The following is a 72,089-nucleotide window of genomic DNA, read 5'->3' on the forward strand; positions in this document are numbered from 1 at the left end:
ATTCTCGTTGCTAGATATATACGCGCATACACTCATCTTTATAAACACACACAGACACACCCTGTCTCTATGAGCACCTTCGAAAGACTGAGCCGACATATCATCTTGAGATTTTATAAAGCCACTGTAGGCGTCGCATCGCCGAAAATTAATCCAGTATAAAAAGGAGCATCAGGACTAGGGATACCACTGTCCACCTAAGAGCATCTATAGTTGGACTTGGCAAATCCGACCCCTCAAACGTCCGTAGACGCGCCCGGGCGTGTCCACGGATAGTGACCGGTCACGCCTCCGGAGACGTGGACCTAGATAAAACCATTACTATATTACAATTGTCTTCTACGTTATCCTTTCGGGCACCACCGTCCTCCTACTGCTCCTCACATAAGATCAGCAGCGAATCAATTATCGACACTAGACATGGTCACAAAGATCGGTTTTAGTCCACACGAGCCACAGAGACTCGAACAAAACCAGGCCTTCATGGCTGCTCAGATCAGATAGAAAATACGCACACCATCTCTTCTTTATCAAGAAGACGAGAATCCATCTCGAGACCATGCAAAAACTCAAATGGAACCATAAATCTATTGGACATTTTTACCTTGTTAAAACAAAAACACTGATACTTTATTATTTAACTTGCAAATTTTTCCTAAATCTGAACCATCAACTATCCGAGTACCAAAATTAGTTTGTGGCAAGAATTAGTATTAGTATAATATATAAAGGAAAATTGTCTTAAAGTTCAGTAGAGGCACAATGACAAATGGTAGTCATGTGATGTACAATAAAATTAAGGCAAACATACCCCTCAAATTATTGTTTCCAAGGCAAACATACTTGAAAATTCCAGTACAGGGAACGAGCATTCATGCAAAATTCTCGTTGCTAGGTTACAAAACTTCAGCACCACCGGATCCTACACAGTACACACACTTGTTCGGACAAGAAACCGGAACAGCCTTATGCAAACCTTGAGGGGGAAGAAAACTGCATCTAGCTTATTTATGACACTAATAGCTTAGCACAATGGCGTCAAACAGTCAGTTAATCGACAAGCATCAAAAGGTCACACGACAAACAACAAAACAGAAGCTCAACATTAAATACAAAACAAACAGAAATGCAACACATTTCACTATGTCTTCTTCTACAGATAAGAACCGAGGATCGCATAGCCAAACTCCCCGGTCAAGCCCGCTTCTTCAAAATGCATCTTTGCATTGCCTGGCTTCAAAGATACACACGATAAGAACTTGCGAATACATGGACTGCGAAAATATCATGATGATTTAGAGGACTGGTCAAAATTAATAGTACCGGTACCTGAAAGTTGCTCATTCTGAAAGAGGCTTCCGAACCACGAAGAAGTACATCGGGGTGAAGATCTCCTTCCTGTAGATCTTGCGCATGTTACAACTCATACATATACAGAACATTAAACTGGAGGGAATAAAAGGACAGCACAGAGGGCGGTGAGGAGTGAGCTCCTGAAGTTGCACTACGGACTGAAGCTCTCTGCAAATTATACTTTTCTCTTTCAGAAACGTGGTTCAGAGATGATAAACTTACTTGCCACCTTCGACAAGACCTTCCGCGGCCTTCTCTAAGAAACTAGAGACCCTCTGGCTGCCTTCCGGAGCCAGACCAACATATTCCAATACCTTGACCTGAACAACAATATCATAAGAGAATCTCAATCTCATGTTTACGAATTTTTGCCAACCAAGCATCAAGGCATGGTGGAACCAGCTTTGGCTGTCATGGCACACTACATTGGACAACATACAAGATGATCCATAAAGCGTTAACTGTCTTATGGAGTAGTTACTACCTGTATCCTTCTATCGATTAGGAACTGAATTTGATTAAGTTCCCTAGTCAAGCAACTCAGTACATTACATGGACAGCAAATCACTTTAAGTATGTGTACAGTATAAGATTTCCAATGAACAATATTGCCATTTAAATATTGGGTAACATATCAATTTTACCGGGTATCAATACAAATGGCAAAGGCCAAGCAGCTGGACTATATATTCGTGTCCATGCCATATAGTTGTAGTTAAGAATCTAGCTTTGCTGTCACTACAAGAAGTGAAACTGAATGGTTTCCAATTTCTACGCAATTTGATACAAATTTACTGGGATGATACCTTTCATGATAAGAATTAAAAACCACATGACAGGATCCTAATCACAAGGAGGTTTGTAGAACTGGTCAAATAGTTGTCAACCCATGGTCCATACAGTGAGGAAAGTAGCACTGAGAGCAGATTTTGTGCAACTAGTTTTTCATATCTTGTCCTTTTTCTCTAGGTCACAAATAGTCATACTCCCTCCGTACGGAAATACTTGTCCGAGAAATGGATGTATCTAGATGTATTTTAATTCTAGATACATCCATTTGTATTCATTTCTACGACAAGTATTTCCGGGCGGAGGGAGTACTTTCGGAAGAAATTTTGTAAATGCACATTATATAGCATTGTTTACATCCATGATTTATTTCATAATTTTTGGAAACTCAGAAAATAGGGGGGAAAGGAGGATAGAGCATATGGGGTGCATGGGCAACTAGTTTCACAAAATCTGCTCTCCAGACAGAGAGAAATTAACAATTTGACTTGATTGTGCAGAACGAAATGATAGCAAAAATAAAGAATTCGTTGCCTCACCATATTGCGAGTAATTATTCGTCCCACGGTAGTCAACCGGAAACTACTCAATGAAAACCGACTTGGGTCCAAGGGCAAGTACCAAGGCAACGGAGAATCTTCAGCAAGATCCTTGTCCCAAATAACCTTCATGAATACAACAACTCATATTCATTACAGATTGGATGAAACACCATGATATTGAGAAGAAAAGAAATACTTGCAGTATTTCCTGTTGCAGGAGTGGGGGATTTCCACCCAGGTAAATCCTAGAAGGAGATTAAATGAAAAGAGAGGAAGTGCTGTCTCTTACCTCAAACCCAGCATCTTTAACAGCTTGAAGACATTGCTGAGTACTTCTGATATCTGGCAGGCCATTCCCAAGCTCAATTTCATCCTTAATCCTCTTGTGGGTTGCATTGTTTGGATCATAGTGATCAGTAATGCACCACTCATATACAGCAAAACACTGCCCGGGTTTTAATACACGGTAGATCTCCTTATAGCAGCCAACCTGTGCAACAAAAAGGTCAATTCACTTTTATAAGAGAAGACATGTTGCCTCAATGGCATGAACAGCATCAAGAATTATAGAGTGACAGAGGTCATACCGGATCAGGTGCGTGGCATGTTGCCTCAATGGCATAAACAGCATCAAAAGTGTTATCAGAGAATGGCATCTTCATGAAGTCTGCCTGTATTTCAGAACAATATGTGGGAAATATAAGTACTGTTATTTAAAATCTTTTCCATATCCAGGAACTACATACAAGCATTGATCTTATACATTTTTACACAACTAATATGTGTCTTCATCAAATAAAGATTACTTTGTTAAGGAGGTTGATCACATGTTTATATCGCAGTGCAACTGTTCTAAAAGTCTGGCACCTATCCCACCTAGGGGCGACCAGGTGCCACACCATCACACGCCTAGCGTTTTTTTGTAACTGTGAGCAAAGCAAATACAAATATATTTTTTGCCTACAAAAAGAGACTGCAAGGAGCCGAGGACAATAACAGATAAAAAAAAGCTAAACACAAAACAAAGTGATCTAGTGGGTATGCAAACAATACCTTGACAAAATCACAAGTTGCGCCAAGTCCTACCGACCGATTAAGCGCCTGAAATACAAAGATCATTATTAACAGAAGAGTTATGTGATAAGTACACTTAATGGTGCACATTTAGCTGAAGTTGTTAATCACAGTCAACAGTAGAATCAACCAAAAAATAATGAGCATTGAACAACCTTTCCCCTAGTTATCTGGTAGTCGTTGTTGTTCAATCCAGTAACTGAGGTGGAGCTGCAGATAACGGTTGCCTGATCAATTATTTCTGGCTGCAAGTATAATGTACTAAACTACTGATAATGAAAGATGACAAAGCCAATAGTCCTTTTCTAACTTACAGATGCAGTTATACATCTTCCTTGGGTTACAAACATAAGAGATAATAAGTATTAGTACTTGGTGAAATGAAAATAAATATTGATGACTTCCTGGAAAGCACTAAGTCAAACTTCTCTAACTTTAACTACAGTATTGATGTATAATTAACTGAGATTGGTGAAATGAAAATAATATCATTAGACTTTTCATCAAAATATTTCATAATTATGCAAGTTTTTTATTACATTTTTATATAAAAACAAAAGTCAAAGTTGCATCCTGGAGACCGTTACCATATCTAAAACATCACCGATTTTGGAATGGAGGAAGCAGTTAAATTGTTGAGTGGCTGATTACCAACAAATAAATCAAGGCTGATACTAAACACATTTTTGGTGCTATGCACACGATCATCTCAGTTTTCAACTTCTCCAAAGAAAAAGATCATGATAAATAAATTGAAAGGTAAATAATATCTAGATCTTCTCCCCAAAATCATGCCAGCACAAGTTTACAGTTCTAAGTAATAAAAACACGAATCACTTCAGATGCATTAATCGTGCATATGAGAATGTCTAAACCCGAACAGATCACAATTCAAATATATGAACAGAGGTGAAAGAGTGAAACAGGAATTAAACCTAAATCTCGCAATTTCTCTTAATGGCCCGCCTATTCCACAGCCGACATCCAAAACCTACAGCAAACAAGTTCAGCAAACATCAGGATATTGTATGTTCCATATCATGTTATGCTGCAGCAACAGCAGCTCAAAAAGGGAAATCATTCTGCCATAGGTTATTCTATCTTCATAAGAAAACTGACCTTCATCCCTGGTTTCAACTCAAGCTGTAAAGCCAGAAAGTGCTCGTGCCGTTTGATGCTTTCCCTTAAAGATTCCCCATTCCACCTGAAATGCCAAGAGAGATGGGGAATTACAGTTAGCAATGTAATTTTTTTCTTTAAAAACAAAATGATATTATTTTTCATGAAAAATGAAAGATCAATTATGTATTCTTTCGATAAGAGTCCTCACCTGTGAGCAAAGTGGAAGGATTCACCCCAGCCATACTCATAGAAGCTAGTAGCAAGATCATAGTATTTATTAACCTGGTAAACATCATAGTATTAGGTAGGCCCTGACATTGAAATCCTAGTTGGACACTATCATGGGCCATGGGGTGATGCAGCACAGAAAATAAATGTGAGCATTCTCAATTCATTTCATTTACCACAAAAACAAAAAAGTGACTCTTCGATAATATATGCTTAGGATAATTAAGAAACAAATGATATGCAGCAACGAAGGTTGTAACCATAGCATCAAAAAAAAAGGATTGCAAATGGCAGAACCTAAGAAGGTGCATATGTATTTGTTACTTCAACCATCATCCAAAATTCCTGACTATTATAGAAACGTTTTTGAGATTCTAAATCAGCTTTGAAAGAACACTGACCCTCTAATGACATTGGATTATCAGAGCTGCAAGCTAACAATTTGGTTTATGTATGGTGAAGCTAATTACACTATAACAATCTATTCATGACAAAATAATCATCGCAGGCTAAAATAATAACTTGAGTAGGGAAGCATCAAATTTACAAAGCCATTCCTCCAAAAAAAATTAATAAACGTGGTGTTTATTCATGTCCCGTAAAAGATAATAATTATTACCATATCGGTGTAGTTGGATTTCCTTGATTCCTCCTTCCCTCCGTAGTATCCATGATATTTCTCATACCTTGTGAAAAAAAGATTGTCCCGAAATTAAGAGTAGGGCAAGGAAAAAATAACCCAAGAAATGAATGAACATAAACAGTACTGAATAGGGAATGAAGACGCCGGCTAACAAGATTACACTCGGCAGATCCTACAGTGCGTGCAGAGGCAAAACACAAACATTATGTTGCCCCTTAAAAGAGTGTGCACATGTGGAAGGACGAGTTTAACATTCAAGCCTTTAAAAAAAACATGACATGGTTCACAGGCTCAGGCCTTAAGAAAAAACATGACATGGTTCAGGCCTTCAAATAAAATAAAATAAAACATGACATAGTTCCTAGGTAGTACAGTGGTATGTACAGTTGGATGACTTGTAGTACTGTACTAGCACACCCAGGGGGCAGATAGCTACATCTTCCGATGTGCATTTAATCCACCAAAGACTTAAGCCAGGAATTCCAAGCCCATGAAGAAGCAGAGAATTATTATCCAACCCATGTATGGGTGCAGATTGCGAAAGGTAAATTAATGAGAGCAGCTCGCCAACTCGAAAAGGACGTGCCATGTGAGGGAGAAGAAAAACAGAGCACGGTTTTTCTCAGAGCAGAGCAGAGCAGAGAAGCTCCTGGTTGGTAATCCTACAATACAAACCAACCAAATTTGGAGCAAAATGTTTGTGGTTCATATGATTTGGGGCGCACAAATGGATGCTTAAAACTCCAGAGAGAGTGCCACAGCCCAGGCAGCACTGAACCTGAAGCAACGGTGGGCACTGGACTGTGATGTGTGAGCTGGGCGGTGTTTAAGAGTAAAGGCGTGGAGCAGTTGGATCTAAGATTTAGTCAGTATTCTGGAGTATGTACTAACTGTATCCCCAAATCCCCTTCTCCTGAAACCCAACCGTAATTCCCACTAAGTCCGTAGCACACAGGGAGCATGAAGAAGGTAGAAATCGCATCGGGTCAGCTGCTCCCGTGTCTTGTTTATTTATTTATTCCAAAAGGAAAAAAAACATCATCGAGCGCCGCGGAATATTAAAAGAAGCAGCTTGCCGGAATGGATCACGCCAACGGCAAGGGGGGAGAGAGAGACGTACTCGTCGACCGCCGATTTGACTTGTTCCTTGTCGATCTTCCCGCCAAGGCCCGACGCGAGATCCAGGGCTCCAGACTTGGACATGGCGGCGGCGGCGTCGCCTGCGACAGGGAGGGCCGGGCGGCGGCGGCGCTGGGCCTGACCGAAACAAAACAGAGAAATTGCAAGGTTCAGACTCGCTGCTCCGGATCGAAATCGAACAGGGCGGGATCGAGCGAGGCCGCCGACCTTGGCGGCGGAGAAACGGGTCCGGGGCGGAGATCTCGAGGTGTCGGGAGGAGGAGGACGGAGCTTCGAGCGGTATGGAGGAGGAGGAGGATCTGCCGGAGGCTGACGAGGGTGGGAGTGAGCGAGCGATTTGGCTGGCAGCGGATTACAAGTAGGCGGCCGAGAAACAGGACAAGCAAATGCCAGCCGAGCCACGCCGAGCCTCCATTTGGATTCAGGATTCCCAATTTATTACTCTCTGATGCACATGCGCCGTCACTTCCGGCAGCATTTCGAATCAACGGGTTGGATCGTTCGGAAATCAGATCGGCCGTGTCTCATTGTCCACGTCGCAGATTAACGGTGCTGTAAAAAAATTCATAAAAATGATAGAAACCAGTATAAGTTTCGGATGCGAATATAGGGCGAACGTTCGCTCCCTGTTCCTGCATGACGAAACATACGGTCCCCGGTTTTCGGCGCTTAGTACTACATCGCCAACCTCCTTAGCCTAAACTTGGACCCCAGAAAACCGAAGGAATATCCCAAAGGAAGCCATGATTTCGATTCTACGCCAAATCTGAAAATCTACAAATTGTTTTGTGCTCCCGCCTACTATGCATCAAGTGAAATGGGTCATCGTCAACCTGATCCCCTCCCCGCCACAAGCTGCTGCTGCATCCCTCCTCGCCAACGTAAACGACCTCCTCGTTGTCGTTCCATTGCAAGGCCACACAATGCAGAACGTGGTGGTCGGCGTTCACGATGCAACGTTGTTTCGCCCTCTATGTCATCCCATTGTAGCGCCATGCCCATGAATGAAGCGCAATGCATTGGTTGGATTTGGTCGCTGGTGTGTCTTTTCTTGTTCATGTTCACCTTGCATCGTTTGTCATTGAAACACCTGTGGCAAGTGATACCGACCATTACCGCACCACTTTAATTTGTCGACTTCCATACCGAGTACTCAAGGAAAAAAAACTTGATAACATTGCCTTTGCCGGGAGGAGTCTAGCCTAGTCGCCTTTGTCGAGTGTACCAGTGATAAGAACTTGGCAAACAATTTATCGAGTGTATTTTCACCCATAGCCAATGATTTTATTGTACCTGTAGGTTTCGCGTACATGGGCTCGATTTCAACGCGTACCTAAGCTCCGACAAGCTCCCAGATAGATCAGATTGCCGGAATCGAGAATGATGATCGATACTAAAAAATGAATTATTTCTTTATTTGGGCCAACTAAGTTGCACCCTTGACCCATGTACTTCATATACCTTACTAAGGGAGCTCCCACTCACCCTCCGGCTAAACCAAAAAGATATCTCCGATATTTATATATTTAAATAAAACTTCAAAATTGTTCATGAATTAAAAAAATTCGTGATTCAAAAAAATGTTCATGTTTTTAGAAAGAATGCTAAAGAACTAAAAAAATCATGAATTCAAAAATGTTCTATATTGACGAAATGTTTGCCAATTTTGTAAATATTCATGATTTTATAAAATATACACAATAAAAAAATTGCCCATGAACTCAAAAAATTTCCGTGAATTTTAAAATTGTTTGTGATTTCCAACATTTTCATGAAAATCTACAAAAACGTCGCCGATTCAAAAATTGTTCGTTAACTAGAAAAATGACCATGAATGTACAAATGTTCATGAATATAAAAATATATTCATGATTTTCAAAAAGATTACATGAATTCTTTTTTACAAATATTAGAAAAAGGATTCTAAACTTAAAAATATTATTGAATTTACAAATATTCATATTTAATAAATAAGTTTGTGAAATAAAAAATAACGAATTAAAAAGTGAAAAAAAACAAATGAGAAAAAAGATAAGAAAAAGCAGAAAAACAAAAGACCCAAATAATAGAACCCTAGACCTCCCGCGGTGTTTGCTCATCGCTAGCCACATGAGCTGATGAGCTTCAATGTTGAACTATCAACACCGACAAATCTAAACATTTTTTAAAATCTCAAACATGATTATATTTTGAAAAAGTGATATTTTTCAATGCAATCAATTAAAAAAACAGGGACAAATTTTGAAGGAGCATTCGAACACTTTTCAAAAATGTGATTTTTTTTCTGAATGAAATTTGAGGATGGGAACATTTTTAGAAATTTCCGAACAATGTTTAAAAATATGATCCTTTTCTGAATTCATGAACAAGGTTTGAATACACAAACATTTTTCAAAATTTGTGAACTGTTTTTCAAAATTGATGAACATATTTTGAAATTAATGAACTGTTTTCCGTAATTGATAAATTTATTTTGAAATCCATGAATGTTTTTCAAATTTGTGAATTTTTTCTTTCAAAACATGATGAACTATTTTGGAATATAGATGAAAAGTTTTGAAAAAATTGATGAAGTTTTTCCAAAATTTTGAACTTTTTTCAAGTTCGTGGGTTGTCCTATTTTAGTGAATTCTTTTTCAGGTTCTCCATTTTCTATTTTCAAATAATTTACTCTGGGTATATAATATATGCCATATGCCATAATAAAAGGGTCAAATAGTACTTATTCCTGGTAACAAACATCAAGGCCAAGTTAGTCTAGTCGTTAATGTGGGAGTATGTCTGCATCGTTGTGCTGAGTTTGATTCCTCATTCCGGCAGCATTACCAGTAACTTTTTCTCTTCACGTTTTCTTTTCAGCAAGTTGCTGGGCCGGCCCACTAGGCGGCGCATGGGAGTGCCAGGAGCACCGCTGGGGCAAACCCTAATCGACGCCTTAAGCGCCCGTTTAGGTGTTATTCACAAACAGCGCACACCCCTCTGCTTCCTTTCGATTCAGATGGGCCGGCCCATCTATGTTTTTTTGGCAAGAGCGTGAATCGAACCTGCAACCTCCTCCTTCGGCTTGAAGGCAAAGACCACCCCGACACCCAACCTCATGTGTCTACGTACATCTTTCACATCCTTTTTTTTTGCGGGGGAATCTTTCACATCCTTTTTACCCATCTACTTTCATTTTTCCTTTTTTCATCTACTTTCATTTTTCCTTTTTTTCCCTTCTTCTTGGTTCAATGAACTTTTCAGATTTTTCGTGAACTTTTTCGCAAACCAATGAACTTCTTTTTCAAAATGGAAGAAATTTTCTCAAATTTAATGAACTTTTTCCAAAATCAGTGAACTTTTTTCAAATTCGATGATTTTTTTAAATGAGTGAACATTTTTTCCCAAATCAATGAACTTGTTTTCAAAATGGATGAACTCTTTTTCACAATCAAACTTTTTATCAAAATAGATGAACTCTTTTTTCAAATTCGATGATTTTTTTCATAATCAATGAACACTTTTCAAAATCGATGAACCTTTTTTCCAAGTCGATGAACTCTTTCAAGATCGATGAACTGTTTTTCAAAACCGATGAACTATTTTTCAAAATCGATGAACCCTTTTCAAAATCGACGAACCCTTTTCCAAAACCGATGAACTTTTTTCAAAATCATGATATTTTATTCAAAGTCGATGAACTTTTTTCAAAATCGATGATCTTTTTTTTGAAAATCGTGAACTTTTTTTTACAAAGCGATGTTTTTTTCTTAAACCAATGAACTTTTCTGTAATTCATGACATTTTTTCCCAAATGTTTTCAAATAATTTAAAAATCAAAGCGCTACAGTATGTTTACATGTGTATGAATAAATTGTGCGGCGACGGAGTACTTGAAACATTCTCCCATAATTTCGTCAGTAGTGCGGTGTAGTGTAGTTGGTTTGTCCGTGTCGTTAGCTACTGGACGGCACGGGTTCAATCCTCTGGCGCAACCAATTTTAGGCCTCCTTTGATTTGCAGGAATTTCATAGGATAGGATTTTTATAGGAATTTTTCCTTTAGAGCCCTTTGGTTCATAGGAATATATTCCTATTCCTACACAAGATTGGTTTCTATCCTCCACATTTCATAGGAAAATAAAAAAGAACCTAGACTCAATGAAAAAATTCCTTTGATGTCAACCAAATGACATCTCCTTTCCTAGTCCTACTCATAGGATTTGACATACATGCCATCTCATTTCCTACAAGATTCGTATTCCTACGATAATCCTATCCTATGAACCAAAATCTTGTAGGAAATAAGATGACATGTGTCTCAAATCCTATGAGTAGGAATAGGAAACAAGATGTCATTTGGTTGACACCAAAGGAATTTTTCCATTGAGTCTAGCCTCTTTTTTATTTTCCTATGAAATGTGGAGGATAGGAACCAATCCTATATAGGAATAGGAATCCGTTCCTATGAACCAAAGGGCTCTAAAGGAAAAAATCCTATAAGAATCATATCCTCTAGGATTCCTATGAAATTCCTCTAAACCAAAGGAGGCCTTAGGCTGTTCTTTGCTCGCAAACGAGCTCTATCCACTGACTTGACTTTTTGCTGGGCCCGCCCAGTTCACAGCCGCGTGGGCGCCCGAACTGCCGCTTAAAGCGCTGAAAAGGAGCACCGCTCGCAATAACGAGAACGAGGGGGGCTGGTAGGCGTCAGTCTACTGATCAAAGGAATAGATCAGCCGGCTGGTCAGCCGTTGATTTCGGCAGCGTGATCCTGCCCATGTCCGCTTGATTCCCTAGACAACGTCAACACAATTACACAATACGCCATCATTCTAGCCACTTGTACGTGCAACACAAATTCTTGCTTCCCATGTGGTATGCATAGCTCCGACGAGAATCATAGCTGTCCGCGACTTGTAGCCCTCCGTGCCACCCGCGGTGCTCACGTTTGAAGAGTCATGTCCCCGGTCATCTCACGGCAACATCGGCGAGCTCATGGCTACACCACCGGCAAGCTCTGGGATTGTTGCACCAGCAATGACTTGCTACAACCATCCCTTGAAGCATTGGTGATGCTCCGACGGCCCATAATCCCCCATTAAAGGCAATAATAAATTGGTTATTATTATATTTCCTTGTTCATGATAATCATTTATTATCCATGCTAGAATTGTATTGATAGGAAACTCAGATACATGTGTGGGTACATAGACAACACCATGTCCCTAGTAAACCTCTAGTTGACTGGCTCGTTGATCAATAGATGGTTACGGTTTCCTGACCATGGACATTGGATGTCGTTGATAACGGGATCACATCATTAGGAGAATGATGTGATGGACAAGATCCAATCCTAAGCCTAGCACAAAGATCGTGTAGTTCGTATGCTAAAGCTTTTCTAATGTCAAGTATCATTTCCTTAGACCATGAGATTGTGTAACTCCCGGATACCGTAGGAATACTTTGGGTGTGCCAAACGTCACAGCGTAACTGGGTGGCTATAAAGATACACTACAGGTATCTCCGAAAGTGTCTGTTGGGTTGGCACGAATCGAGACTGGGATTTGTCACTCCGTGTAAACGGAGAGGTATCTCTGGGCCCACTCGGTAGGACATCATCATAATGTGCACAATGTGACCAAAGAGTTGATCACGGGATGATGTGTTACAGAATGAGTAAAGAGACTTGGCGGTAACGAGATTGAACAAGGTATCGGGATACCGACGATCGAATCTCGGGCAAGTATCGTACCACTAGACAAAGGGAATTGTATACGGGATTGATTGAATCCTCGACATCGTGGTTCATCCGATGAGATCATCGTGGAACATGTGGGAGCCAACATGGGTATCCAGATCCCGTTGTTGGTTATTGGCCGGAGAGTTATCTCGGCCATGTCTACATGACTCCCGAACCCGTAGGGTCTACACACTTAAGGTTCGATGACGCTAGGGTTATAGGGAATAGATATACGTGGTTACCGAATGTTGTTCGGAGTCCTGGATGAGATCCCGGACGTCACGAGGAGTTCCGAAATGGTCCGGAGGTAAAGATTAATATATAGGAAGTATGGTTTTGGCCACCGGAAGTGTTCCGGGCATCACCGGTAGTGTACCGGGACCACCGGAGGGGTCCGGGGTCCACCAGGTGGGGCCACCAGCCCCGGAGGCCTACATGGGCCAATAGTGGGAAGGGACCAGCCCCTAAGTGGGCTGGGGCGCCTCCCCACCAAGGCCCATGCGCCTAAGGGGAAGAGAGGGCAAACCCTAAGGGCAGATGGGCCTTAAGGCCCATGCCTAGTGCGCCTCCCTCTCCCCTCCACTTGGCCGCCACCCTAGATGGGATTGGGGCTGGCCACCGCCCCTAGGGTGGAACCCTAGGTGGGGCGCACCCCTCCCTCTCCCCTATATATATTTGAGGACTTGGGGCTGCCAACAGATGAGTTCCTCTCCTTCTTGGCGCAGCCCTACCCCTCTCCCTCCTCGTCTCTTGCGGTGCTTGGCGAAGCCCTGCTGGAGTACCACGCTCCTCCACCACCACCACGCCGTCGTGCTGCTGCTGGATGGAGTCTTCCCCAACCTCTCCTTCTCCCCTTGCTGGATCAAGGCATGGGAGACGTCACCGGGCTGTACATGTGTTGAACACGGAGGTGCCATCCGTTCGGCACTAGGATCATTGGTGATTTGGATCACGACGAGTACGACTCCATCAACCCCGTTCTCTTGAACGCTTCCGCGTAGCGATCTACAAGGGTATGTAGATGCACTCTCCTTCCCTCGTTGGTAGACTTCTCCATAGATTGATCTTGGTGATGCGTAGAAAATTTTGAATTTCTGCTACGTTCCCCAACAGTGGGATCAGATCTAGGTCTATGCGTAGTTTCTATGCACGAGTAGAACACAAAGTAGTTGTGGGCGTTGATTTTGTTCAATATGCTTACCGTTACTAGTCCAATATTGATTCGGCGGCATTGTGGGATGAAGCGGCCCGGACCGACCTTACACGTACTCTTACGTGAGACTAGTTCCACTGACTGACATGCACTAGTTGCATTAGGTGGCTAGCGGGTGTCTGTCTCTCCCACTTTAGTCGGATCGGATTCGATGAAAAGGGTCCTTATGAAGGGTAAATAGCAATTGGCATATCACGTTGTGGTTTTTGCGTAGGTAAGAAACGTTCTTGCTAGAAACCCATAGCAGCCACGTAAAACATGCAAACAACAATTAGAGGACGTCTAACTTGTTTTTGCAGGGTATGCTATGTGATGTGACATGGCCAAGAAGAATGTGATGAATGATATGTGATGTATGAGATTGATCATGTTCTTGTAATAGGAATCACGACTTGCATGTCGATGAGTATGACAACCGGCGGGAGCCATAGAAGTTGTCTTTATTTATTGTATGACCTGCGTGTCTTTGAACAACGCCATGTAATTACTTTACTTTATTGCTAACCGGTAGCCATAGTAGTAGAAGTAATAAGTTGGCGAGACAACTTCATGGAGACACAATGATGGAGATCATGATGATGGAGATCATGGTGTCATGCCGGTGACGATGATGATCATGGAGCCCCGAAGATGGAGATCAAAAGGAGCAATATGATATTGGCCATATCATGTACTATTTGATTGCATATGATGTTTATCATGTTTATACATCTTATTTGCTTAGAACGACGGTAGCTTAAATAAGATGATCCCTCACTAAAATTTCAAGAGAAGTGTTCTCCCTAACTGTGCACCGTTGCGAAAGTTCGTCGTTTCGAAGCACCACGTGATGATCGGGTGTGATAGATTCTTACGTTCGAATACAACAGGTGTTGACGAGCCTAGCATGTACAGACATGGCCTCGGAACACATGCGAAACACTTAGGTTAACTTGACGAGCCTAGCATGTACAGACATGGCCTCGGAACACGGAGGACCGAAAGGTCGAACATGAGTCGTATAGAAGATGCGATCAACATGAGATGTTCACCGATGATGACTAGTCCGTCTCACGTGATAATCGGACACGGCCTAGTTGATTCGGATCATGTATCACTTAGATGACTAGAGGGATGTCTATCTGAGTGGGAGTTCATAAGATGAACTTAATTATCCTGAACATAGTCAAAAGGTCTTCGCAAATTATGTCGTAGCTCGCGCTTCAGTTCTACTGTTTAGATATGTTCCTAGAGAAAAATTAGTTGAAAGTTGATAGTAGCATTTATGCAGACAGTAGAAGGCTTATGTCCTTAATGCACCGCTCAGTGTGCTGAACCTCGAACGTCGTTTGTGGATGTTGCGAACATCTGACATACACGTTTTGATGACTACATGATAGTTCAGTGCGTAATGCTAAATGGTTTAGAATTGAGGCACCAAAGACGTTTTTGAAACATCGCAGAACATATGAGATGTTCCAAGGACTGAAATTGGGATTTCAGGCTCGTGCCCACGTCAAGAGGTATAAGACCTCCGACGATTTTCTTAGCCTGCATAATAAGGGAGAAAAGCTCAATCTTGAGCTTGTGCTCAGATTGTCTGAGTACAAAAATCGCTTGAATCGAGTGGGAGTTGATCTTCCAGATGAAATAGTGATGGTTCTCCAAAGTCACTGCCACCAAGCTACTAGAGTTCGTGATGAACTATAACATATCAGGGATAGATATGATCCTTGAGCTATTCGCGACACCGTGAAAAGTAGAAATCAAAAGGGAGCATCAATCGTTGATGGTTAGTAAAACCACTAGTTTCAAGAAGGGCAAGGGCAAGAAAGGGATACTTCATGGAACAACAAATCAGTTGCTGTTCTAGTGAAGAAACCCAAAGTTGAACCCAAGCCCGAGACTAAGTGCTTCTGTAATAAGGGGAACAGTCACTGAAGCAGAACCACCCTAGATACTTGGTAGATGAGAAGGCTGGCAAGGTCGACAGAAGTATATTGGATATGCATTATAATGTGTACTTTACTAGTACTCCTAGTAGCACCAGGGTATTAGATACTGGTTCGGTTGCTAAGTGTTAGTAACTCGAAACAAAAGGCTACGGAATAAACGGAGACTAGCTAAAAGGTGAGATGACGATATGTGTTGGAAGTATTTCCAAGGTTGATCAAATATCGTACGCTCCCTCTACCATCGAGATTGGTATTAAAACCTAAATAATTGTTATTTGGTGTTTGCGTTGAGCATAGACATGATTGGATTATGTCTATCACGATATTGTTATTCATTTTGAGTAGATATCAGTAAAATGGAACAAGAAAGCAACTTGTTGGAAGTAATACATCTTGATGTGCGCAGTCCAATGAGTGCTGAGGCATGTAGTGGATATCGTTATGTTCTTACTTCACAGATGATTTGAGTAGATACTGAGTATAGTTACTTGATGAAACATAAGTCTGAATTATTGAAAGGTTCAAGTAATTTCAGAGTGAAGTTGAACATCGTCGTGACAAGAGGATAAAATGTCTATGATATGATCATAGAGATGAATATCTGAATTACGAGTTTGGCACAGAATTAAGACATTGTGGAAATTGTTTCACAACCAATACAGCCTGGAACACCATAGTGTGATGGTGTGTCCGAACATCATAACTGCACCCTATTGGATATGATGCATACCATGATGTCTCTTATCGAATTACCATGATAGTTTATGGGTTAGGCATTAGAGACAACCACATTCACTTTAAATAGGGCACCACGTAATTCTGATGAGATGACACCATATGAACTATGGTTTAGAGAAACCTAAGCTGTCATTTCTTAAATGTTTGGGGCTGCAACGCTTATGTGAAAAAGTTTCAGGCTGATAAGCTAGAACCCAAAGCGGATAAATGCATCTTCATAGGACACCCAAAACAGTTGGGTATACCTCCTATCTCAGATCCGAAAGCAATAAGGGATTGTTTCTAGAATCGGGTCCTTTCTCGAGGAAAAGTTTCTCTCGAAAGAATTGAGTGGGAGGATGGTGGAGACTTGATGAGGTTATTGAACCGTCTCTTCAACTAGTGAGTGGCAGGGCACAGGGAGTTGTTCCTATGGCACCTACACCAATTGAAGTGGAAGCTTATGATAGTGATCATGAAACTTCAGATCAAGTCACTACCAAACCTCGTGGGATGACAAGGATGCGTACTAATTCAGAGTGGTACGTAATCCTGTCTTGAAAGTCATGTTGCTAGACAACAATGAACCTACGAGCTATGGAGAAGCGATGGTGGGCCTGGATTCCAAAATGGCCCGAGGCCATATATCCGAGAGAGGATCCATATATGAAAACAAAGTGTAGACTTTGGAAGAACTACTTGATGGTCGTAAGGCTGTTAGGTACATATGGATTTTAAAAGGAAGACGGACAATGATGGTAAGTATCACCATTAAGAAAGCTCGACTTGTCGTTAAGATGTTTTCCGACAAGTTCAAGGAGTTGACTACGATGAGACTTTCTCACTCGTAGCGATGCTAAGAGTCTGTTGGAATTATATTAGCGATTACTGCATTATTTATGAAATCTTGCAGACAGGATGCAAAAACATTGTTTCCTCGACGATTTTCTTGAGGAAAGGTTGTATGTGATACAACCGGAAGGTTTTGTCAATCCTGAAAGATGCTAACAAGTATGCAAAGCTCCAGCAATCCTTCTAAGGACTGGAGTAAGCATCTCGGAGTTGGAATGTATGTTTTGATGAGATGATCAAAGTTTTTGGGTGTATACAAAGTTTATGAGAAACTTGTATTTCCAAAGAAGTAAGTGGGAGCACTATAGAATTTCTGATGAGTATATGTTGTTAACATATTGTTGATCAGAAATGACGTAGAATTTTTGGAAAGCATATAGGGTTATTTGGAAAGTGTTTTTCAATGGAAAGCCTGGATTAAGCTACTTGAACATTGAGCATCAAGATCTATATGGATAGATCAAAACGCTTAATGGTACTTTCAAATGAGCACATACCTTGACATGATCTTGAAGGTGTTCAAGATGGATCAGTCAAAGAAGGAGTTCTTGCCTGAGTTGTAAGGTATGAAGTTAAGACTTAAAGCTCGACCACGGCAGAAGAAAGAGGAAGGACGAAGGTCGTCCCCTATGCTTTTGTCATAGGCTCCATACGGTATGCCATGCTGAGTACCACACCGGATGTGTGCCTTGCCACATATTTGGCAAGAGGGTACAAAGGTGATCTAGGAGTAGATCACCAGATAGCGGTCTAAATTATCCTTAGAGGAATAAGGATATGTTTCTCGGTTATGGAGGTGATAAAGAGTTCGACGTAAAGAGTTACGTCGATGCAAGCTTAACACCTATCCGGATAGCTCTGAGTAGAGATACCGGATACATATAATGGAACAACTATTTAGAATAGCTCCAAGTAGAACAGTTATTTGAAATGGCTCCAAATGTAGCGTAGTAGTTGCATCTATAAGATGACATAGAAATTTGCGAAGTACATATGGATCTGAATGCTGCAGACCCGTTGACTGAAACCTCTCTCACAAGCATAACATGATCAAACCCAGAACTCTTTGGGTGTTAGTCACATGGGGATGTGACCTTGAGTGTTAATCACATATCGATGTGAATTGGATTATTGACTCTAGTGCAAGTGGGAGACTGTTGGAAATATGCCCTAGAGGCAATAATAAATTGGTTATTATTATATTTCCTTGTTCATGATAATCGTTTATTATCCATGCTAGAATTGTATTGATAGGAAACTCAGATACATGTGTGGATACATAGACAACACCATGTCCCTAGTAAACCTCTAGTTGACTGGCTCGTTGATCAATAGATGGTTACGGTTTCCTGACCATGGACATTGGATGTCGTTGATAACGGGATCACATCATTAGGAGAATGATGTGATGGACAAGATCCAATCCTAAGCCTAGCACAAAGATCGTGTAGTTCGTATGCTAAAGCTTTTCTAATGTCAAGTATCATTTCCTTAGACCATGAGATTGTGTAACTCCCGAATACCGTAGGAATACTTTGGGTGTGCCAAACGTCACAACGTAACTGGGTGGCTATAAAGGTACACTACAGGTATCTCCGAAAGTGTCTGTTGGGTTGGCACGAATCGAGACTGGGATTTGTCACTCCGTGTAAACGGAGAGGTATCTCTGGGCCCACTCGGTAGGACATCATCATAATGTGCACAATGTGACCAAAGAGTTGATCACGGGATGATGTGTTACGGAATGAGTAAAGAGACTTGCCGGTAACAAGATTGAACAAGGTATCGGGATACCGATGATCGAATCTCGGGCAAGTATCGTACCACTAGACAAAGGGAATTGTATACGGGATTGATTGAATCCTCGACATCGTGGTTCATCCGATGAGATCATCGTGGAACATGTGGGAGCCAACATGGGTATCCAGATCCCGCTGTTGGTTATTGGCCGGAGAGTTATCTCGGCCATGTCTGCATGACTCCCGAACCCGTAGGGTCTACACACTTAAGGTTCGATGACGCTAGGGTTATAGGGAATAGATATACGTGGTTACCGAATGTTGTTCGGAGTCCCGGATGAGATCCCGGACGTCACAAGGAGTTCCGGAATGGTCCAGAGGTAAAGATTAATATATAGGAAGTATGGTTTTGGCCACCGGAAGTGTTCCGGGCATCACCGGTAGTGTACCGGGACCACCGGAGGGGTCCGGGGTCCACCAGGTGGGGCCACCAGCCCCGGAGGCCTACATGGGCCAATAGTGGGAAGGGACCAGCCCCTAAGTGGGCTGGGGCGCCTCCCCACCAAGGCCCATGCGCCTAAGGGGAAGAGGGGGCAAACCCTAAGGGCAGATGGGCCTTAAGGCCCATGCCTGGTGCGCCTCCCTCTCCCCCTCCACTTGGCTGCCACCCTAGATGGGATTGGGGCTGGCCGCCGCCCCTAGGGTGGAACCTTAGGTGGGGCGCACCCCTCCCTCTCCCCTATATATATTTGAGGACTTGGGGCTGCCAACAGATGAGTTCCTCTCCTTCTTGGCGCAGCCCTACCCCTCTCCCTCCTCGTCTCTTGCGGTGCTTGGCGAAGCCCTGCTGGAGTACCATGCTCCTCCACCACCACCACGCCGTCGTGCTGCTGCTGGATGGAGTCTTCCCCAACCTCTCCTTCTCCCCTTGCTGGATCAAGGCATAGGAGACGTCACCGGGCTGTACGTGTGTTGAACACGGAGGTGCCGTTCGTTCGGCACTAGGATCATCGGTGATTTGGATCACGACGAGTACGACTCCATCAACCCCGTTCTCTTGAACGCTTCCGCGTAGCGATCTACAAGGGTATGTAGATGCACTCTCCTTCCCTCGTTGGTAGACTTCTCCATAGATTGATCTTGGTGATGCGTAGAAAATTTTGAATTTCTGCTACGTTCCCCAACAGTTGGTGCTCCGCTGCAGCACTGGTGATGCTCTGGCGGCGCTCCATTGCATTATCTGTGAGGTTCCCATGGCCCGATGATGCTTTTGCAGCACCGACGATGCTTCGGCGACACTCCATTACATCACCCGCGAGGATCTGACGGCTTGCTGCATGGACGATGCTCCGGCGACGCTCCATTGCATCACGCACGAGGTACCGACGGCCCGACAATGCTTTGTAGCAACACCAATGATGCTCCGATGGCCCGATGATGCTTCGATGGCCAAGTGAGCTCCCTCACAACACAGACGATGCTCCAGCGACCCGACAATGCTTCGTTGCAGCACCGTTGATGCTCCGGCATCCCGACGAGCTCTGTTGCGGCACCGATGATGCTCTGTTGTAGCAGCGGCGATGCTCCGGCGACCTGGCAAGTACCGCTGCACCACCAACGACGCTCCGACGACCGACAATGACCCATTGCAACACTGGTAATGCTCCGTTGCAGCACTTCCGATTCTCCGGGGGGCGGCGATGCTCCTGTTGTAGCACCGATGATTCTCGCCTCGTCGATTCTCCGTTGCAGCATCGACGATGCTCCAGCGGCCCGACAATGCCCCTTTGCAACATTGAAGATTCTCCTTTGCAGCACCGGCAATCCGCCAGCGGACGATGCTCCATTGCAACACCGACGATGCTCCGACGGCTCGACAATGCTCCATTGCAACACTAGTGAGGCTTCGTTGCGTCACCGGCGTTGCTCCGGTCGCCCAACAATGCTCCATTGCAGCACCCACGCGTGAGGTTCTGGTGGCCTGATGTTGCTCCGTTGCAGCACCGGCGATGGTCCATCGGCCCTCCGTTGCAGCACTTACGATGCTCCAGCGGCCCGGTGAACTCTGTTGCAGCACCAACGATGCTTCGGTGGTCTGCCCGTGCTCCGCTGTCCCATTGTCGGCCACCAATGCGGCACAGCACCGAGATGACCTTGTAGCACCGTCGCCGCCTCGCTGGCTCGCAGCAACATTGTGGAAGTGTAGCCCTCCGCAACAGCATGCGGTAGACGTCCACGACCCTCACCATGGAGCACCGGCTCGTGGCGTGTCGGCGCTAGATCTTGCTGCACCCGGTCGCCAGCTCCCAGCACTTCGGTGCCGCACAAATGATGGTATGAAGTAGCCTGTCGCAACATCAACCATTGTTGCCGCAGCCGACTCGGCCTTATGCGAGCAGTAGTTTAAGTGCATCAAGTCAAAGAATACACTAGCAAATCGTGTGGAAAAGAAACAAAGCCAAAAGAATCATGATATATTGTGGGGACCAGCCTAATATAGAGTGCACGACTGAACGAGTTTATCTGCTAATCGAACAGTGCAGCACGTGGCTTGTCCTCGTCAGAAATCAGTTGGGAGAATATAAACGTTTCCCAAATACTAGTCGCCGTGACTAGCAGCCAGCAACAGGGCCAATTCATTTGCTGCTGGTAACTTTTTTTTACCTAAAAAACTTCTTCTCTTCGTGTTTTCTTTTCAGCAAGTTGCTGGGCTGGCCCACTAGGTGGCGCATGCGAGTGCCAGGAGCGTTGCTCGCGCTTAAAGCGCCAAAAAGGAGGCGAAACCCTATTTGCTGTGTGTCGCCCCTACAGTTTGCCGCAGCGAGCGGCAAATATCGAGCCGTTTTTTTTCTTCAGTTTTGGGAACCTTCTAGGAGGTTCCTGAAACTTCCTTTTCTGTTTCTTTTTCGTTTTCTTTTCTTCTATTTCTTTTTTCTTCTCTCACTTTTTATTTTTTTTCTTTTCTCCGTTTTCAAGTTTTTTTCATCTATTTTTGTTTTTCTGTTCCTTTCTATTTTTTCTTTTCTTCATTTTTTTATTTTAAGAATTTTACAAATGTTCGAAATATTTATAATTTTCTTGCTTGTAGTAATTTTTTTGGTATTTTAAAAAATTGTTCGCATTTTGCGAAAAATGCTCCAGTTTTCAAAACAATTGTTCATGTATTAAAAAAAAATGTCCGTGTTACCAAAGTAGTTTGAGATTTTTTAAAAAAATATCTGTTTCAAATATGTTCTCAAATTTCATAAATCTTCGTGCTTTCGAAAATTTGTTTTAATTTTCAAATTTTGTTCACAAATTCAAAAAATATTCAAAATATTTCATAATTTTATAGTTTTTCCAAAAAAGTTCAGATTTTAGAAAATTGTTGGAAGTTTGAGAAACTGTTCGCTTTTTATAAAAAAATGTTCAAAGTTTTCAGAAAATGTCAGGTTTTCAATAGTTTGTGGACGTATTCATAAAATGTTCGCAATTCTCGGGAATTTCAAATTTGTTTGTACTATTTTTAAAGTGTTCACTCTTTAAAAAAGAAAATATGTCAAAAATTTGTTCCCGTTTTCAGATTTTTTTCATAAACTAAAAATGTTCACTTTTCTCAAAAAAGTGCGGTAACTTCAAAATGAGTTCATGGTTTCAGAAGATTTGAAAAATTGTTCATAAGTTTACAGAATTGTTCTTGATTTTTTTCAAGTAGATTTAAATACGATAGTTCCATGTTCTTTTTGTTTCAAGGTGCATATCTGTCGCAAGAGCACTTCTGTCGTGCTGGCTTTCGCCGGGCACATCAGTGTGTTGTCGAAGGTTCAAAACACGAACCATTTTTGCCATTTCTTTCACCCTCGATCCGCTGCGCACCGCAATGGGCAGGCCGAAGTGGACAGCCCCTGTGCAATTGGCCGACTACTTGACGCAAAGAGCGGCATATAGGATGTCCCCAGAAGGAGCACCCCCTGCGATAAACTAGTCGCTGCGACCAGCAGCGAGCAACAGGGCCAATTCGTTTGCTGCTTCTGCCACAGCAGCCAACCGTCTCTATTTGACGCAAACAGGTCGACTGATGGGCCGGCCCATTCAGAAGTTATGTGAACTTGATTTTATTGGTTTTTTACTGCTCCTAGAAGGTTCCGGTCAGTTTTTCTATTTTTTCTACTTTTATTGTTCATTTTTTAAATATGTGCAGAAGTTAAAATAGAAAAACTGAAATCACAGAAAATGTTGTTTAAAATATGTTGTACATTCAAAATATGTCCCGACTTTTAAAAATATGTTTGGGAAATTCATAAAATGTTCGCCCTTTTAAAAAGTCACTGATTTTTTCAAAAGTTGTGTTTCCAAATAATGTTCACATGTTTAAAAAACGTTCAGAATTTCTAAAAATATCCATACTTTCAAAGATTGTTCACAATTTTCAGGAAATGTTACATTTTTTCAAAAAAAAATATAAAACAACGACAGAAGTAAACTGCATGCTACGGTGTTGCCGCGTTGCTAAAGCACGTACAGGAAAAAAAAGGCAAACACAAAAATAGTCAAATGTTGCTTAATGGGCTGACCCGTTCACTCGCGCATGTAGGATTGAGGGGCTATTTGATGCAAAATGCGTCATATAGGAGCTCCCTAAAGACAGAGCAGAGGAGGCTAGAGGCGATCGCTGGACGTTCGTCTACTCCAAACCACAAGTGCGAGACGACTGCTGCCTGGGGCTTGTGTCGTGTTCCCTAGCTTGGACACTGACGCAACATTGACAACCGGTGAGGGAGAGCGAAATCACAAAGAGAAATGGCGTGCCAATCAAGCCGCGACTCTTGCGAGCGGCAACATCATTACAAAGCGCAAGTGTGGGAGCCTAGTGATTTTCAAGAAACTTGTTTCAAGCCATGAAATTTCGGAAATTACATTTTCCCGTGTCCAATAACACAATTCATTCTCTCTATTGTACTCATGTTGCAACGCAAAATTATATAATATATCACCATGTATAGATTCTCTGTGTAGTTAATGTTAGCTGTAGATCAGCCGCTAAGTCATAGTTTGTCCAGATGAACTATTTAGATCTGTTGTAAGAACTGTTGTGGCGGTTTATAATAATGGTTGATGGGGCGGCCCATTGTTTAAAAATAATAATTCTCTGTCGCGTGTGTGGTTAAACATTGGCGGTTGGTTGTTTACCCCTAAGTGCCGATGATTTCGTTGGGTCGCTCGTATTTAGAGCAACTCTAGCAGACCCTGCATTCTGCCGGCCCGCAAAACACGTTTGCAGTTCGTGGAAAACGGCCTTTGCAGGCCGGCAAGGACGGCTGCAGATGTAGACCCCCCAAACGGACCCGTATAAAAGTATATTCGCCGAATATGCTTTTATATGGGTCGGCTTTGCGGTGTCTGCTCTTGCACCGCTGCATCCCGCACCTCATCGGCCCGCAAATATCAAATCCAACATAATACAACAAATAGAAGCAAACTAAATAATTATTCAATTCCAACATAATACAACAATCATTCACATTACAAACAATTATTTAAATGACCGAATCAAACTTAAATAATGCAATACAAAAATTGTGATGAATACAAATACAAATGAATACAAAAATGAGTCATTGTCCAGCCATTTGCCAATGATGCTCAATAAGATCCTCCTGAAATTGAAAATGTGTGTTTGCATTTTCAATCTCCTTCTATGTCTGAAGAAAAGCTCTAATGCGGTTAGGGTCTCTAACTGGTTTGACGCGGTTACTGACATTGTCGTAGAAGAAGTCCAAGTTCATTCCTCTCTCATCTTCAAGAATCATATTGTGAAGGATAACACAACATGTCATGATATTTTTCAAGGTTCTCTTATCCCAAAAACGAGTTGGACCACGGACAATGGAAAACCTAGATTGCAAAACACCGAATGCTCTTTTAATGTCTCTTCGGGCTGCCTCTTGCACCCTTGCAAATTCACACTGTTTTTCAGTTTTGGGATCTTTGATGCTCTTGACAAATGTGCACCAAGGAGGGTATATACCATCTGCAAGATAGTATCCTTTTGTGTATTCATGCCCATTGATAGTGTAGTTGCAAGCAGGAACATCACCACTAGCAAGCCTAGCAAACAAATGAGACCATTGCGACGCATTGATGTCATTGAGAGTGCCCTGCATACTAAAGATGCAATGCCAAATCCATAAATCCTCGGATGCTACGGCCTCTAGCACAATTGTTGCATCACAAGACTTGCTACAATACATTCCTTGTCATGCCTTTGGACAATTTTTCCAAGTCCAATGCATACAATCAATACTACCTAGCATGCCAAGCCAACCTCTCCTCTCATTAGATGCCATTTTCTTTGTGTCATCCTCGTTGGGTGCCCGAAGATACTCAGGACCAAAGACACGGATGATCGCTTTGGCAAATCTACGCACTGACTTAATTGTAGTATCTTCACCAATGCGATGGTACTCATCGACATAGTCAGCCGGAACGCCATATGCAATCACCCGCATAGCTGCGGAGATTTTTTGATATGCACTAAATCCCTTTAAGCCCGCAACATTTCTTCTTTGAGTAAAATACCGGCAATTTGCCTTGCAAGCTTGAACAATTTTCACAAAGAGGGATCAACGCATTCGGTACCTTCTCCGGAAGAGGTGCGGTGGATATGTAGGATTCTCCGCGAAGTAGTCTTGCATCAACATCTCATTCCCAAGATGGCGATTTCGAGGAATGCAAAGACGCTCGACGGTCGATCCTCGCCTCCTCTTCCGGTTCTCGTCTTCGTGCTCCTTCACGGCAAGTGCCATCACTAATGTCTGCTGCCGAAAGGTCGCAAGCATGGTCTCAACATCCGAGTCGTCCGAATCGGACGAACCGGAGAGCAAGAACTTCTCGCACGGGCTCAATTCCATCTACATGCATACCGGCGCGTCAATCAACTATACCGCTCGCAAATATCACAAAACAAACACTAACCGGCGGCGGATGCGGCGGGTGATCCCGAGCGATGACGAGGCGACGGGCTCGACGGTGGTCGATCCCCGGTGGCGGCAGCGACGAGGGCCGACTCTTCTTGCCGGATCCGGGGGGAGGGGGGCGGTGCAGCGTATCGGCGCGGGGGGGGGGGGGGGGGACGGCCCCGCGACACGATTCCGCCCGCAGATTTGGCCGAAATTGCCGGCGGCGGACGGGCGGAAGTAAGAGCAGTCGGCGGCGGAAGGGGTGGGGAAAGGAGCGCGGGCTGAAATGTCCCTCCCGCCAAGTGCTTCTCTGTGATGCAGGGCACCGCAACGGCGAGGGGGAAACCCGCGTATTCGCGGATTGGGGCCGAGATTTTGCCGTGCCCCTCAAAAAAATTTACGAGCCGGGGCGAGATGCGGGGTCTGGCCGGGCAGGTTTTTCCGCCCCTACCCGCATTTTGACGGTTATTTTGCGGATCGGAGCCAGATGCGGGGTCTGCTAGAATTGCTCTTAGTGCCCTCTGTTTCAAAATACCAATCATGTTAGGTTTCGTTAGGAGAAGCCTTGTGTATTTAGTGCCCTCTATTTCAAAATATCAATCATATTAGGTTTCGTTAGGAGAAGCATTGGCCAACAATTACTCTATCAGTATGAACTTTATTTTGACATGAAATTTATATAACTGTATTCATCTTTCAAAGTACATTTTGCATGGCTATGATTTTGTATTATTTTTAAAGTGTTCGTTCTTTCAAAAACAAAATTAGTCAAAAATTTGTTCCCGTTTTCAGATTTTGTTCAAAAACTAAAAAATGTTCACATTTCCGGAAAAAGTGAGGGAATTTCAAAATGAGTTCACGATTTCAGAAGATTTGAAAAATTGTTCATAAGTTTACAGAATTGTTTGTGATTTTTTTAAGAAGATTTAAATTCGATAGTTCCATATTTCTTTTTGTTTCAAGGTGCATATCTGTCGCAAGAGCACTTCTGTCGTGCTGGCTTTCCCCGAGGGCACATCAGTGTGTTGTCGCAGGTTCGAAACGCGAACCAATTTTTGCTACTTGGGCCCGCCCATTGCAGTGCGGAAGCAGGTCGACTGATGGGCCGGCTCATTCAGCAGTTATGGGAACCTGATTTTTATTGGTTTTTTACTGCTTGTAGAAGGTTCCGGTCTGTTTTTCTATTTTCTATTTTTATTTTATTTTTCTCGTTTATTTTTTAAATATGTTCAGAAGTTAAAATAGAAAACTGAAATCATAGAAAAATCTTGTTTAAAAAATGTTTATATTCAAAATATGTTCCCTTTTTTAAAAATAAGTTTGGGAAATTCATAAAATGTTTACCCTTTTAAAAAGTCATTAAATTATTTTTTGAAATTTTTTCACATGTTTAAAAAAACATTCAGAATTTCTAAAAATATTCATATTTGCAAAGATTGTTCACAATTTTCAGGAAATATTCCCTTTTTCAGAAATATTTTTTATAAACAATGGAAGTAAATCGCATGCTACGGTGTTGCCGTGTTGCAAAAGCACATATAGGAAAAAAAGCAAAAAATATAGTGAATGTCGCTTAATGGGCTGACCCGTTCACTCACGCATGTACGACTGAGGGGCTATTTGACGCAAAATGCGTCATATAGGAGCTCCCTAAAGACAGAGCAGAGGAGGCTAGAGGCGATCACTGGACGTTCGTCTACTCCAAACCACAAGCGCGAGACGACCGCTCCTTCAGGCTTGTGCCGTGTTCCCTAGCTTGGACACTAACGCAACACTGACAACCGGTGAGGGAGAGCGAAATCACAAAGAGAAATGGCGTGCCAATCAAGCCGCGACTCTTGCGAGCGGCAACATCATTACAAAGCGCAAGTGTGGGAGCCTAGTGGTTTTCAAGAAACTTGTTTCAAGCCATGAAATTTCGGAAATTACATTTCCCCGTGTCCAATAACACAGTTCGTTCTCTCTATTGTACTCATGTTGCAACGCAAAATTATATAATATATATCACCATGTATAGATTCTCTGTGCAGTTAATGTTAGCTGTAGACCAGTCGCTAAGTCCTAATTTGTCCAGATAAACTATTTAGTTCTGTTGTAAGAACTGTCATGGCGGTTTATAATAATGGTCGACGGGGCGAGCCGTTGTTTAAAAATAATAATTCTCTGTCGCGTGTGTGGTTGAACATTGGCGGTTGGTTGTTTACCCCTAAGTGCCGATGGTTTCGTTGGTATTTAGAGCAACTCTAGCACACCCTGCATTTTGCCGGCCCGCAAAACACGTTTGCAGTTCGCGGAAAACGGCCTTTGCGGGCCGGGAAGGACGGCTGCAGATGCAGACCCCCCAAACGGACCCGTATAAAAGTATATTCGCCGAATATGCTTTTATACGGGTCGGCTTTGCGGTGTCCGCTCTTGCACCGCTGCATCCCGCATCTCATCGGCCCGAAAATATCAAATCCAACATAATACAACAAACAGAAGCAAACTAAATAATTATTCAATTCCAACATAATACAACAATCGTTCACATTACAAATAATTATTTAAATGACCGAATCAAACTTAAATAATGCAATACAAAAATTGTGATGAATACAAATACAAATGAATACAAAAATGAGTCACCGTCCAGCCATTTGCCAATGATGCTCAATAAGATCCTTCTGAAGTTGAAACTGTGTGTTTGCATTTTCAATCTCCTTCTATGTCTGAAGAAAAGCTCTAATGCGGTTAGGGTCTCTAACTGGTTTGACGCGGTTACCGACATTGTCGCAGAAGAATTTCAAGTTCATTCCTCTCTCATCTTCAAGAATTATATTGTGAAGGATAACACAGCATGTCATGATATTTTTCAAGGTTCTCTTATCCCAAAAACGAGTTGGACCACGGACAATGGAAAACCTAGATTGCAAAACGCCGAATGCTCTTTTAATGTCTTTTCGGGCTGCCTCTTGCACCCTTGCAAATTCACACTGTTTTTTAGTTTTGGGATCTTTGATGCTCTTGACAAATGTGCACCAAGGAGGGTATATACCATCTGCAAGATAGTACCCTTTTGTGTATTCATGCCCATTGATAGTGTAGTCGCAAGCAGGAACATCACCACTAGCAAGCCTAGCAAACAAATGAGACCGTTGCAACGCATTGATATCATTGAGAGTGCCCTGCATACTAAAGATGCAATGCCAAATCCATAAATCCTCGGATGCTACGGCCTCTAGCACAATTGTTGCATCACAAGACTTGCTACAATACATTCCTTGCCATGCCTTTGGACAATTTTTCCAAGTCCAATGCATACAATCAATGCTACCTAGCATGCCAAGCCAACCTCTCCTCTCATTAGATGCCATTTTCTTTGTGTCATCCTCGTTGGGTGCCCGAAGATACTCAGGACCAAAGACACGGATGATCGCTTTGGCAAATCTACGCACTGACTTAATTGTAGTATCTTCACCAATGCGATGGTACTCATCGGCATAGTCAGCCGGAACGCCATATGCAATCACCCGCATAGCTGCGGAGATTTTTTGATATGCACTAAATCCCTTTAAGCCCGCAACATTTCTTCTTTGAGTAAAATATCGGCAATTTGCCTTGCAAGCTTGAACAATTTTCACAAAGAGGGATCAGTGCATTCGGTACCTTCTCCGGAAGAGGTGCGGTGGATATGTAGGATTCTCCGCGAAGTAGTCTTGCATCAACATCTCATCCCAAGATGGCGATTTCGAGGAATGCAAAGACGCTCGACGGTCGATCCTCGCCTCCTCTTCCGGTTCTCGTCTTCGTGCTCCTTCACGGCAAGTGCCATCACTAATGTCTGCTGCCGAAAGGTCGCAAGCATGGTCTCAACATCCGAGTCGTCCGAATCGGATGAACCGGAGAGCAAGAACTTCTCGCACGGGCTCAATTCCATCTACATGCATACCGGCGCGTCAATCAACTATACCGCTCGCAAATATCACAAAACAAACACTAACCGGCGGCGGATGCGGCGGGTGATCCCGAGCGATGACGAGGCGACGGGCTCGACGGTGGTCGATCCCCGGTGGCGGCAGCGACGAGGGCCGACTCTTCTTGCCGGATCCGGGGGGAGGGGGCGGTGCAGCGTATCGGCGCGGGGGGGTGGGGGGGGGAGACGGCCCCGTGACACGATTCCGCCCGCAGATTTGGCCGAAATCGTCGGCGGCGGACGGGCGGAAGCAAGAGCAGTCGGCGGCGGAAGGGGTGGGGAAAGGAGCTCGGGCTGAAATGTCCCTCCCGCCAACTGCTTCTCTGTGATGCAGGGCACCGCAACGGCGAGGGGGAAACCCGCGTATTCGCGGGTTGGGGCCGAGATTTTGCCGTGCCCCTCAAAAAAATTTACGGGCCGGGGCGAGATTCGGGGTCTGACCGGGCAGGTTTTTCCGCCCCTACCCGCATTTTGACGGTTATTTTGCGGATCGGAGCCGAATGCGGGGTCTGCTAGAGTTGCTCTTAGTGCCCTCTGTTTCAAAATACCAATCATGCTAGGTTTCGTTAGGAGAAGCCTTGTGTATTTAGTGCCCTCTATTTCAAAATATCAATCATATTAGGTTTCGTTAGGAGAAGCATTGGCCAACAATTACTCTATCAGTATGAACTTTATTTTGACACGAAATTTATATAACTGTATTCATCTTTCAAAGTACATTTTGCGTGGCTATGATTTTGTATTATTTTTAAAGTGTTCATTCTTTCAAAAACAAAATTAGTCAAAAATTTGTTCCCGTTTTCAGATTTTGTTCAAAAACTAAAAAATGTTCACATTTCCGGAAAAAGTGAGGGAATTTCAAAATGAGTTCACGATTTCAGAAGATTTGAAAAATTATTCATAAGTTTACAGAATTGTTTGTGATTTCTTTAAGAAGATTTAAATTCGATAGTTCCATATTTCTTTTTGTTTCAAGGTGCATATCTGTCGCAAGAGCACTTCTGTCGTGCTGGCTTTCCCCGAGGGCACATCAGTGTGTTGTCGCAGGTTCGAAACGCGAACCAATTTTTGCTACTTGGGCCCGCCCATTGCAGTGCGGAAGCAGGTCGACTGATGGGCCGGCTCATTCAGCAGTTATGGGAACCTGATTTTTATTGGTTTTTTACTGCTTGTAGAAGGTTCCGGTCTGTTTTTCTATTTTCTATTTTTATTTTATTTTTCTCGTTTATTTTTTAAATATGTTCAGAAGTTAAAATAGAAAACTGAAATCATAGAAAAATCTTGTTTAAAAAATGTTTATATTCAAAATATGTTCCCTTTTTTAAAAATAAGTTTGGGAAATTCATAAAATGTTTACCCTTTTAAAAAGTCATTAAATTATTTTTTGAAATTTTTTCACATGTTTAAAAAAACATTCAGAATTTCTAAAAATATTCATATTTGCAAAGATTGTTCACAATTTTCAGGAAATATTCCCTTTTTCAGAAATATTTTTTATAAACAATGGAAGTAAATCGCATGCTACGGTGTTGCCGTGTTGCAAAAGCACATATAGGAAAAAAAGCAAAAAATATAGTGAATGTCGCTTAATGGGCTGACCCGTTCACTCACGCATGTACGACTGAGGGGCTATTTGACGCAAAATGCGTCATATAGGAGCTCCCTAAAGACAGAGCAGAGGAGGCTAGAGGCGATCACTGGACGTTCGTCTACTCCAAACCACAAGCGCGAGACGACCGCTCCTTCAGGCTTGTGCCGTGTTCCCTAGCTTGGACACTAACGCAACACTGACAACCGGTGAGGGAGAGCGAAATCACAAAGAGAAATGGCGTGCCAATCAAGCCGCGACTCTTGCGAGCGGCAACATCATTACAAAGCGCAAGTGTGGGAGCCTAGTGATTTTCAAGAAACTTGTTTCAAGCCATGAAATTTCGGAAATTACATTTCCCCGTGTCCAATAACACAGTTCGTTCTCTCTATTGTACTCATGTTGCAACGCAAAATTATATAATATATATCACCATGTATAGATTCTCTGTGCAGTTAATGTTAGCTGTAGACCAGTCGCTAAGTCCTAATTTGTCCAGATAAACTATTTAGTTCTGTTGTAAGAACTGTCATGGCGGTTTATAATAATGGTCGACGGGGCGAGCCGTTGTTTAAAAATAATAATTCTCTGTCGCGTGTGTGGTTGAACATTGGCGGTTGGTTGTTTACCCCTAAGTGCCGATGGTTTCGTTGGTATTTAGAGCAACTCTAGCACACCCTGCATTTTGCCGGCCCGCAAAACACGTTTGCAGTTCGCGGAAAACGGCCTTTGCGGGCCGGGAAGGACGGCTGCAGATGCAGACCCCCCAAACGGACCCGTATAAAAGTATATTCGCCGAATATGCTTTTATACGGGTCGGCTTTGCGGTGTCCGCTCTTGCACCGCTGCATCCCGCATCTCATCGGCCCGAAAATATCAAATCCAACATAATACAACAAACAGAAGCAAACTAAATAATTATTCAATTCCAACATAATACAACAATCGTTCACATTACAAATAATTATTTAAATGACCGAATCAAACTTAAATAATGCAATACAAAAATTGTGATGAATACAAATACAAATGAATACAAAAATGAGTCACCGTCCAGCCATTTGCCAATGATGCTCAATAAGATCCTTCTGAAGTTGAAACTGTGTGTTTACATTTTCAATCTCCTTCTATGTCTGAAGAAAAGCTCTAATGCGGTTAGGGTCTCTAACTGGTTTGACGCGGTTACCGACATTGTCGCAGAAGAATTTCAAGTTCATTCCTCTCTCATCTTCAAGAATTATATTGTGAAGGATAACACAGCATGTCATGATATTTTTCAAGGTTCTCTTATCCCAAAAACGAGTTGGACCACGGACAATGGAAAACCTAGATTGCAAAACGCCGAATGCTCTTTTAATGTCTTTTCGGGCTGCCTCTTGCACCCTTGCAAATTCACACTGTTTTTTAGTTTTGGGATCTTTGATGCTCTTGACAAATGTGCACCAAGGAGGGTATATACCATCTGCAAGATAGTACCCTTTTGTGTATTCATGCCCATTGATAGTGTAGTCGCAAGCAGGAACATCACCACTAGCAAGCCTAGCAAACAAATGAGACCGTTGCAACGCATTGATATCATTGAGAGTGCCCTGCATACTAAAGATGCAATGCCAAATCCATAAATCCTCGGATGCTACGGCCTCTAGCACAATTGTTGCATCACAAGACTTGCTACAATACATTCCTTGCCATGCCTTTGGACAATTTTTCCAAGTCCAATGCATACAATCAATGCTACCTAGCATGCCAAGCCAACCTCTCCTCTCATTAGATGCCATTTTCTTTGTGTCATCCTCGTTGGGTGCCCGAAGATATTCAGGACCAAAGACACGGATGATCGCTTTGGCAAATCTACGCACTGACTTAATTGTAGTATCTTCACCAATGCGATGGTACTCATCGGCATAGTCAGCCGGAACGCCATATGCAATCACCCGCATAGCTGCGGAGATTTTTTGATATGCACTAAATCCCTTTAAGCCCGCAACATTTCTTCTTTGAGTAAAATATCGGCAATTTGCCTTGCAAGCTTGAACAATTTTCACAAAGAGGGATCAGCGCATTCGGTACCTTCTCCGGAAGAGGTGCGGTGGATATGTAGGATTCTCCGCGAAGTAGTCTTGCATCAACATCTCATCCCAAGATGGCGATTTCGAGGAATGCAAAGACGCTCGACGGTCGATCCTCGCCTCCTCTTCCGGTTCTCGTCTTCGTGCTCCTTCACGGCAAGTGCCATCACTAATGTCTGCTGCCGAAAGGTCGCAAGCATGGTCTCAACATCCGAGTCGTCCGAATCGGATGAACCGGAGAGCAAGAACTTCTCGCACGGGCTCAATTCCATCTACATGCATACCGGCGCGTCAATCAACTATACCGCTCGCAAATATCACAAAACAAACACTAACCGGCGGCGGATGCGGCGGGTGATCCCAAGCGATGACGAGGCGACGGGCTCGACGATGGTCGATCCCCGGTGGCGGCAGCGACGAGGGCCGACTCTTCTTGCCGGATCCGGGGGGGGGGGGGGCGGTGCAGCGTATCAGCGCGGGGGGGGGGGGGGGGGGGGACGGCCCCGTGACACGATTCCGCACGCAGATTTGGCCGAAATCGCCGGCGGCGGACGGGCGGAAGCAAGAGCAGTCGGCGGCGGAAGGGGTGGGGAAAGGAGCGCGGGCTGAAATGTCCCTCCCGCCAACTGCTTCTCTGTGATGCAGGGCACCGCAACGGCGAGGGGGAAACCCGCGTATTCGCGGGTTGGGGCCGAGATTTTGCCGTGCCCCTCAAAAAAAATTTACGGGCCGGGGCAAGATTCGGGGTCTGACCGGGCAGGTTTTTCCGCCCCTATCCGCATTTTGACGGTTATTTTGCGGATCGGAGCCGAATGCGGGGTCTGCTAGAGTTGCTCTTAGTGCCCTCTGTTTCAAAATACCAATCATGCTAGGTTTCGTTAGGAGAAGCCTTGTGTATTTAGTGCCCTCTATTTCAAAATATCAATCATATTAGGTTTCGTTAGGAGAAGCATTGGCCAACAATTACTCTATCAGTATGAACTTTATTTTGACATGAAATTTATATAACTGTATTCATCTTTCAAAGTACATTTTGTGTGGCTATGATTTTGTATTATTTTTAAAGTGTTCATTCTTTCAAAAACAAAATTAGTCAAAAATTTGTTCCCGTTTTCAGATTTTGTTCAAAAACTAAAAAATGTTCACATTTCCGGAAAAAGTGAGGGAATTTCAAAATGAGTTCACGATTTCAGAAGATTTGAAAAATTATTCATAAGTTTACAGAATTGTTTGTGATTTTTTTAAGAAGATTTAAATTCGATAGTTCCATATTTCTTTTTGTTTCAAGGTGCATATCTGTCGCAAGAGCACTTCTGTCGTGCTGGCTTTCCCCGAGGGCACATCAGTGTGTTGTCGCAGGTTCGAAACGCGAACCAATTTTTGCTACTTGGGCCCGCCCATTGCAGTGCGGAAGCAGGTCGACTGATGGGCCGGCTCATTCAGCAGTTATGGGAACCTGATTTTTATTGGTTTTTTACTGCTTGTAGAAGCTTCCGGTCTGTTTTTTCTATTTTCTATTTTTATTTTATTTTTCTCGTTTATTTTTTAAATATGTTCAGAAGTTAAAATAGAAAACTGAAATCATAGAAAAATCTTGTTTAAAAAATGTTTATATTCAAAATATGTTCCCTTTTTTAAAAATAAGTTTGGGAAATTCATAAAATGTTCAACCTTTTAAAAAGTCATTAAATTATTTTTTGAAATTTTTTCACATGTTTAAAAAAACATTCAGAATTTCTAAAAATATTCATATTTGCAAAGATTGTTCACAATTTTCAGGAAATATTCCCTTTTTCAGAAATATTTTTTATAAACAATGGAAGTAAATCGCATGCTACGCTGTTGCCGTGTTGCAAAAGCACATATAAGAAAAAAAGCAAAAAATATAGTGAATGTCGCTTAATGGGCTGACCCGTTCACTCACGCATGTACGACTGAGGGGCTATTTGATGCAAAATGCGTCATATAGGAGCTCCCTAAAGACAGAGCAGAGGAGGCTAGAGGCGATCACTGGACGTTCGTCTACTCCAAACCACAAGCGCGAGACGACCGCTCCTTCAGGCTTGTGTCGTGTTCCCTAGCTTGGACACTGACGCAACACTGACAACCGGTGAGGGAGAGCGAAATCACAAAGAGAAATGGCGTGCCAATCAAGCCGCGACTCTTGCGAGCGGCAACATCATTACAAAGCGCAAGTGTGGGAGCCTAGTGATTTTCAAGAAACTTGTTTCAAGCCATGAAATTTCGGAAATTACATTTCCCCGTGTCCAATAACACAGTTCGTTCTCTCTATTGTACTCATGTTGCAACGCAAAATTATATAATATATATCACCATGTATAGATTCTCTGTGCAGTTAATGTTAGTTGTAGACCAGCCGCTAAGTCCTAATTTGTCCAGATAAACTATTTAGATCTGTTGTAAGAACTGTCATGGCGGTTTACAATAATGGTCGACGGGGCGAGCCGTTGTTTAAAAATAATAATTCTCTGTCGCGTGTGTGGTTGAACATTGTTGGTTGGTTGTGTTGGGGAACACAGTAATTTCAAAAAATTTGCTACGCACACGCAAGATCATGGTGATGCATAGCAACGAGAGGGGAGAGTGTTGTCCACGTACCCTCGTAGACCGTAAGCAGAAGCGTTATGACAACGCGGTTGATGTAGTCGTACGTCTTCACGATCGACCGGTCCTAGTACCGAAAGTACGGCACCTCCGCGATCTGCACACGTTCGGCTCGGTGACGTCCCACGAACTCTCGATTCAGCTGAGTCTCGAGGGAGAGCTTCGTCAGCACGACGGCGTGATGAAGGTGATGATGATGCTACCATCGCAGGGCTTCGACTAAGCACTACAATGATATGACCGAGGTGGATTATGGTGGAGGGGGGCACCGCACATGGCTAAGGGATCAATGATCAACTTGTGTGTCTATGGGGTGCCCCACTCCCCGTATATAAAGGAGTGGAGGAGGGGGAGGGCCGGCCCTCTACTATGGTGCGCCCTGAGGAGTCCTACACCCACCGGGAGTAGGATTCCCCCCTTTCCATGTAGTAGGAGTAGGAGAGTAGAAAAGGGAAGAGAGAAGAGAAGGAAGGAGGGGGCGTCGCCCCTCCTCCCTAGTCCAATTCGGACTAGGCCTTGGAGGGGGGGAGGGGCTACCCTAGGCAGTCCCTCCCTCTCTCCCCTAAATCCCATTAGGGCCCATATACTCCCCGGGGGTTTCGGTAACCATCCGGTACTCCGGTTAATGTCCGAACTCACACGGAACCATTCCGATGTCCAAACATAGTCATCCAATATATCGATCTTTATGTCTCAGCCATTTCGAGACTCCTCGTCATGCCCGTGATTACATCCGGGACTCCGAACAACCTTTGGTTCATCAAAACACATAAAATCATAATACCGATCGTCACCGAACGTTAAGCGTGCGGACCCTACGGGTTCGAGAACTATGTAGACATGACCGAGACATGTCTCCGGTCAATAGCCAATAGTGGAACCTAGATGTTTGTATTGGCTCCCACATATTCTACGAAGATCTTTATCGGTTAAACTACATAACGATATACGTTGTTCCCTTTGTCATCGGTATGTTATTTGCCCGAGATTCAATCGTCGATATCTGAATACCTAATTCAATCTCGTTACCCGCAAGTCTTTTTACTCGTTCCGTAATGCTACATCCTGTAACTAACTCATTAACTACATTGTTTGCAAGGCTTATATTGATGTGCATTACCGAGAGGGCCCAGAGATACCTCTCCGACAATGGGAGTGACAAATCCTAATCTCGATCTATTCCAACTCAACAAACACCATCGGAGACACTTGTAGAGAACATTTATAATCACCCAGTTACGTTGTGACGTTTGGTAGCACACAAAGTGTTCCTCCGGTATTCGGGAGTTGCATGATCTGATAGTCATAAGAACATGTATAAGTTATGGAGAAAGCAATAACAACAAACTAAACGATCATCGTGCTAAGCTAACGGATGGGTCAAGTCAATCACATCATTCTTTAATGTTGTGATCCCGTTAATCAAATGACAACTCATGTCTATGGTTAGGAAACATAACCATCATTGATTCAACGAGTTAGTCAAGTAGAGGCAAACTAATGACACTCTGTTTGTCTATGTATTCACACATGTACTAAGTTTTCAGTTAATACAATTCTAGCATGAATAATAAACATTTATTATGATATAAGGAAATATAACTAACAACTTTATTATTTTCTCTAGGGCATATTTCCTTCAGGTTGTTTACCCCTGAGCGCCGATGGTTTGGTTGGGTCGCTCGTAAGAGGCTATTTGGATTGGGGCCATTGCATGCCCTGCCAATATATTGGCGTTGACTGAAGACACTGTATCGCATTTGGATGAGGACCAAAATTTTGTCACGCCACCACACCCCAGCCTCTCCTCTGTATCTTCTACGCCAACGCGCTGGCGTAACGGGGGCGGCCAAATTTGGCGCCAATATTTTGGCACGCCTATGACGCCAACGATTTGGCAGGGTGATTCTGGGCAAGAACCAAACAGGCCCTTAGTGCCTTCTGTTTCAAAATACCAATCATGTTAGTTTCGTAGGAGAAGCCTTGTGTATTTACTGCCCTTTGTTTCAAAATATCAATCATATTAGGTTTCATTAGGAGAAGCATTGACCAACAATTACTCTATCAGTGTGAACTTTTTTTTGACATGAAATTGATATAACTGTATTCATCTTTCAAAGTACATTTTGCGTGGCTATGATTTTGTATTAATTGAGTGCCGATTGATGCTCCGGGGGAAACCTTAGATCTAGATCTACCGGATCGAACGATGATTGTACCTTTGCCGCCGTTGTCCCTTCTGAGGGCATCGTTTTGGAGCAAGTGCTAGTTGGAGGGACAAGCGGAAGAGCGATGTCTCATCCACCGCAAGGCCGACGGCAGATCCCAGTGGCATGGTGCTGCGGAGCTTCGGCGATGGACGCGTGTGGACAGATACGTGCAAGATGGTGGAGTTGTCTGGTGTCATGGTGGCGTCGACGACAGGCCAGACAATGTCAATGGGTCAGTTTCTGCTCTAGAGATGGGCCGGTGGAAGATGGCCGCGGCAGCCTCTGAGAGTGCGTCGGTCCTCTATGGGACCCAGCTCGGTGTGTGGCTGGGCTGGGGCATCCGGCTTTAGATGTTAGGGTTTGGTGCGATGTCCGTTTGGTATTAGGTCCGGATATTCCGCACACCTTCATCAATGGGATAGAAATAGCAATAAGTGTTGCCTAGATGGTGGCTTCAGGATGACTAATGTATTACTTTGTATGGCCTCTACGAATAATTGATAAGATGGCCGCATGCATTGTCCAGATGCAAAGACTGGGGTCTATCCTCCTTAAAAAAACGATTTTGTAACACAAATGTTACATGGAGTGATAATTTAACTACTGGGCAAAGGCTTGTCCTATAACAAAACCTAACTACCCGGCAAAGCGCTCGATTTCATAAGTAGCGGTGAGATCTTTGTATTCAGCTTGTACGTAGATCTCTTTTGCTCTCTTTGAAAAACTGGTTGAATGTCCGCGTACACATAATTGCGCTGTCTCTGTCTCTCCATTCCCCCAACTCGCATGCCGAAATCACGATCTTTTGCATAAGTGGAAGAGGGCGCTTCCGCCTTCCGGGTGACCCATGGCACGTCGTCGTGCAACGGCACCCACATATGTGAAGAAGAATCCACGCTTTGGTTCTCTCCGATCGACCTCCGAGACCGATGGGCGACGCTGAGCCGACCTATTCCTGCTTCTGCACCTAGTGTCCATTGACTGTTGTTACATTCCATCTCCACGATCATCCGTCCGAATCACGGTCGAGATTACGACTGTAACCGAGAAACGGGCCTAGTGCTACTACTTTTCTGTTGATTCTGCATGCACTGACCGCGTGCTGCGCCTGAGGTCGGTCGGGGAGATATATACAGCCGAAAGAAGAAGAGATCATCATATGCTAAAGCAAGCGTGTGCATGCACCCTACCCAGTGCTTTGTACCGATCGACGATGCCACGATGGTGCCCATCTTTTTCTTTCCATGGACCCGGGATTAGCACTAGCATGATCGACACCGATTGCAGCGAGCGAGGGCACTGCACTCATTAGGCGTGTACGGTGTGGTACCAAAATGTGACGCGTCACCACCGTGGGAATATATAGTTCCTTTCAGTAAAGCGTCTTCTTTATGAGGACATGACATGGTAGGAATATATAGTAGACTATCTTCTCATCTCTTTTGTAGGCACCCAAAAGTGCCGATGCGCTCCCACTTTCGCGCCGCGCATCCAAATCTTAACGGAATCGGTTGCCTGAAATGTTGGGAGGTATCACTCACATTTAACTAGCCTTAGGGGATTTGCTTCTAATTATTGTCTTTATTTTCATTTTTGCGGGTGTCTAATTTTCGATGAAAAGTATATATTAATATTGCCAAGGTATCAATTACCACCCAGCCCCTGCAACAACACAATGCCCTAATGGCAATGACGGGTGCACACAGCCAAAAAAAAAAAAGTCACGCTACAGCGTTCCAGGACTTGAAGCAGCAACACAACCATCACCAAGGCAACACCTGATGTTGAAAATTAATTATCGTTCGCTGGTAGGAAAACTCTTATAGAAATTTCATGTTAGTGGCGCCGCTAATTTCCGTGATGCCGACGCTATTTTCGCAAAATAGCAGTGGCGTCGGAAATTCCATAACCGTTGCTATTATCGGGATATTACAGGCATGCCAAAGAACATCAACGTTAATAATGCATGGGCTCCAGCAGACGGACAACCATGGATGTACTAGTGGCGTATGTGGTCCCTAACGTCGTTAAGTTTAGGCCAGTTAGTGGCTTCGGCACGACGATCGAATGCAGATAAGATTTCTAACGTTAATTGCAATGCACGCCCTCTTCTCCCCCCACCGTACCCCCTCCCCCAAACCCACCCGGCCTCCTCTTCCCCGCATAGTCGTCGCCCCCTATACTATCAAAAATCCACTTCACTCCGCCCCCTGCTCGCACCACCATCACGTGCCACCACTGTCGTCATCCTCCACCATGGTCGCCGCAGCCGCCGTGCTCCTCCACGCCTTACCCGAGGAACAAAATGAAAAATTAAAACAAATAGAAAGTTCTAAAAAAGTATAAGGAAGAATGAATTGAGAGTATTGATATTATCAAAAATAAGAAAAATGAAATAAATAAATTTAACAAGCATGACAAGAAAAATGCACACAATTCGCACAAGAATTAGAGCTTTTTACATATATGCAAAAGCAATCATATAGTAGTATAATTAGAACAAAGGCTACACAAACTATTGTGAGTGTCAGCACAAAAATTGGGGATGCCACAAAAAATTTGCTATGGTGTGAGCATGAAATTGCCATGACAAAAAAAAACAGAACTAAAAGGTTGAGTTGCCATGGGGTCCTATCTAAATTTGCCACAAAGGTAATGATTGATTTCCCATGTCATAGGAAGAGAACAAAATTCCATGTGAATTAGTACAAAGTGTTATATGGTCCATTGGAACTTTAAGAAAAAAAACAAAATCCGCGCAAATTTTGAAAAAAAAAGTTTGTACTAATTACGTGGGAAATTTAGAAAATCTTTACTTATAAAGATTGGAGTTGGTGGTGAGTTCACATGCGAGTCCAACATCCTTTTCAGATAAACAAATACACGCATCCCCACATGTGAAACTAGCAATCTTTCAAGAGACGTATAAACATGTGCATTTTACTCACATGTGGTATCTATCATACATGAAATACACTATTTCATGTGTGAACAATTTTTTTTTGTAAAAGGCACAAATAACAAACACAAAAGTGTGACTTCAACTGAAAATCAGTTTTGGTTTTAGTTTCTCTTCCCAACCTAGTATGGTCATTTGAAATTCTCTGACGTTGCATGCCTCTAAACATAATTTTGCATTTTTTTCTAATTGTGAATCACACAACGGCCACAAGGACAGTAATGCTACTTGACCACCTCCTAAGTCAATGGCTCTGTGGCAATCCGCAGGCATCATGCTAGTAAAATCAAAAGTTTGTAATGGTCACATGGTTAAAACTAAATAATATATGTTTTATTAGAACATGTCAATTTTTTTAAAAAATACATTGTTCACATGGCAACAAATAGAAATTTGTTCATATAAAACATGACGGACAATTGCGAAATTATGCAATCGTCGCATGGCAGAAAAAAATACATGAATTTTGATCTCAAAACAATGGCAAATGTAGAAATTGACATGGTATTTAACAAAAGATGCACATGCTAGCTATCTAGAATATAATTTTGCCATGGTATCTAACGAAAAAGGATTTGCCATGGAATGCACAAATAATTTTTCTGGTGTACAATAAAACTGTCATGGTTAAGATCCAAAAGAGCTATATAACATAAATTTGTCGTGTTCCATAACAAAAATGTGTTTTCACCAAAAAATCATGAAAATAAAAATAAAATTCTATTGCAGCTGACATAGAAAATCTGTCTTGGGGACATGGCAAACTTTGTATTGGTGACATGGCAAACATTTTTTTACATGGAAATTTTGTATTGGTGAAATGGCAAAAATTGGATTGGTGACATTGCAAAAGTTATAAGATTTTTTCCATGGCAAAACTTTAACAAATTATTAATCTTTTCCCGCGGACATAACAAATTTTCTCTAAACTGCTACGTGAACATCACAAAAAATAAAGGGTTTTGTTCGCGTACGACACTGAGTGGGTTCACACGAAATGTTTGATTCCTAACATTCGTTCGTTAGCATTTGGGAAGAAGAAAGTGACTGAAATGAAAAAGAAAAGCAATTGCCAAAGGGCTTGGTTAGGCCTCAATCGAGTGAGACTTAACCCAGTCTTACTCAAGTGTCATAAAATATAATAAAAATGATTTTTTTGCACATATGTCAATGCAAGATCCACGAATAACATCGAGACATCCTCTATAACACTAAGCTCTCTAGTTTTGAAGCACCCACGTTCAGTTGAGGTATCCAATTAGAATTGGATCACCCGATTTTGATCGGGTCAACAATTTCTTAAAGCTCTCTCATTCAATTCTCTCATACTATACACTACACTTCCTAATTTTGAAGGCCTCATAATTAATTGAGGTATTCAATTTAGAATTGGGTCAATCGATTTTGAGCGGGTCAACACTTTCTCAAACTCTCCCGTTCAATTCTTTTAATTCACCATGTCCCTTAATTTTGAACCTCTTTCAATCAGTTGAGTTATTCAATTTTGTATTTGGTTTATGATTTCGACCGGACCAACGGTTTTTCAAATCAATCAGCAACAACCGGCCTATAAAAACATATCAATCCCGTGCACCCTCCCACCACCAGGGAAAAGAAGCGCCACCATGTGATATTGTAGCACCAATATAGTAGTACATGCGACTACCGACACAAACATTTCCTTACATAAATATAAATTGGTTAGCGGATAACACAGAATCACACCATGAAAGGCCCACCAAATAATCACATTATAAATAAAAATAAAACACACTCTATCATCTCCCCACCCGCCAAACTAAATATTTCATCAGTCAAACTATAAGCGGTATTAATTTTCTAGAAAGTCAAATTTCTTTAACTTTGACCAAGTTTAGAGCAAAAATATCGATATCCACAATATTAAACAAAACAGTATGAAAATTTGTTTTATGATGAATTTAAAAATACCGATTCGATATTATGGATTTTGATATATCTATCTACAAATTTGATCAAAATTAAAAGATTTGACTTTTCAAAAAATAATCATCTTTTGAAACGAAGAGATTATTTTTTGAAGAAATCCAACAACACCAACAGCGAAGCAAAACGCGCCCAATCCTTCTAGTAACTATAAGTCTAAGTCAGACAAGGTTTAGCAAGACTGATTGCCAAATAGCAAAACCGAATCTTCTTAGCTTACCCTTCGATCGTGTCCAAACCACAACCACAGCCTGCCACGTACCGATGCGTGCGGTGTTGGCATATTTTGTGCTGCTCCACGTCGTTCTCCATTGCCTAGTTAATACCACACCCCGGGGGCAACGCAACCCAAGCAATTTTGCCGCAAAAATTCGCGCGCGCGCGCGCGTGTTGTCCGTCGGCGATGGACCAGGTGCAACGGAAGAGCATCCTGAGGTCAGCCAAGACGCTGTCGCGGACGCGGTCAGAAGAGCAACCCATGCTGTCTGACCTCGGTCAGCGGCGGGAGGTGGTTCTGAACATCGATGGGAACGGCAACGCTCCCGGCGCGGACGTCGTCGGAGCGGCGGGGAAGCCGACGGCCAGCAGGACGTTGTCGACCGCCGCCAGCTCGCCGGCCCAGGGGTGGGCCGACGCGAGCTTCGACTTCTGGAGGAACGAGGGCGGCCCCGCGCGCCGCGTCGACGACTTCAGCTTCAAGAATCGGTCGGCGTCACCGCAGCCGCAGGCATCGTCCCCTTCGATCTCGCCGAAGAAGAAGGCGGAGGAGGTCGGCGTGGACCCGCCCACGCGACTCATCGGGAACTTCCTCCGGAAGCAGAAGGCCGCCGGGGCCGAGCTGTTGCTCGACCTCGACATGGAGCTGGACGACATCGGGAGGTCGTCACACTCACACGCGTTCTCATCCAACTCCCGAGAGCAGGAGGCGCCGCGTGTCTCCTTCAAGGACCGACAGAGCTCCTCGTCCTCTTCATCCGGCTCCGATTCCGATACCGGCGGCCGCCGTAGGCCCGCCGGCGATGACGGAATATGCAACACCTCTGCTTCCACTCCAGCGGGACCGAGACCATTACTGCGAGCCAAGACGCGCTCCCGGCTCACGGACCCGCCGCCGCAGTCACCCGCGGCCGTCGACGAGGAGCGCAAGAAGTCGTCTGCCATGCGCCCTCCCAAGTCCGGCCAGTTTTCTGGGCGTATGACCGGCAAATCCGGCCAGTGGCGCAAGTCGGGTCCCATCGAGGAGGAGGAGGAGGACCCGTTCATCGACGACGACATCCCCGACGACTTCAACCGCGGGAAGCTGGACGCTCTCACCATACTGCAGTGGGTGAGCCTGGTGATCATCATCGGGGCACTGGCGTGCAGCCTCGCGATAAGGCCGCTGTCACGGAAGCGGCTCTGGGAGCTGCACCTCTGGAAGTGGGAGCTCCTCGTGTTGGTGCTCATCTGCGGCCGCCTCGTCTCCGGCTGGGCCATCCGGATCGCGGTCTTCTGCGTGGAGCGCAACTTCGTGCTGCGCAAGCGCGTGCTCTACTTCGTCTACGGCGTGCGCGGCGCCGTGCAGAACGCGCTCTGGCTCGGCATGGTGCTCGCCTCCTGGCACTTCCTGTTCGACGAGGGCATCAACACGGCGGTGCTGCCCTACGTGACCAAGGTGCTACTCTGCCTCCTCGTTGCCACGCTCGTCCGCCTCGTCAAGACGCTTCTCCTCAAGGTGCTCGCCTCGTCCTTCCATGTCTCCACATACTTCGATCGGATCCAGGAGGCGCTCTTCAACCAGTACGTCATCGACACGCTCTCCGGGCCACAGCTGGTCGACGAGGACTACGTGATCGCCGAGGTGCGCGAGCTCCAGCGCGCCGGCGCAGACATCCCGAAAGAGCTGCATCCCGCCTTGCCAACCAAGAACCTGTCGGGGCAAAGGGGCACCCGGGTCTCGGGTTTGATCTCCAGGGGAATCAATCCGCTGTCCAAGGAGAAGAAGCGGCGTGAGGCTGATGAAGGGATCACCATTGACAAGCTCCATAGGCTCAACCAGAGAAACGTCTCGGCATGGAACATGAAGAGGCTCGTGAAGATTGTTCGTTTCGAGACGCTCGCCACAATGGACGAGCAGATCCAGCAGGCAACTACAGGGGACGGGGCCGAGTCAGGGACACAGATTCACACCGAATATGAGGCGCAGCTCGCCGCCAAGAAGATCTTTCACAACGTAGCCAAGCCTGGTTCCAAGTAAGGACTTCTGCTTTAATGAGATTATATCTTATACTGTAGTATTAATTTACAAGTTACATCATTTTATATTCCTATTGTCTAGGCTCTAGGAATTTTGAGCTCAACAAGTAGACCTATATATATAGTACAGACTGTACGGTATATTTTTTTAATTTTAATTTCATATAAAAAAGCATGCTACATAATTGTTAGACAACTTTATAGTGCACTTCCGTGTCAACTACAAAAGTGGAATGACAAATTATAAAACTTTACAGTAATACTCCCTTTGTAAAGTAATATAACATCGTTTAGATCACTACTTAGTTCTCAGGATCGTGACAATTAATTTACTAATTCTGATTCTTAATCGTAAATGTATAAATCATAATGCAGGCACATATACTTGGCAGACATGATGCGCTTCATGAAGCAGGAGGAAGCCATCAAAGCTATGCATCTTTTTGAAGGAGCACAAGAGCACTGTAGGGTCGGCAAGAAGTCTATGAAGAACTGGGTGGTACTGATCTTATTATTGACCCTTTCTAGCTATCTTAGATGCATCGACCATAAAGATGTCATTTCTAATGTTATATCATATGGTTCGTTCTGTAGGTGAATGCATTTAGAGAGCGCAAAGCTCTTGCCCTCACACTTAACGATACAAAAACAGCAGTTAACAAGCTTAACCAGATGGCCAATGTTGTTGTTGGCCTCATAGTGTTTGCTCTTTGGCTTCTAATTCTCGGCGTAGCGACGACACATTTCTTTGTCTTCCTCAGTTCGCAGCTTCTTGTGGCAGTGTTTGTATTCGGAAATACCTTGAAGACGATTTTTGAGGCAATAATCTTCTTATTCGTGATGCATCCTTTCGACGTCGGCGACCGCTGTGAAATTGAAGAGGTTCAGGTAATGAATATATTCATGATGCATCCTTTCGACGTCGGTGACCGCTCTGAAATCGGCGCTACTTATTTATGTAATCTGATATTGCCTTGCATTTGTCGATTGACGTTGTAAGCATTTGAATTTCAGGTCGTTGTGGAGGAAATGAATATCATGACAACAATCTTTCTTCGTTACGATAATTTGAAGATCTATTACCCAAACAGTGTGTTGGCCACCAAACCAATTTTTAATTTCTACAGGAGTCCTGATATGGGAGAAGGAGTTGACTTCTCTGTCCATGTTGCCACCCCGCTGGAAAAACTGGCGCTCATGAAGGAAAGAATACTACGGTGCGTACCAGTTCTTCTGTCATCTCAGTTTCAGATATGTTCACAAATTGGGAAACACAGTGCCATTTGCTACTGATCTTTTGCCACATCAGATTGGACTAACAGTAGTTTTCTTTTCTTCCTATGATCCAGTTACATTGACAGTAAGAAGGAACATTGGTACCCCGGTGCGATGGTTGTCCTCCGGGATGTAGATGACACCAACAAGCTAAAAGTGTCCATATGGCTCCGACACACACTCAACTTTCAGGACATGGGGATGAGGTTCGTGAGGAGGGAACTCGTGCTCCAAGAGATGATCAGAGTCTTGAAGGACCTCAATATTGAGTACCGGATGTTGCCCCTTGACGTGAACGTGCGAAACGCGCCCCCTCTGCAATCCACAAGGATGCCGACGACATGGAATTATTCATGAAGTGGCGGGGGAATCCCGTTATGATACCACATATACAACAATTACCGTCTCTATGATGTGGTGAGAACTGGTAGCAACTATAGCCAGTAGCTAATTGAGTTGTCAGTGTGCATGCAGCTGCGGCGACCATTGTAAGAGTGTGTTGTGTGGTATCAAAAGCTTTAATACACTCGAAGATAGGCATACAGATAGTGGCCGTTCAAAATATTGAAAGCAGTCAATTGCATAGTTTAGACAAAGCAATGCTACACTTATGGTTTGACGATTACAGATTAACATGGTTATCACTGAGGCCCACCTAGAAATACAGAGGGGATTAGTGGGTGGTTAGTTGAGGATCTCATCCATAGTTAGACCCCTTATGATGATGCTCTTAGGTCTAGCAATTTTTTGGTATACACAAGCCTGCCGTGTTAGCACTTATCCTGGCATTTCGTTTCTGCAAGTTTTGTTTGAGTTTCACATGTATTTTAGGTGATCATTTAGCTTGTCACGCAGTTCTACGTGTTAGGATCCTTGTTACGACTAGGGTTGCAGGCGAAGATGGTCATGATACAACGCAGTTTGCAGAGCTGAAACGTGTAGCTATGGTGAGAAAATTATCGTAGAGACCATGACAAATTTATTGATCACATCATGGTAAATTATTATTTTTGTAAAATATCAGCTTCATTTCCATGGAAAATTTTTGGCATACGATATCTTTTGTAACGTAGAACTTTCCATGTAAGCACTACATTTTTTTTATACATTTGCCATGATTAATAGAGGAATCATTTTTTTCTTAGTATGCATTGTGAAACAGACATGTAGTTTCTTAGCCTGAGCTCATATGAGCTCGGGTGAACAGTAAAATCAGAAGAAAAAGATTATAAACAATTCAATTTTTTTTGAATTGTTTAAGTCACAAGCATTGACAATTTTTCAATGCTTGCAAATTTTCATCGTGAAATGACATTTGCAGAAGCCGTGGCTAAAAGAACAAAATTGATGCTCCAAAAATGTCATTACGAACAACATTTTGGAGTGATAATTTTGTTTTTTGCCACGGCTTCTACAAATGTTATTATGCAATGAAATTTTGCAAGCATTGAAAACTTTTGTCAATGTTTGTCACTAAAAATATTCAGAATTTTTTGAATTTCTGTTCCATATTTTTTTGATTTTACTGTTCACCCGAGCTAATTTGATCTCGGAACTAGAAGTAGAAGAGTACTTTCGTTGTGAAACCCCCTACTTTTATAATTTTTGCCATGATCTAGATTCTTTTCTGTTACATTTGCAATCAGACCATTCTCTGATTGTTTATAAAAATTCGTGCATGGCAAAAAAATGTAGAAACCATGACACATTTCTTGAATATACCATGGTAAAATTATAAATTAGATGATGCCAATTTTATAAAGTATAACATGACAATTGTAAATTTATGCTTATCTGCATTTTTCTCTATCAGAAATTATTATATTTTTGTTTATGGCAAAAAAATGAAAAAATAGCTAATTGGGCTAGTTTGGGAAAGTTGCACGTTCACTTGTTCGATCCATCTGAAGGGGAATGAAATGTTCACTCGTTTCTCCAGAGCTGATTTTCCATCCTTATTTTGCTGTAAAAAATGGATGCCAATATGGGCGAAACATTAGATTTGTCGGTTCCTTCGAGCGATTTTGTTCGCTAGGAGACCCCCCCCCCCCCCACCACCACCACCAGTGCAACCCCAGGACTTTTAATGGGCCTCCGCTTAAACCAACGTCACCGTTATGCCAAAAACAAAAAAAGACATAAAAGGCCCACTATCCTGTTGACTACTACCAAGCCTTAAATCTGAAATTTGGACGTGATTTTGAATAGCAAAATGAAATGTGTTTTTTTCTATAATGTGTATAATAAACTACCATCATGTTCAAATGGATCAGAACTTAAAACTTCAGAATTCTGTTTTAAGCTAGATCGGTACGAGTAGACCACGCCGTTATGAAGCTAAAAAAATACCAAAACATCAAAACACATAGAAGAAAACTTAACAAACTATGTTTCAACATAACTGCCATTGTTTCATAAAAAAGATGGCAAAAAATATTGAAAAATAAATGTATAAAATGTCAAATGAAAGAAATTTGGCATGACATGTTCACGTAATTTGCCATTGTATACACAAAGAATTTGCAATGATTTTTTCAACAAAAATTGCCATGTTTCAAAAATAAATTACAAAACATAATTTATTATGGTGTATGCGATAAAAGTTTCCTTGGTGTGTACAAAACTAATGTGCCGTGGTCCGAACAATAAGTTCGCCATGGTTAAAATAATAAATTTGCCATGGTCCAAACAATAATTTTGCCATGGTTGAAAAAAATAATTTTGCCATTGTCTGAAAATGTAAATTTGCCATGGTGAAATATATATATATATATATTTCATGGTCCAAATAATAAATTTTCCATGGTCAAAAAGTTATGTAGGTCATGGCAAATGTGTATAATAAAATGCTTGCATCAAAGATATTATACATACCATGGCAACACTTTAGTGCCCATATCGCAAATGCTATCTGCATTGCAAAACAATTAAAATTAAGGCAAAACTACCTATGAGGATCATGGCAAATGTAGATAAAAGTTCATGGTCCAAAATGTTGAGCTCCATAGGCTCAACCAGAGAAACGTCTCGTCATGGAACATGAAGAGGCTGGTGAATATTGTTCATTTTGAGACGCTCGCCACAATGGACGAGAAGGTCCAACAGGTAATGGCAGGGAAAAGGGCTGAGCCAGGGACACAGATTCACAGTGAATATAAGGCGCAATTGGCTGCCAAGAAGATCATTCACAACACATTCCCAGAAATGTTGGTTGATGTTTGTTAATTAGTTAGTGAATATTCACAACGTTTTGAACATTTTTAATTCACTGTTTTATGACAATATAATTTGACTTGTTATTTGAAGTTGTATTTGAACTTAGTTTGAAACAAATGGGGTTTAGCAAAGTTTAATTATGATGACCTGGCATCATTAGTGTGGGGTTACTGTAGCATGACAGTGGGAGACGAATGAGTGATTCCTCGGACATCCATGAATTACATATATATATATATGGAAAAGCAAAGCTATTGTGTTTCCCTCTAGAGGTAGCAATCTGAGCCACATGCTCGTGTTGGGATATGGTCCACTTTCTTTCCCTCTAAACATTTTCATCATTTTGGTTGTGTGAAGTTTATTTCCTCTTTTAGATGAATCTGGACCACTTTCTCATGTGCATAGGCATTAGGCCCAGCCCGTAGCCTGGCATGCCTGCACTGTGTCAGTGTTCGGGCCGCCAGCAAAGAGTTCCAGCCCACGAAAGGTTCTCAACATGCGATTGGTTCCTTGCGTAGGTAAGGTTCGTGCATTTTTTTATGGTTTATATTTTTGGCCGTGCTATGCTAAGTTTGTGGGCTGGGTTATTTCCGTCCCGTTTTCTCTCTCCCTCGCACATTCCTTCTCCACTAAAAAAAACGTCCCTCTCTCTGCCTCGTTCTCCATCTCGGATCTAGATGTTCTTAGAAAAAGAAATAAATCTTGATCTAGATCCCACCGCCCCAATCCTCTCCCTTCCATGGCCAGCTGCCTTCCCTTCCCCGGCGAGCAGCTCCGCTCGACCCTCTTCCACCCCTTCTTCGGAGGTCATGGGCGTCGCCGATGGAGCTCATCCATCACGGGTCGTGTGACGACCACCGTCGTCCTTCTCTGCCACCCCCTCCCCACATCTTCTTAATTCGTTCAGATTCTACCATTATTTGTAATCTGCGATTATGCAGGTGCTAATATGTAATTCATGGATGTCCGAGGAATCACTCATTCGTCTCCCAGCCTTCTGCGCCATGTCGCCAAACTGAAGTGGATTTGCGAGAACAGTTCTTATTTCGTTTTCCCCGTCCTCTTCCACAAGGCCAGATTTGTGATTGAAGTTGATTTTACGATTGCTCAAAGGTGAGATTGCTGTTACATTATTTTGATTTGTTGCGAGTTCTTCACCCTCCTACCCAACTTCCTCTTCTGCTCATGTGCATTGTTCGTGTTCTGGCAAGTGTGTTGTCCATCGTTTCATGTTTTTTAAATTTTGATGTTTACATCTCCATCGTTGTATGCAGTTCTGGAGCGAGCTGGATGGATTTTGAATTGGTTCCTTTCCATCATACATGGCTCGTGGTTCAAGTTTTAAGGTGTTATGTGCTACATGGATTAGCTGCCTCACCCTTTGAACTTTTTAGCTCGGGTGGCGGGGAAGACGCCCGCGCCAATGGCCGTGCGGAACCCGCTGCCTGCGGCCACGCATCCACTTGCAACCGGGATGTGGGCGAGCCTGTTGTCACAGTCCTCGGAGGTGCGTGAATTGGGGTGGCTGGCTTACTGGTTATCCATTCGCTTCAAGATTTTCTGTCATGTTTCCATATTTTTCATTTATGCTATTCTGACAATGATGAAACCTGCCAGATTTGTTAGCTTTACACTTCTCTGAAATTTTCGGAGTTACCCTTTACCTGATGACAGATTTTCCAGTTTGTTTTAAATGACCATGAAGTGTCAATCTCTATATCTTTTAAACATGTGTTATCTGAATAAATGTTTGAGCACTGCGTGTGCACTATGTTCTCTGGATAAATGAAATGCGCACCCTGCTCTTTGATTGTGTGGCTATTTAGTCATTGTCGTGGTTTCAGTTATATTGACTCGTCTTGTACCCTAATACAATGTTACCCTCCCCCTGAATGTGGCAGTTTGTTGCCCAGCTTGTGCTGACCGAATGATAGTTATGTATAAAAATGAGATGAATAAGAATCCTTTTGTTTTTTCCCTAAGATATTGGTTCTGATTTCTAAAAAAACTAAAGTTACTAAGTTGTGTTCAGGGTTCTGGCCGCACTGGTCCTTGCCTGTGCACCCGCTGGGCGCGGCCTAGTCGCCATTGTCCAGAGCGTCGACGAAGAGCTAGATCCGACCATTATAGGAGGCGGGGGAGCACTGGAGAGGTTTGCTGCCTCTACCCGGAGCGCATCGATAGCGGTGGCAAATAAGCATGCTCCGGTGGTGTGGTGCTCGCGATGTAATGAGAGTTGTATCGACGTTAGCAGTTTTAGTAATTTTTTACTACCTCAGTCCGAAAATACTTGTTGGAGAAATGGGTAAAAATGAAAGTATCTAGAACTAAAAGGCGTCTAGATACATCCATTTCTCCAACAAGTATTTCCTAATGGAGGGAGTATGCAATATTTTATAGATCTCAAGTAAGCATCTATGTGAGATATTTTGAATCGGGTTTGATGTACTAGTTTCAACCAAATATGCACCTAATGTTATGTTCATGTGCTAGTGAAATTAATGTTGAAAACTCCAAACCGGGAATGACATGAACACGACGCCTATCTTTTTTTGAAAAACTTTCAACCAATTCATTTTTAAGCATGATAGTACAACGAACATGAAAAAGAAATACATCCAGATCCGTAGACCACCTAACGACGACTACAAGCACTGAAGTAAGCCAAATGCGCACCGCTATCATCGCCCTACCTCGCCGGAGCTGGGCAAAACTTGTTGTAGTGGACAATCAGGTAGTCATCATGGTAAGGCCCTATAGGACCAAGGCACTAGAACAACAACCTAGCATAGATCAGAATGATCCAACCTGAAGACACATGAACGTAGACACACTACGACCAGATCCGAACAAACCCATCAGACACACCTCCACATGCCCACGGATGATGCTAGATGCACCACCGAGACGGGGGGAGGTGGGGAGAACCTTATTCTATCTTGAGGGAGCCACCGCCGTCTGGTCTTCCTGAGCAGGACACAAATCCTAACAAAACTAGAAGGAACATCTAAAAGCAGAGCCCTCGCACTGGCGAGGGATGAGCTCCCCCGCGTCGCTATGGCCCTAAGACCACCGGAGACGAGGCGGACCGCCGACGGTGCAGGCAGGAGGCAGAGAAACCCTAAGTTTTTTTGGGAGGGGGCGGGGGGAGGCGGCTGCGTGCTGGTTCTCCTACACGACGCCTATCAACGGGATCACCGTAATATATACATTTTCAATGTTGAAATTACTTTATACTTGCATTTTGGATGTGCACTATACTCACGCACATTTTTATTACAATTTTGATAAGAAAGAAGTACTTAATAAAAACAAAAAAATAAAGAAGTATTCGTCGCTCATCATATCTCCATCATTATTCTCTCTATATTCCTGTATCAGTTTCTATCTCGGTATATAGACACTTTGTAAATTATCTAGATAGACTTAAACCATTAGGTCATGCGCTAGCTGGTAAGTTTATTTTGAACATCAAGACAGTCAAATCAATTTGACCAGCTTGCGAACAGAAAGGAATATGGCATACCCGTGACCACGGTCCAAACATTGGTAGGTCACGGCAGAGAAAAAGACACGCGATGTTGCAGTACGTCAACAATACCCATGACCAAACCATCTTCTTACCGGAGCAGCCTGCACCAAAGAGAGAGACAGGCTTCTCCTTCACCAGAAGAATGACCACGGAGCGCACGACGAGGAATTCGTCAACCAGCAAATTGATCAGTTTTCATTCCGGTAGCCTTTTTTACTTATCTTCTTTGAATCTCTGACTGACTTCAATCTTTGAATTTCTTACTATGGTGGATCGTCGTCGAGTCATGTCGATTCCACATAACTCCAATGAGACGTGCCTTAATCAAACAACCATCAGATTTTTTATATTGCGGTATAATCTTAAAGCATATGTGAATAATATATATTGTAGTTTTCTTACTGTACTGATTGGCATCCCATGGAGGGATAGACCACCTCGTATTTTATTGCAGGAATGAGCATTGAGACTTGTTCTACTGTCAGAGGAACATGGTTGTTGGGGTGGGGGGGGGGGGAGCTGCTATGTATATCAAAAAATCAGCCGAGAAATTTAAGCAGTGCACTAAGCGCAGATGTATTACGAAATTACAAAAAAAAATCCATACCTGCATCTCACTGGACTGGTTGACAGAAACGCTTTCTGCAGCAAGAACATCACATGGTGGTTCGATGATCCCAGCAAAATGGTCCTCAACCTTGATAATACTCTTTGAGAGACCCCCCTGGAACTACTTGCATCTCCCAAACCAAACCTCCCATTGAAGCCATTGTACTTTTCTCAAACTTGTAGAAGAGATGCATCACTATATAGGGCGGATTGAAGCTATGCTGCAATAAAATGGTGCTGTAAAAACAATAGCTGCCATGTAATATAGATCAGGGTATTCAGTACAGAAACATTTTTGGGACTGCATTTGATGGTGCTTTTGTCACGGTGAGTACCGGTCAGAAAAGCTTGCACTTCACAATAAGTTGACGATTCATCAAGTTCTCCAGGCTCGGAACGAACGGTTTGTATGAATGCTTGGTTAACTACCAACACATTGGGTTCCATTACATGCGGCTCTCCTGCTTGAACTTTTCATAATAAATGAACAAAGAAACTAGTAGGAACCATGGTATGTAATGCAACTTGAAGCTGGCAGGTTTGCTTGTTGAAAATGCGGCAGATTTATTAGAGATATCATTTTTGGTTGCATTAGATGATTGCTTCCAGGCTCAAACTCAAACTCCTAGTTTTTCACGGGCAAGAATGCATTGCTGTATTGCCCATAATGTAAGGATGCATGTAGACTGTGGCAGAATTTATTGTCCGTAATGGAAGGATGCATTGCTGTATCCAGTTTGGTTGCAACGTATGGCAATCTTCAGGTTCAAACAATAAAAAGTTCAGAACCGTAAGGAGTGGAGGCAGATGATGGACGATCATTTTGCTAAAAAAAGAAGGCCACGGATGGGACCTTTTGAAGATAGCAAAGCAACAAAACCTACTCCATTGCCTTGCCGAAACTGTTGCATGTGAGAGCCCCTATGTTGGAAAGTGGCTGCAAACGAACTCTGAATACACCTGACACTACAGGCCCTAGGTTGTCGTTTTTGTCCAAGCACCAGTAAAGTAGAGGCACATGGCTTCCTCTTTGGACAGTGAGATCACCAATAATTCCAGAAATTGAAACCTTATCCACGACAAAGTTCGAATCTCCAGACAATTGAAAGGTTCTGATAGCAATGTCTGTAGCTAGTGTTGATAGGAAAGTCGTGCTCTATATATGTAGCGCTACATAATGACTGTTTGATTTGTTTCCTAACTATTCTTCATGCAAGACTTTCCATAGTTCCTTTTTGTTTCCATTTTTCACTATTAGACATGCAACACTTGCCATACAATAAATCGTATTAATGTTTAATTATTTTTCTGAACTACTACAGGTATCTAATATGCGTATTTTTGTTTTCTAACTATCTAATACGGGTATCTAATACTTACTAACAAAAATTTGTACATACACGGGTATATATACTCGGTAAATTATGTTTTGAAATATTACATTATATTTTTGTTTTCTAACTATTTAATAGGAGTATCTAATACCTATTAATGAAATTTTGTACATGTTTTTGTTTCTTAACTATATAATATGGGTATCCAATGGAGTATCTACTAACGAAATTATGTACATACGCTGGTATATATACTTTGTAAATTATTTTCTGAAATATTACATTCTATTTTTGTTTTCTAACTATTTAATACGAGTATCTAATACCTATTAATGAAATTTTGTACATGTTTTTGTTTCCTCACTATCTAATACGTGTATCTAATACCTACTACCGAAATTATGTACATACGCGGATATATATGCTCAATAAATTATTTTCTGAAATATTATATTCTTTTTTTGTTTTCTAACTATTTAATACGAGTATATAATACACGTTAACAAAATTTTGTACATGTTTTTCTTTCCTAACTATCTACTATGGGTATCTAATACCTACTAACGTAATTATGTACATATGCAGGTACATATATACCTAATAATTTAATTTTTAATCTATTATGTTTTATTTTGTTTCCTAACTATCTAATACGGGTATGTAATACCTACTAACAAAATTACGTACATTCGCAGGGTTCGTATATATCCAATGAAATCATGTGTCATATGTACCACTCCTAATTTGATCTGTTATACAAGAAAGGAATAAATGTCAACTTTTATTCCCTATGACATCTTAATACTCTGCCTTTATATCACGTGACATGCATGCATGAGATGGTCCACAAATTAAAACCTGCCAAATTAACTAGCAATTGATACATTTATATTGGTTTCCAAATCAGCCGCTAAACACGATCCGACGGCAGAGAGGCAAGGTGTCCAGGCACCTAGTGTGTATGTATGCCTGTTAATGAAAATCGGCTGGCTGGGTAATGATGTGATGTGCACCGGTTGTGATGAATTTTGCAAAGCAAGTGCGCGTTTTCAAATTTACCACTAGATAGTGTGTGTGTGTGTGTGTACCTTTCTTTCTTACCCTCCCTCCTTGACAATTAATTAGACATGACAATTAGTTAGACATGTATGGATTGGTGGATCAGAACGATAGCGAGCAAGCGCCTCTCGAAGCAAGATGAACGTATGTTTACTGCAAGACTAATTTGGTACCCTTCCGTAAATTAATATAAAAGTGTTTTGATCGCTACTTTAGTGATCTAAATGCTCTTATATTAATAGTGTTACTATTCATCACCCAGGGTGCAGAATAGGTTATTCTTCACCCGAGGTAATTTTACGATCATTTCATAATTAAATTACGTTTTGAATTCAAATAGTTACATTCTTATTGATTCACTACGTAAAATTTAACATAAGAAAAATAAAAATATAGGTCATAAGACAAGAAAATTTGCAGTTTATGTGTATTTTAGACTATGTTTTTACGTTTGTAATTTTATATAATATAAAATATTTTTTACGGCGATTATATATTTTCTTACGATCCCTTTTTGCGTCGGAAATAAGACAAAACTTATGAAACGTAAAATTACGGTGCATTGCTGGTAAAATAGAGGTGGGTGAAGAATAACTATTCCTCACCCAGGATGACGAATAGCACGACCCCTTATATTAATTAGTTTACAGAGGGAGTACCTATATACTATGCTAATGCTATCATCTCTAGCTGTCCATCACAGCTCTCCTAACTAGTCTTCTTCTTCTTTTTTCTTGGAAAAAGGAAAAGGAATAGTCTTCATCTGTCTACTACCCTAATTTCACATCTTTTTTTCCCTCTCTCAGCATATCTCTGTAGTCTCTTAGAGCAAAAGGCTGGTAATAAATCTAAATGACTTGGCCGATTTTTTCAATTATGTGAGAAGAAGCAAGTTGAAGGCAATCCAACTGTGGTACGTGAGAATTACTTTTGAGTCTTGATGATGATTCAGTTAATTAGGTGTAGCTTCTTCTGATCATCATTCTACTCCTATTTGGAGCGAGCACGGCACGGCACAACACGGCGTTGAATCGAACCTGTGTAGACACGTTGCATCTTCATGTTATATGTACACCATGAGTGAGGTGATCCATTTTCTCTAGTCTACACCATCATGTAGGTCTGTTTTTCTCTTCAGTATCCTACTTTAGTAGCTAGGAAGCAAGTGCAAGTTTGTTAGGAGAGACAAGGGGAGGATTAGGGGATGACACAGAGATAGATCTCACGTGAAATCCTAGTTAATTAGCTAGCAAATCAATGGAAACTACCCACCAGTTTGTTAGGAAACATAACAACAAATCATCCTATATTAGTTATCTCGCCCCCCTCTCCTCCTTGAAATCAGGCACCCCAAAACCAACCAACATAGCCTCCTGTTTGATTGCCAACAGGTCGTTCCGCCTCCTCCTCGTACATTACTCCCTCCCTCCCTTGCCTTCAATCTATTGGCTGCCGCCTACTCCCGCGGATCGCCCTCCCATCCGTGGTCTCTCTGCGTTCCCCGCTCGCTCCTTCGCTGCGTGCGCCGTCTTCTCTATCTCGCACTATAAATCTCCATCCAGCCATTTGCTTGCGCTCGCGCCCCACATGGTTCTCCTCCTCCGCCGACCACCTCCTCCTTTCTCCTTGAGGGAGGCAACACACCAACACTACATCTAGTGGCCGACCACGTCGTTCCGATGCGCCCCACATCTTGCTCCTCCTCCGTCGACCACCTCCTCCTTTCTCCTTGAGGGCAACCCACCAACTCCTCCTTTCTGCTTAAGGAAATATTGACATTTTACCACTCAATCCAACCTTGTGATGCAGATGATGCGGGAAGCAACAGCGGAAGTCTGGACGTCGGGCGAGATATGGATGGAGCTATGCTCCTCTCACGGATGATGGGCCAACACTGGTGTTTGTTTCTGAAGATTCACACTGAGCCAGCGTGATCAAAGGTTAGTGGAAAAATAATATGCATTTTTTTTATGTTTCCTTCCTTGCATTGGTAAAGATGCTTTCCTATTGCCACATGTCTTGATCTTAGAGCAGTATAAATAGAATTATGCAGTACAGTTTAGTAGATAAAACTTGAGAGGTAACGAGGGCCATTTGACAGTATTTACGGCTATGGATCAGTTGATAAAAGATTTGGTAAATAAAATTAATTACATTGATCTTAGCTGAACTCCAGTAGTAGTAAAACATACAAGGTTATCTTCTTTCCTTCTGTTCCTTCTGTCTTTCTTTGTTGCCAGTAGTAGTTTTCACCCCCTTCTTGCTGTTGTTATTTATATATCTTGTATGAGTAACACTACAAGAGAATAGCCACGTGGAGACACCTAATTTATCTGTGAAAGACACGAAATTTCATCTTTACACGTGTATAGAGTCGTTAGATAAAGCGTATCCTCATGCACCATGTGAAGGCTCGTAGAATCAATGAAAACAGTACCCTACAGAGAGAGTCAAATGAAACAAGAATATATTAGCTAGAACGAACAACTTCATTAGTACGTCTCACTTTTTGACATGCACACCAATAGGTGAAACTCACGAGGTGTATCAATATATACATATGAAGAGTAAATATTGCTATTGAACTTCCATTATATCATTTTCTGTAATGGCTAAATATTATACTAATGGCTCGTGAGAATTGAATCTTTTATAAGTCTGCATACAAACAATTTTTGTTCTTCTCAAATAGGGATACAGTTTAAGGTCCATGGGCTCCTATCAAACAATCACTATATAATTTTGAATAAAGTAGTAACAATTGCACAACTAAGAAGTAAAGTAAATCTGCTAGAGTTTTACCATCAGGGGCAGCATTCACAATAACGCAGCACCAATCAGTTCGCTTTGTTTTTGAGCTTCTTGTTTGCATAATGCATTCCTACAGGAAGAAAAATACTAAGCCACATGTAGGCATGCTTTAGAAGTTAGTGTCCACATGCATGCATGACTACTGATCCATTTTTCATCATCTTAATTAGTGGGAAGCAGATGCAAGGTTGTTTGGAGAGAACATCGACATTAGGGACTAAATAGATTCACAATAGTAATTAGGAAATACGAGAGTGGATTTTATATGAACCACTACCACATAGTCAAAATCAAATGAACTAGTAACAAAGTGTCATGATGATTTGGCATGTAGAATTTTATTCAGTAAATTCTGCAATTGTGGTTATCCTGAGACGCATGTTTGGTGCCAAATTGCTTTCACTCATGTTTTAATCCACCTTTTTTGTAGTTGGCAAAATTGTTTTTTCACTCATGTAGTGCTGTTGTGGATGCATTTCTTAATCCATTCGACCCGTTATGCTGCCGAAATTTCTAGCCGAAATTTTCACGACCTGTCGAAATTTTGTCCTTGTTTATAAGGAAACAAGAGCTTTAGGGTGTTGCCTGCAAAATTTTAGGGACTTGGATGCAAGATCATGTTATTTGTGGGGATGAAAAAGAAGAAGGCTGTTTATTTCAGGGTCCCAAGCCGTGGCAAACAACTTGATCCAATTCTGAATGTGGCAGTTTTGCTCACAATTTTTGTTTCCCAAACACTGAAACACCGAACAAGAGTTTCAAATCATAAGGATGTTACAATTACATATTGGATTACTGCGTTTTTTCGGGAGATGTCCACGTATGTTTGAGAATAGGACTACTAGGATATTTCAATTTTTATGCTGATACAAATTTGTTTGAGAATTGAATTATTTTGAGTTTCTAAAATTTGGGAGTGTATATCATTTTTGCCGATCATCCTTGTTTTCACTGTTTGAGACTACGGTTTTTAATCCCATGACAATGAATATTTTGGTTTATGAAACCATCAGTTTCTAAAGCTACTGCTAAAATGGTGACGTGTTTGGCAATCAAAGTAGTGATCTAAACGCTCTTATATTTCTTCACGGGGGGAGTATGTAGTAATGTATTTGACCACCACTAGAGTCATTTGCTATTTTTCTCAGTTTTTAAAACAAAGTCCCGATTTTTTTAATACAACAAAAATACCATAGTTTTGTGGATACTATGGCTTATAATACTACACTGATTTTTTCGGGGAAATACTGCAATCTTAACTAGAGGTAAACATCTCAAAGTATTTGAAACCATAGATTTTCAAAATAATATTCTTGAAATACATTGCAACCAAGCACACCCGAAGTTTGTTATTTTTATGTATAGCATTATATGTGGCGGAGCTTGACAAGAATCTATGGGGGGCAATGACCCAAAAAAAATTAACCAACCGCGACAAAATTTAACTAACGCCAGCGGCGACGATAGTTGGGGAAAGAGACACGTAAAGCACTCAAGTCCCGAGCACCGAGCAGGCTCATGTAGTCTTGTTTGTGTGATAATGCCGGTGATGGGCTCCTGGCCTTGTATGTGTATGTGGATATGGGATGGTCACTACCTAGTAAAACAAATTGCAATTGGGCTAGGGGCCATGGCCCCCTCAGAGTATGTGGACACCGGGTCATTTTTGTCCTGGGTCCGCCCCTGAACTTGCATAGCTCCGACCAAAACTGCCCCAACGCAGCGAGGATGAGCCCGCGTTTGTTGGGGGTTCCCGAAGCAAGCAGGAGCACACTCACAATGGCACCGTTCGTCAGACCGCGGGCCGCAGCAGATCACTGGCCCAGGCGGCGCTGCAGGAATCGTTGCTGCTGCTCAAGTGACGCTTCCCCCCTCCTTCCATTCTGGGTCAGAGTTGCACCAACAAAGAAGGAAAAGATGAAGCGGACGACACCGCAAGTTAGAGCAGTTTAAGGGGAGACGAACAACAAGAGATCCGAAAACCCGCAAAAAACTTCGCTCACCTCACCTTAGAGAAATGGGACAAAGTACCACACACAGGGAGGGAGGGAGGGAGCAACGGAGCATCATTTTTCAAACATCACAACATTTTTCTAAAGACAATAACACTGGAAGATTATGATCCCTCCCTGAGTAACATTGAATTGTTGACGTTCTTTGTTCTGAGTGCAAAGGAGCTTGAGACCATCTGCATTAAGTTTCGCTATAACTATACAAAATTAGGATTCTAGTCAAAGTGACGACCTTCCAACAAATATTTTATAACTATACAAAATCAAATATAATAAATCACATGTATTTTTAATTTGGTTAACGTGTTATTAATCTAAATATTATATTCCACACAATCAAATCTGATTAGAATATACTACAACTGATTCCCACAACAACAAGTGGTGTACCATCCAATATTCATAAACAACCAACGAATTCTGAATAAAGCGGTAAAAAAATTACGGGCCGGGCGAGTATACGGGCTCTATTCTGGCCAGAAAGTTGGGCCGAGCCCGTATACTCGCCGGAATTTTGCGGGTTTGCGACTTTTGCTCGGTCTGCTAGAGTTGCTCTTGTGTCATCTCAGCTCATGCATTACTGCGGTCATGCCCGCTCGGTGATTCATGCACTGTTCTTCATGTCAAAAAATGGCGTTAATCAAATGCATCATATTCGGTGATCTACAAGAAAGTTTTTGGATTGAGCTGAAAATTTACTCAATATTTTTAGAATATATAAAAAAATCGGGGAAGATAACTACTGGAGAGAGCCACCTAGGAGGCACGAGCTCAGGGGTGCGCCCAACCCCACAAGATGCGCCCTGTGAGCTCGTGGGTCCCATAGGCCTTTGTTAGCCCTAATTCCAACTCCATAAGTATCGTCTTGGGAAGAAAAAATTAAAGAGAAAGAATCATCATGTTTTATGATAAGGAGGCCTTAATATCGGATATCAGTTTCTGAGCCCGGGCTCAGCTGATCCCGTTATCTATGCCGCTCACTCAGCTGGGGATACGCGCTGCATTCTGCTGCTCCCATTTGTCCACATGAGGTTCTTCACTTTGCTACTTTTTTTGCCGGAACTTTGTATATAAAACCGGGGTTATCATTAACAATGTCCGCGAACACCTCGAAAGTCTTTCGGACATCATCCTCCGGCTGCTCATGGCTTATCTCCCCACAAATGTTCCTTAAGAGTCCTTTTTGTAAATGTTTCTCGACTGATCCGAAAAGGCTGCCAATTATGTTGTACACCTTACCAAGATTCACATTATTCTCCCTCAGTTGCTTTATCAAATCCTTAGTGTACACATCGATGTACTTGTGTGAGGGTCAGTGCACCTTCTCGCCCATCGTCAGTGAAATCGAGTGGTTGTGGCTTTCACGGTGCTCAGTAATATACCAACTGTTATCGGCAGCGCATAGCAACCTAATCAAGGATAGACACTTGCACCGTCACGGCCTGCTATTCTCCGTCTCTGGCTTTCCCTTCAGTTTGTCCATATAGAACGCACGGTCAGAACACTAATCCAAAATCTCAAACAAAAAACTACATGAAATTCAAAACTTACCGAACAACTGCAGACGATCTCCTGCATGCATTTAGCCATATCTAATAACAAAGCGAACTTCCCACGAATAAAAATTGTAGAAGTCGTATGCTTCACCCAACGAATCAAAAATCAATCCTAGTTCAGGTCTTATTACACTTTTTGTTGGTTCCTCCGTGTATTTCCGAATTGACTGCTCCAAAGCACTCATTCGGGGTGGACACGGAGTCCGGTCTGGTGGCGCACTACCCAGTCTGAATCCGCATTTCAGACAAACGACGTTTCTTCAGTTCTGATGCAAATAGTTGTTCTCTGATTAAGACCAGCAGCAACTATGTTGTGGTTTTCACTCACTATCGTATGTTCTCTAACATTTTCTTTCAGTGATGCAAATGGGTCGCAGTGGCATAATTTTTTTTGTTCTTAACTGCCTATTCGCCTGTTTCAGGTCTGAAATAGAAACCATGTTCTAATTTTTTCACCAACACATGCTTTCAAAAGATTACGTACACATTTTCTAAATGCTACAGAACCACGATTTCTTCTCTTCATACCTTTTTGTCCATCCAGGGGCTGGGGATTGACTCTGTAAGTAGATTGAGCAGACCTCATCATGGACGACTCGTGCGCCGGCGAACGCCAGCACCAGCAGCATCGCTGCAATCGTCGCCGATTTGCTGACCACATTCAGATAAAGCATTTGAATCAGCCTGGACCGCGCGCTCCTGCTCCTCCATTCGCTAACAAAACCAGAGGAACCGTATCCGACTGCTCATATGGCTATCCGTGAATTCCTCAAAGCAGGGGAAACCTGTCAAAATAGATGCGACCATTGGCGTCCATTGACAGTCATTCCACATGCAATCTACTCCCGTCCTATTTTTTTTCGGATCCAGAATCATTTACTTGTCAATGGCGTCAAGGAGGAACTCCATGCCCGCATCTTCCATTGTCTCAGCCAGCTCCGGCCGTAGCCTAGTTAGCGCCACCTCAAGGAACAACCTCGTCGGGCGTTACAAATGGGTGCAGCGGCGGACGGATGGAGTCGGCTGGAGGGGAGGGTGCCGGGGGCGTGCTGCCGCCGCCACCTCAACCTTTTCGCCCGTGACGGCTAGACGGCCCAGCTTTTCGCCCGACGACCTGTCCTCTCATCTGTTCCATGGATCAGGAAAAACATTAACGTCCTGGTCCGTGGACCAGACGCCAACCACGTCTCTGCCCACCCACCCATACGCTACGGGCCCATCTCATCCGCACTGTTTCATACCATATTTCACCTTAATGCCAATTTCCAGCGGACCGCGTCTGACACGGCTGCCGTGCTTTTCCAGATCCCGAACGAGGAACGGAAGGCATAGATTTTTTTTTTTTTGAGACAAAACGGAAGGCATAGATATCGGGAGCAGCTGGGCACGGGCACCAAATAGCCCCTCTCGCCTTAATCTCTACTCCTAATGGACGAGTTGGTGAATAGTCTTCGCGGTTTATTTTTGCTGGGTTTTTTTCGTCTCTCCTCCCACCACCCCCTCCCACCCTGGTCTATCGGTTTATTTTTCTCTCCACTCTTTATTACAACCAGAACTTTCCTAACATATAACAAATCACGGATCTAACTTTCTTAAATTATGTAAATCAATCGATTCCTTTTATTGGTTCAATTCGTCTTCGGAAATAAATAACAGATTTTCAGGAAACAAACAATACATTTTAATCTAACTTTCCTAACTTATCTAAATCAATCGATTTCTCTTATTAGTGAAACTAGCAAACATGCCCGTGCGTTGCAACAGAAAAAAATTATCATAGGCCCCTATCCAATAAACATTTATCAAGATTCCTGTCCACATGGTCACAACATGTTCTAATATAATCAATTCCAAGGCAATAACCTCGGGTATTGCACCTACAACTGTTACTGAACCATGACAGCGTAAGGGAATGTTTAAACTTAAGTTCACAATGCTCATGGTTCACCGTTCACATGAAGCAAATGATAGTTGCTAACCAAGGTTGACCGATATGGGTCAGGGACCGTTCTTGTCGAGAAAGACCAAGAACGTTGTTCAAAGACCTTCCATACTTAGGCTAATGTAATATGAAAAGCTAGGAACTTATATCAGAAACACCAAGGACTATGAATTCAACTCTTCGTGCATTGGTGTTAGCTGTGAGTGGGTCGAGCGGGGCAGCCTTGTTCCCGGCAACTCCTAGGAGAAGAGCATGTTGGTGAGGGGCGCCGACTGAAAGTTGTGCTTTGAACAACATAAGTAGGTTAACGAAATACTTGGGCAAAACTATTCTCCGAGCTTTCCAAACCAAGATGTCTGGATAGAATTAAGAATTTTAGAGAAAACAAATTAACCGGTCCGATCAGATAAAAAAGTGCATCCATAAGTAAATGCACCTACTTTTCATATTCATTTTAGTGTTTGCCATTGCCGAAATAATATAAAACCGGTTCTTCTTGTCGTGAAAACTAAGCACACATATCAATACACAAATACACGTCTATTGGACGCCCTAGATTTAATCATTTACCCGTTGCCAACTTACATACTTTAAAGAAGTTTCTTAGTAAAAAGCACTACCTAGATTTCCCACACGGTTGGCATTGTCGTTAACAAAGATTCATTTAGCAATCACAAAATATTAACTGGAAGCCATTGCTGAACAAAGTGAGAGCTCCACACCTCACAAACTTGTTCCAGAATTGCCAACACACACACACACACACGATTTGTTGTAGCACTTCAAATCAATTTCAAGCTCCGCTGAAAAAAAGAAGACAATATAGTGTTTTTCCATAAACAAATGAAATCAATATTCTGGGATTTTTATTTCAACAGCAATTAGCTCTTATGGAGCGAAATCATTATTGAACTGAAGATGTAAGTCCTATCTGACTTGAGAAAAACAAATGTACATCAGATGACTTTGGGTAGGCAATAATATGTATGGATTAAAATAGTCCCATGTTTACTGTAACCACCGTTTATCTGAAATATTTCAAAAGGATTTGACCAAAAAACAATTGAATGAAGTCAGGATGAGCAATTTAATGTTCCCAAAAAACAAACTACTACTGTAGTTTGATATACAGTGGTGTTAAAGCAGGCATAGCGTTGAATACAAATGCAACACGAAGGCTGCAACTTTGGCGAGACGGCCAAGCCCTTCAGGCATGTGGAACATAGAGAACTGGCACCGCATGAACTTGTAAAAGGATCAATCTATTGTTGTGATTGAGCAAGTCTTGGTCAAGCATGATGATTCTAGACTACATGCTGCCATCGCTCTGGTCATCACCGTGGACGTTAGCAATTGATGTATGTTGGACTAACATGGACATCTGCTGGAGCAACTCATTACTTTTTTTTGTGAAACAATTCATCAGATCGGAGCATACTCAACAACCACCCAAAGAAAACTTGATGCATGTACGAAACTTGCTCAGAAATTGGGTTTGGGGTGGTGCGGCTGCTATGGGGAGTCGAGGGATTAGCCGACAGAGGTGGATCTGGAGGTGGAGCGGCAGCGCCCAGTGGGGACAGCGCTGAGCAGAGGAGACAACTGGCGGATGATCCGATGGAACGATGTCTCGGGCAGGGCGCGGACGCGAGGCACTGCAAGCGACGACTCTCATCGACGGGAGCAGCGACTGGGTCGCAGCGCCATGGGAATGGAGGTGGTCGGCGGGGTACCATGGCCGCAAGGCCTAGCTCACGCAGGCACACGGAGCTCGCGGAGAGAGGGGACATGAGGGAGGAGCAGCTGTGGCGGGGCTGCAGCCGCGGGCGCCAGGGCAGGCAACCTCAAGGTCGAGGGGCTCGCGCGCCTCATAGCGAGGGGATTAGGGCAGGAGGCTGCGCTACCAGGAGGAACTGGAGGGGATCGGGGCAGAGGGTGATTGGTGGGCTAGGGTTATAGGCTTTGGAGGGGATGCAACTGGGCCTTGGAGATGGTCGGGTCGGCCTGGCTGCTGGGCCGCCACGGCTGGCCTGCTCTGATGAGCCACTTTCACGACGTGGTTCCCCTAATTAGTACCACCTTATGTATATGTTTTAAATTCAAACTGAAAGCGTAAATTCACGAAAAGAAGTGTATTGTGACGGTGAACCCGACAAAGTCAATCTATCCCTTAAAGCATATACGCTTCTTCTTGTGAATTTACGCTTTCAGTTTGAATTTAAAGCATATACTCGAGGTGGTACTAAAAAAAACCGCTACCAAATTACATAACCACAATAAATAAGTAAAAAAAACGCTTTGTACTGCTAATTCGGGACGAGCCGCGCCAGTACGCCGTCGCTTCCCTAAGCTACCCCTCGAGCTCCCTCCTGCGCCCGACCGCCCCGGCCAGACCTCCTCCACCTCGCCTCGCCGCCGCCGACCAGACCCTCGCCGGACCAGCAGATGAGCAGCGCATCTCTCTCTCCCTTCCTTCTTCTCTCTTCCTCACATCTCTCTCTCTCTCTTCAGGACGCCAGGAGCTCCACAGCCGCCGCCACGAGTTGTCTGTGCTCGGATCCGGCGAGATCCGGCTGCGGGAAACCCATCCCCACCACTCCCACGCTAGATCTGCACCGCCCCTTGCCGTCCCCGTCGGAGTTTGCCTCCAGCGCCGCCGCAAGCCACCTCCTGCCTATGCCCTTGTTCGAGGAGAACGTCGACCAAGCCTGCCGCTCGTGTGGTGGGCCGCGTGACCCTCCAAGGCCCAGCACAGCGCTTGCGCCCAAGCCCAGCCTCCCTGGCCCACCCGCGTAGCCACCTCATGCATGGCTCTTAATTAAAGCTGATTGGATTCTCTAATAAAACGTGATTGTGGGCACGGCATGGGATGGTGCTGCATTGGTAGCTGGTTTGAATATTCTCAAAAAAAAATTGGTAGCTGGTTTGAAAAAGTGTATGTGTACGCCCAATATTTGCTAGGAAAAATGCATCTGTACATCCATAAAAGTAGGAACAAATGTATGTGCGTGACTAGACAACGTCGCCACCAAAAAATTGAAGGAGATAATAAACCTGAAAAATATGAAAATCCAAGTACATGCCAAATTTTATTAAAAGTAAAAAAAGACAAAAATCCAGCGAAAAATAAATTGGTTTTTTTGCATGTAGTTGTCTTCCTTTTAATCTTTCACATACAAACACGAATTTTGATGAAAATTCACACAAATATACTACATTTTTTTTACTTTTTGGATAAAAACATGTTTCTAAAAACGACTACAATGTGCCCATGCTCCAAAGTGACTATTCGGATTAATCAAAAAGCCTACATGAAGTATGGTTAAAAATGGGAAGTGAAGTAAAATGTGGAATCACCACGTGGCATACATGATAGTATTATTATTTTGTTATTTATTATTTTTCGAGGGCTTACTTGATAGTATTATGAATGTATGTTGAGGAAAGAATGCATTAAGAGAAAAATAACATCCATGGTTGCATTATTTTTTAAGTCAATCTATTGGAATAATCATAAAAAATAATGCCAAAGAAATATTTTTCTCTATTGCAACACATGAAAATATTTTGATATACCTACAGTTTCAATTATCATCTGTACCTGGTGCTAGCAGGAGGATGGTGTGTGGGTTGACGATGGCGGCGATAGCAACACTCGAGCGGGTGTTAGACCATCGTCTCGTGAGGATGTGTAGAAGGTTGGTTTGGTGCCTGGGGTGACCTTACATCTTCATAGACGACCGTGTCGGGCAGTCGCCGCTCATTGAAGGCCGTGGTGACCTTACATCTTCATCATTCCATTTAGCTATATTTTCACCTGGTTTATAGCAAGGGTGTTTGCTCCCTAAAGCATGAGTATGTGATTTTTCTCCCGTTGCAACACACAAACATTTTTCTCTAATAAAGCACGGTGCGTTTCTCCGTTTTTTGATCCGTTCACTCATATTATATTATTTTTTTATCCAAGGTGGTACTAATAAAGTATTTTTTCCTAAAAACTTTTGTTATGTTTATCCCTCGCGTGAGGAGGGGGCAGAGACGTGAGCCTGCTGGCCGGATCCGAAGCGAGCCAGAGCGGATGACGGCAAAGGAGGAGGGGTCGGAGACGGCAAAGGAGGAGGGGTCGGAGACGGCAAAGGAGGAGGGGTCGGAGACGGCAAAGGAGGAGGGGTCGGAGGAGGCTGCTGGCCGGATCTGGAGCACATGACAGCGATTAGGCGGGCCAGATCGGACGATGGCAGAGGAGGAACTCGAGGATGAAGCGGGCAGGTGACGGATGCTTCTGGGCAGTCCGAATCATCGGGGTTCTCGAAGAGAGGGAGGCGGTCGAGGCCAGTGCTGGAGATACTGCCGACGCGGGCATGCTGGGTCGCAACGGCAGGTGTCGGTGCGCAGGTTCCGGCGACTGGACGCGGGCGTGAAGGTGGCAGTTCTAAACTCTATGGTTGCGGCGCCATTGTTGTTCTGAGTTTTCCTGTTTGACACACAAGAGAGAGGGTGAGGAGAGAGATGAGACCGGTGCTAGAATTGGGAGGGAGAAGCGGGGAAGAGCCGGCTCACCGGCGGGGTCCTGCTGCTGTTGCTGTAGATCGCCAGCGGGGCTGGCTGGCTCGACCCATTCGGGTTCGAGCTGCCGGAGAGGAGCGACTGGGAGGCTGCCTGCTTCTTCGTGGACGAGGGCGCGAGGAAGCGCTCTCGGGAGCAGTGGGATCTGGGAGAGAAGGGGGCTGCGCTGTGTAGCTGTTTGCAGGTCTCTCGATGGGGAATTGATCTAATCCAGCAGACTGGGGGTCCCATGCACCGCTACCTCATCTCTCCTGGTCCAGTCATTTTCTTTCCACTGATCCCCATCCACATACGACCTCTCTCCTCTCCATAGCACTAGCACCCGTACCCACGCTATATTTTCACCTGGTTTATAGCAAGGGTGTTTGCTCCCTAAAGCATGAGTATGTGATTTTTCTCCCGTTGCAACGCACAAACATTTTTTTTCTAATAAAGCACGGTGCGTTTCTCCGTTTTTTTGATCCGTTCACTCATATTATATTTTTTTTTATCCAAGGTGGTACTAATAAAGTATTTTTTCCTAAAAAACTTTTGTTATGTTTATCCCTCGCGTGAGGAGGGGGCAGAGGCGCGAGACTGCTGGCCGGATCCGAAGCGAGCCAGAGCGGATGACGGCAAAGGAGGAGGGGTCGGAGACGGCAAAGGAGGAGGGGTCGGAGGAGGCTGCTGGCCGGATCTGGAGCACAGGACAGCGACTAGGCGGGCCAGATCGGACGACGGCAGAGGAGGAACTCGAGGATGAAGCGGGCAGGTGACGGATGCTTCTGGGCAGTCCGAATCATCGGGGTTCCCGAAGAGAGGGAGGCGGTCGAGGCCAGTGCTGGAGATACTGCCGACGCAGGCATGCTGGGTCGTAACGGCAGGTGTCGGTGCGCAGGTTCCGGCGACTGGACGCGGGCGTGACGGTGGCAGTTCTAAACTCTATGGTTGCGGCGCCATTGTTGTTGTTGTGAGTTTTCCTGTTCGACACAGAAGAGAGAGGGTGAGGAGAGAGATGAGACCGGTGCTAGAATTGGGAGGGAGAAGCGGGGAAGAGCCGGCTCACCGGCGGGGTCCTGTTGCTGTTGCTGTAGAGCGCCAGCGGGGCTGGCTGGCTCGACCCACTCGGGTTCGAGCTGCCGGAGAGGAGCGACTGGGAGGCTGCCTGCTTCTTCGTGGACGAGGGCGTGAGGAAGCGCTCTCGGGAGCAGTGGGATCTGGGAGATAAGGGGGCTGCGCTGTGTAGCTGTTTGCAGGTCTCTCGATGGGGAATTGATCTAATCCAGCAGACTGGGGGTCCCACGCACCGCTACCTCATCTCTCCTGGTCCAGTCATTTTCTTTCCACTGATCCCCATCCACATACGACCTCTCTCCTCTCCATAGCACTAGCACCCGTACCCACACCAAGTGACACACAAGATTGTTATTAACAGGGTAAGGGATCCCAAGGACCGAGAAGCTGCATTAGAGTTAGAGATACTAAGAGAAGTACAGCCGGACCCTATTTCGTCCCTAAACGTTCGAAACGCATGCCCGGTCCGGTCAGTGTCCGATCAAAAAAATGACCCAATCGAACCCTTCATTTTCTCTTAAATCGTCTAGACTGACCGGCGTACCTTAAACCGGGACCAAATTGCAGCCAAGTGATAACTTCGCAGTTAGAATTCAGAACTTGATTGTCTTCAAGGAGACAGTTCATTTGTGTACATACAAACCATTCATGATATAATTCTCATGTATAATGTTATCAAGAACAAAATGATTCATTTTTTATATCACGTGTCCACCAACTTATTCATGGTTTTGCTATAACCAACAATTTGCTTCCAATTTCTTTTGCAATTTGATCGAACTACCAATGCTTATATATGTGCTGCCCATAGTGATGAATGGAGCAAAAGCTGTCTTCAATGAGACAAATTCTTTTGTGTATATACAAATTATTCATGGTATAATTCTCATGTATAATGTCCGGAAGAACTAAATCATGTATTCTTTTATCATGTGCCCACCAACTTATTCATGGTTTTGCTATAACCAACAATTTGTTTCCAATTCCTTTTGCAATTAGAAAGAACTCCCAATGCTCAACCTCGATGAATTTTGACTACAATAATATGTTTCTGCATGAGATTAACTACTCGGAAGTATCCCTCTATTGTGTGTATCCTGTGTATACTGATAGTTTCCCTCTATTGTGTGTATGCTGAATTTTATAATCGATTCTATTTTGTGTCGCAATTCGGGGACTTAATGAAGATATCCTCCTATTGCCTACTATCAACACTAGAAGTAAAAACAAGTAGAAATGTGAGGGGTGGTGCAAGGAGTATCCCTTGCAGGGCTGCCCCCATGTCAAGTTCGATGAGGTTAGAATTTTAAAGTTTTAAACATTCCATTGCTCCGGCGTGGCTTTGTGACATGTGTGTCGTGTCATGGCCGAGCTGATCGCCTTGGATTGAGCAATGTTCACACCCATTGCGATTAGATGGACATCATGCCACCGTCAACAATGAGGACAAGAATAAGTAATACTTTTATCCCGTTGCAACGCACGGGCCCTTTTGCTAGTCCGTGCTTTATTATTA

General features: G+C 43.2%; 2 protein-coding genes across 3 annotated transcripts; one reads left to right on the forward strand and one right to left on the reverse strand.

The window, feature by feature from the left end:
- Window positions 1-786: 786 nt before the first annotated feature.
- Window positions 787-7,308, reverse strand: SMT1 (sterol methyltransferase 1). 2 transcript variants are annotated; one of them, XM_048694155.2, is made up of 14 exons: window positions 7,099-7,308; window positions 6,872-7,008; window positions 5,728-5,794; window positions 5,089-5,162; window positions 4,878-4,962; window positions 4,694-4,749; window positions 3,914-3,968; window positions 3,738-3,785; window positions 3,272-3,355; window positions 2,974-3,174; window positions 2,682-2,807; window positions 1,576-1,673; window positions 1,330-1,398; window positions 787-1,230 (listed from the first exon to the last, which is right to left on the reverse strand). In XM_048694155.2, exons 2-13 carry the CDS (start codon window positions 6,952-6,954, stop codon window positions 1,341-1,343), a joined length of 1,035 nt encoding a protein of 344 aa, XP_048550112.2. In that variant the 5' UTR covers window positions 6,955-7,008; window positions 7,099-7,308; the 3' UTR covers window positions 787-1,230; window positions 1,330-1,340. The 2 variants fall into 2 exon arrangements, with proteins under 2 accessions (XP_048550112.2, XP_048550113.2); XM_048694156.2 differs by lacking the exons at window positions 6,872-7,008; window positions 7,099-7,308 and having other exon boundaries at window positions 787-1,234; window positions 5,728-5,812.
- A 36,397-nt stretch (window positions 7,309-43,705) lies between these two features.
- On the forward strand, window positions 43,706-47,488 carry LOC125529734 (mechanosensitive ion channel protein 6). Its single transcript, XM_048694154.2, has 5 exons — window positions 43,706-45,605; window positions 45,984-46,107; window positions 46,203-46,496; window positions 46,623-46,825; window positions 46,958-47,488. The coding sequence occupies exons 1-5, from the start codon at window positions 43,777-43,779 to the stop codon at window positions 47,238-47,240; spliced, it is 2,733 nt and encodes a 910-aa protein (XP_048550111.2). The 5' UTR covers window positions 43,706-43,776; the 3' UTR covers window positions 47,241-47,488.
- The last annotated feature ends 24,601 nt before the right edge of the window (window positions 47,489-72,089 follow it).

Source organism: Triticum urartu, chromosome 5A (assembly GCF_056163025.1).
Source record: "Triticum urartu cultivar PI428250 chromosome 5A, HENAU_Tu73, whole genome shotgun sequence".
Taxonomy (NCBI): domain Eukaryota; kingdom Viridiplantae; phylum Streptophyta; class Magnoliopsida; order Poales; family Poaceae; genus Triticum; species Triticum urartu.

Coding starts and splice junctions, on each gene's coding strand:
- SMT1 (XM_048694155.2), bottom strand. CDS start 6,954: ATGTCCAAGTCTGGAGCCCTGGATCTCGCGTCGGGCCTTGGCGGGAAG. Junction 3,786..3,913: donor ACCAGATAACTAGGGGAAAG/GTTGTTCAATGC, acceptor TTTGTATTTCAG/GCGCTTAATCGGTCGGTAGG. Junction 3,356..3,737: donor CAACTTGTGATTTTGTCAAG/GTATTGTTTGCA, acceptor TCTGAAATACAG/GCAGACTTCATGAAGATGCC.
- LOC125529734 (XM_048694154.2), top strand. CDS start 43,777: ATGGACCAGGTGCAACGGAAGAGCATCCTGAGGTCAGCCAAGACGCTG. Junction 46,497..46,622: donor GTGAAATTGAAGAGGTTCAG/GTAATGAATATA, acceptor TTTGAATTTCAG/GTCGTTGTGGAGGAAATGAA. Junction 46,826..46,957: donor ATGAAGGAAAGAATACTACG/GTGCGTACCAGT, acceptor CCTATGATCCAG/TTACATTGACAGTAAGAAGG.